At 38.7% G+C, this 72,089-nt stretch overlaps 2 protein-coding genes across 2 annotated transcripts; both read right to left on the bottom strand.

The window, feature by feature from the left end:
• Window positions 1-13,047: 13,047 nt before the first annotated feature.
• LOC122652079 (60S ribosomal protein L18-3-like) lies at window positions 13,048-13,599 on the bottom strand. The gene has a single exon (XM_043845749.1). The coding sequence runs from the start codon at window positions 13,544-13,546 to the stop codon at window positions 13,142-13,144; it is 405 nt and encodes a 134-aa protein (XP_043701684.1). The 5' UTR covers window positions 13,547-13,599; the 3' UTR covers window positions 13,048-13,141.
• Window positions 13,600-14,915: 1,316 nt separating this feature from the next.
• Window positions 14,916-52,873, bottom strand: LOC122650763 (tyrosine-protein kinase Fer-like). Its single transcript, XM_043844148.1, has 11 exons — window positions 52,769-52,873; window positions 52,576-52,669; window positions 52,359-52,416; window positions 51,854-52,169; window positions 51,708-51,769; window positions 17,450-17,573; window positions 17,083-17,279; window positions 16,816-16,933; window positions 16,626-16,722; window positions 15,311-15,429; window positions 14,916-15,053 (listed from the first exon to the last, which is right to left on the bottom strand). Exons 1-11 carry the CDS (start codon window positions 52,871-52,873, stop codon window positions 14,916-14,918), a joined length of 1,428 nt encoding a protein of 475 aa, XP_043700083.1.
• Between the last annotated feature and the right edge of the window lie 19,216 nt (window positions 52,874-72,089).

A 72,089-nucleotide genomic window follows, 5' to 3' on the forward strand; every position in this document is an offset into this window, starting at 1 on the left:
TGATATTTGCAATAGAAATCGATGAAATAGATGCAATTTCCTCTGAAACGGTTATTAATATTAGAAGAAGAAGAAGAAGAAGATATGGAGAAAAGTGAAACCAGTCCCATAAACAAAATCTTATCTTCACCTATGCTCTTCACTTGCATCCATCTTTCATTTTCCCACTTGAAAACCATAAACCCAATTGTTTTTCTTCTATCTTCTTTTATCCAAAATTTTTTATTTCCATACTCTATGAGTTCCTCACACTTTGATTTTATTTTCTGAGCAACCATCAACACATCATCATCTAACTCCACTAACCTAAACGAATATTTGCTAGAACTCTTGTACCACGGGATCTGATCATTGCTGAATTCAGGTTGTGGTTGCCGAATAGAAAAAATTTGCATGGTATCGCCGCTGCCATCGGCGGCCATGTGGAAGAGAGTATAAAATTGTAGAGCATAGATTTTGTTGTTCCCATGATGGAATAAGACATCCGTGAAACTACAAAATTGATCATCCTCCTCCTCCTCATCATCATTACATCGTGAATTCATCTTAGGTTTATTAAAACCAATCCATGCTTTATCTCTGGGTCTAGTGAAGACCAGTTCTCTCTTGGTGCCATAGATGGCGATAGCAACCGCAACAGGAGGAGTTGATGATAAGACAACCTTTTCAACACTGGATACCTCAATAGGTGGAAGGCCGAGTTTGGTGTTTGTGAAAGGGTTGTAACGGTATAACGAATGATTTTTTTTGAAATTGTTGGTCAGGAAGGTCACAGAGGCGATAAAGCTTATTATTATTGGGGGATAACCCGAATATGCCATTACGAGAGGAGCCATTTACATTTGCCCTATAACGTAAAATCAACACAGGGAATTGATGGGATGGATGGTAGGGTTTGTTTGGTAGGAAGGAGTACCATGACTTGCAGACCAACCTGAATCGTATGTAATCTATGTAAACATTATTGATGAGCTGCTCGCTTATCATGACCACCAAATCCTCTGGAAGCCCCGACCATGATGATGATTCCTCTCTCTGCATTTGATTTCTCTTCGGCTGTGGCTGCTGGTACTGCTTCTTCTTGTGTAGTACTACACCCTAAACTTTTAGCTTCATCCCTGTTTATAAGGGTTAAAAAAACAACAAAACAGAGAAGAGTCTGGGAGCTAGTGAGGTAGTCGCCATATCAAAGGAATACTGGAATAGTAACAATTTAAATCCTCTACGGCCGACAGTTAGAATTGGGATATGTGGCCGGATAGCATTTCTTAACGGTTACAATGTTTATACGTTACGTATGGGTAAAAGTGGCAAAAGATTCGCCCAACTATGTTTATTTTGAATTTTGAGTGCTACTAACCTTTTTTTTTGATAAGTTAGTGCTACTAACTTACTATTACTATTTTACCCTTTTGCCCTAACTTCACCACCCTTATGTCAGAATAACCAACACAATACTATAATATCATACTATACTATTATTATTATTATTATTATTATTATTATATAAAAGCACGTTGTGGCAAATCTTTCAGTTACCTATTCTACCCTTCATTCTTACCTATAATTCCATCTTCTTCTCATTCTTTCTTCCATCTTTTGTTATTATATTCTTTCTTAAAATTGGTACCCTTAGTTTTTTATATTTTATTTTCTCTTAATTCTTAAAACCATTTTTTATGGGAAAATTTACACATACCACCCCTGAGGTTTGACGAAAGGATATTTTCACCCCCCACTTTTGGAAAATTCTACGTACCCCCCTGAGGTTTGCAAATGGTAACAAATAAGCCCATTCCGTTAGTTCATGACTAACACTGTTAAAAATTAGACTTGAACTGACGGAATTGCCCTTCTAAGAAGAACCCAGAAAAAAAAAGAGGTGAATGGACAAAATTACCCTTACAAAGGGAAAAAAAAAACCTGCAACTAACTCATCTACCCCAATAATAGGAAAGGGGTTTAGGGTTTCAAGTTTTGGGGAAATTTGGAAAGATGAGGGTTGTCTGTTTCTGTGAACTTGAAGATCCCAAGAGCCGCTTAAGCCATTGTTTCCAAAAAGGAAAATGAAAAAGCTGCAATCTCAGCAGAGAAATGGTCACAATTAAGCCATCGTTTCCTCATTAGAGACTTATAAATGTTCAAAATAGATTGCAATCTCATAAACAAAACCAAACGAAAAAAGAGGGCAAAAAAACAAGAAATCTGCAATCTCAGTTGATAAAAGGTCATATACAGAATAGATTGCAACAAAACTTTAAAATTATAAGAAGAAACCGGAAAACATTAATTTTGTTTTTGTTTCTTCACCTGCTTTGATTTCTCCTCTGAATTAATTTTCTTTTTTCCATTTTTTTTCCCACCTGAACAAATCGACGCGGTTTGGGAGAAACCCTTATTAGAGCTTCTTCTGTCCAACTCATCTTTGATTTTACACATACCACCAAGGTAGCCTTGCGGATTGATTTCTCAGGAATACCATTACCAAAATCAGACATTGGAACTTCTGTTTCATTCATTTCCTTCTTCAGAAGATCAACATCACAACGATTCAACGTGGTGAGCCCCTGGAAAGCCCTGATTCATACTTCACACCTTCTTCTGTTAAAGCAATCAATGAGAGGATTCTTTTTGTATTGGATGTTTCAGACTCTGGTAGGGTGGATTTGGGCATGCTCCTACAAGACGCAAGAGGCCGATTTGTCTTTGATACTGGAACTCCATGGAGAAGCGGATGTTTCACCAGTCTCCTTTTCAGAGTTCCTCAAAATGTAAGAGAGTGGTTAGGTATTGGGGTTAGGATTTGTTGGGAAGAAAGAAGAGGCTAATGGGGAAGAAGAAGATGGAAGAGGAATTGGGGTTAGGGTTTTCATGACCGACTCTTTCTTTCTTTCTTTCCAACAAACCTGAAAATTCAAAAACATTACCTCATTTACAAAATTAAGCACAATACCTGAAATTTTACAAGGAAACAAAGCATTTGTAAGGAAATATTCTTGGACGGATCAAATCAAAAACTTGAAATTCAGAAACACTTTCTAAATTGAGCGGACAGAGAGAAAAAGAGAGGATGAGACCAGCTTTTACCTTCAACGTTTTATGATTTTGGTGCCATTAATTGATCGATTAGGGTTGTCCTGCTCGACAAGGTGCGAAGTATGAATCCAAGTTGATGGTTTTGAAACCTGCAACTCATCTTCCCCAATTCGATTGGGGAAGATGAGTTGCAGATTTTTTTTTTTCCTTTGTAAGGGTAATTTTATCCATTCACCTTTTTTTTTTTGGGTTCTTCTTAAAAGGGGCAATTTCGTCAATTCAAGTCTAATTTTTAACAGTGTTAATCATGAACTGACGGAATGGGCTTATTTGTTACCGATTGCAAATCTCAGGGGGATACGTAGAATTTTTCAAAACTGAAGGGTGAAAATATCCTTTCGTCAAACCTCAGGGGTGGTATGTGTAAATTTTCCTTTTTTATGATAGTAAATCTGTCGAATCCCATTCTTACAAAAAAAAAAAACAAAAAAAACCCCTCTCTAATCAAAATCAAAACTATCTAATCGTGTGACCTTCTATTTCCCTCTCCCTCTCCAATCTCCCAATTTCAGTCCTCTCACGGCTCAAACAAAACGAACCTCGCTCTTTTCTCTCATCATCCTCAATCCTCATCGAAACTTAGTTTGCAGCCTCTCCAAATCCAATCGTTGCAATTTCGAATTTGAACTCTTTGTCGACATTGCTAATCGTCCTTCAGGTTACGGCTTCAGAGGAGGTCGCTTTGCCTCTCAGAGTAGTGCAAATCAAGGGTTTGGTAATCTTCTCGGACCTTTTCTGTTGGTTTAGTGCAGTGGCACAAGAATTGAAACAAATGTTTTTTTAGGGAGGGGGGGATTTTTTGGATTGTAGAATGTCAGAAAAATGGCCGCAGGTCTGTAAGATGGTGGATCTGAGGTCGATTCTACCATTAGATGTCTTTAGTACTAATGATTTAGTGATTTCCCTACATCTTTTTTGGTTTTTGATTTGTAATTTTATCCCTGGCCTGTAATAAATCCCACCTATTTTGTTGCTGACTTCGATCCGATCATCGCATCGGTGCTCCCACAATCATCTCTTGAAGCTGCTCTATTCGCAAATACAACAGACCGGCTTCTCTTTCAGGTAAGAAACTCGAGACTTCTTGTTATTTCTCTATTCTCTTTGTTCTGTGGATGACAATCATGATCTCAATCCCTTTATTATCTTTTTGTTCTGTGAATGGCAAGCATGGTCCCAATCCCATTATTATTTCTCCATTATGTGAATGATAAGTATGATTTCAATCCCATTGCTATTTCTTTGACTTTTTTTTACATGAGAACATGATCCTATCACCAATTTGACAAGGGTTGTTGATGGATGTAGGGACTTCAAAGTTGACCTTAGCTACACTCTCTTTCATTCACTTATCCATGTCTCTCTTACTCCCTCTTTAATTTCACTCTTTCTCACCCCCCCCCCCCCCATCCTCTTGCTAGGGCTTTTCTCCTCCATTACTCAACGCCTTCTCGGAAGATATCAAAGAAAAGTAACATAGTTGGTCACATGATATGTTCGATTTATTTATTGATTTTCATTTCGACTAGATATCAAGTGCTACCGTTGAGTCACACTTTCTTTTCTGGCTGAAGTATCTTTACTGCCACATCCACATGTAGTGTTTGAGTTGATTGCTTTCCAGCCTTCCCCACATGCACTTCTAGCTTGCCCAATCTGATTTCTACTCCTTCACTCTTACCCCTCTCTGCAATTACAGTTGTCTCCCACCCGCCATGGTAATTTTAGTTGAGTTTCTTTTGGTCTTAGGAACATACATTTTAGTCGAGTCATGCAACCATCTTTAGCATGGTTCTCAACACCATCAGATAGGAATATTTCTTCTTCTTTTTTATCTTTTTGGCAGGATTGGGGGATAGGGTATTACTTCTCTTTGTCTCATGCAGCCAAACCATTTCTTTCCAACTCATAAACAATTCTAAAATCTCTTTTTGAGGAAAAGCAAGAATGTTTTAGAGGTAAAGGATGATAAGCATTTTGCTGTCAAATTCCACCTTTCCAATATTAAACATTTGCTGTCAAATTCCACCTTTAAAGCATTTTTGAATGAGATCCTTCACATTCAACTAGCTTCATTTTATGGCCCTGCATTCATATTGTTTCTCAAATGGGTCCAGCCCTGTTTTTGGGCTTTCCTGTCTTGGATTTCCATCAGTTTTGCTATTTATTTTGGTTATGTTGTTTTCCATAAGTAGCCAAATTTCAAAGTTCTTGACTACAGTAATGCTCAGCCCTTTTCAGCAAATATGGTACATTCCTATTGGGCTGTAAGCCTGGCAATGCCATTAAATGAAACGTCTGGCATTGGGTTTAACCCAGTGGGTGAAAAAACTGGAAAAATTCTTAATGAAATGACTCAGATGTGAGTGCAGCTACAGGCCAGACATCCTCACCTGAAATTAAGCAATCTCCTTTAAGATCCACACAGCTTTTGAGTTTTTGAGTTCTTTGTGTAAAGATTCAAGAATATTGTTATCAACTCCCCCTCCATAGTCCATAACCCTAACCCAAATCCTAAAGTTTAATGTGGTCACACAGATGATCATTACAACCTTGATTTTGGTGGAGGCATTGAGTAACAGACAATCATGATCTAGGAGAGAGGAGTATATGAGCAAATAGCAAAATGGATAGAGAACAAAGGAATTAGTAGAAATATGATGGCAGGGCACGTACTCTCCTTCTCCAACACGAGTTCCTCACCTCCCTTTCTCTCTCTCTCCAGGCTTTGCTCCTCCAGTACAGCTCCTAAGTAGTTTCATATTATTTTCGTCTCTGGTCATCTATGCAAAAATCTATCTTATCTTCTGATTGCCTTCGCTGTTCCCTCTTATATTCTATGATCACCTTACATCAGCATTATGTGCCTATGCATTGATTCAATCCGTGATTGCCAAGGATGCAATTGATTATTAATTTTTTGAATGCCCTCATTTTTTATTTATGTAATTTATTGGGATAACCCCTAGGGTAGTGATAGTGTTTCTTTGCATCAAATTGTTTTGATGATGATAATCTTGTATAACTGTTATATATTTGACCTATCATGCTGCAGGAACAGGTGTCTCCCCAGGTGAAGGTACAGGTGCAACAATGTCAGATGATGATGATGATGACCAGGCAGATAGTGATGGAAACTTGTTTGATGGAAGCTTGGAGGGGCCAGACAGCATGGGATTTGGTCCTCTTCTCCCTACTGAGAGTGAAAGTTCTTGATGGAGCGTGTGAGGCAAGAGCTGAAGCATGAGCTGAAACAGGTGAAGATCAAATACTTGGCCTTTTTTTTTTTGCATATCTAAGGTTTCCAACCAGTTTTTTACCTCCCCTCCCCCATTAAAAAAAGAAAAGGAAAAAGTGGTTTCTAACTAGTTCCCTGGATCTTTCAGGGTTACAAGGAGAAGATTGTGGACACAAGAGAGGAAATTCTGAGGAAGAGAAGAGCAGGAAAACTCCCAGGAGATGCCACCTCACTCTTAAAAGCCTGGTGGCAGTCACATTCAAAGTGGCCATACCCAACAGTAAGTCTGGTTAAATCCTACTTGCAAATCATTCAATTGCGTATGTGATGCTATCAACTTATTAAATGCCCGAGTTTCTTGTTCTCATTTCAGGAGGAAGACAAGGCGAGATTGGTACAGGAAACAGGCTTGCAATTAAAGCAAATTAATAACTGGTTCATTAACCAGAGGAAAACGAACTGGCATAGTAACCCTTCATCTTCTATAGTATTGAAGAGAAAACGCAAGAGGTATTCTAGCCAGAGCATCTCTACCTGTTGAAAGCTTTTGATTCTTTTATGGACTTCTGTCAACTTTGTTGGGCAATTGGAGCATTTTGAAGTTGTGTTGTCATTGTTGGCAATGTTTCTAGACATTTTGATGATGTGGCAATGGTTTTTGGTGAGTTGGAAGAGTTGAACTGGTCAAACAGGCTTCTACACAGCGTCAAGGGCAATTTGGTCATTTGGCAGGGTTATAGTGACATCCAAGCATGGAGGATGTATATTGACAGTATTTTGGGTCCCTAAAAGTGTTTGGCAAAGGCTCGAAGCAGCAGGTGAAGGTTTTGTACATCAAAAGCTGCGATTTCATAGGATCGCACAGTAGGGTCCACTTTGAAGCTATTTTTGGAAGCCTTAATGGCTGAACTGGGCAAAGAAGTCTTCATGAGAAATGAAGTTCGTCCAGTCATGGTTCCAACGCAACTGGTCTCGCATCATTTCAGCATAGGACGAGAAAGTTACAGTTGTTTCCGTGTTGATGCGTAAAAATGGAGCAAATCTGGAATAGGCAAAAAGTTTTATACTTAGCCAAATTTTTTGGTCGTTTTTTTTTAAGTGCTACTGGAGATAGAGGTTTCCCATTGTTTTGTTAAAGTTCCAGAATCACCGCGGGCGTTGGATCGGCATTTAGTGCAAGATTCCTCTTGGACGCCATGGATTGATGCAAGATTCTTTTTAAAAAAGAAGGGAGAGAGAAAGGAAATAAGGGATTTGGTAGTGGAGTGTGACATCAGCATGACATCACCTCCTATTTTTAACGTTGATAGCTTTGTGAATTTATTTGACATGTGTCCTCGTTACGCATGGTTTTGTCATGAAAAATCTAGTTGTTTACGATTCTGCCACTGGTTACCCGTTTTGGACCATCCAACTTTGGAAAGCCATATCTTGGTTATCCGAAGTCCAAATGGGACAATTTTTTTTGAAATTGGGTGATTTTTCGAGAGGAATCCATTGGAATGAGTTGCAGAACCGTTTGAGCATAGAAAATCGACGACATTACTGGTTTATGCTTGATGGCTCCATATTGAAGATGATTTGAGCAGTGGAGCGTACACAGACTTGATTTCTATGCGTCAGAGGCTTCATGATTGTCGGATTACTCTACAAGAGGTAATCTTCGATTGTAAATCCCCATTGTGAGTTTCTAGGTTGCATGTTTAGTTGAAAAAAAACCTAGTTTGATTGTAAGTCAATATTGGCCATTGTATTGGGGGATTTAGTTCTGTTATTTGCAATTAATTAGTGTAACTCTGTCAAGTGGGGGCTTGCACAGAGATTGGGGTAGTTGCCCTCGTTTGTATGATTGCACAAACTGAAGTAGGGATTGGGAGTTCCTGGGTGGTTGTAGCCATCAAAATTTGAGTAGTGTATTGAGGGAATACGAAACCCTATACGGGTATTCCTCCGTGGACGTAGGCACTCTGGCCGAACCACGTATATCTGGTGTTCTGTCTTGCACTTATTTTTCAACATATATTTGAAGTGTGTGTTGTGCAGAGTGGAGGGACACGGTCTGGTAGACCCAACCACGTTGTGGTGTGTGGTGGACGTGTCTGTGTGCGATTGGTAATTACGGGGCCCCGGCCAATCTTGAATTATACTTGAGAACATATCACCAGTGTGGTATCTGTTAGAGATCGGAAGAAAGTTTTTGGTGACCCTGATTCACCCCCCCTCTCAGTGTCAACCTGAATTTATCAAACTTAAATTTGAAGAAGAAGTAATGCAGGTGAAAACACTGGTGAACGGTTTATGTAGATGATATTCTACCCGCATTTGACCCCAAACGAACAAATGTTCCCTCCATGCTTCTTGATTATACAATGGGTGTTTGAGCATCGAAATACAGAGAAGCATGTAGATCTTAACAGGATATGACCGCATGAGGACACTATAGAGGGTCCATGTAGAGATATTTATGTTGCTTATACCGAAAAGCCTAATGTGGTAGATGAGGCACGTGGCTATCTACTATTTGCAGGTGGTTGGTTTGAACACTGGAAGTTTCGTGCACAATTGACAGGTATGGATGCAGTCAGCTCAATACCTATGATTCATGCTGTATTCTTGAGGTTCAAATTGAAATATATATATAATATTGTAACAGTGCCTTAGTACATATTTTTCTTTCTCCCTGTAGTGGTAGATTTGAGAAATTCTACTCTACATATGTCAATAATTATACTCGCAGGTTTTGGGTGTATAGTGTAATATTCTTGTGGATGTTTCTCCTAGCACTTCAACTAGCGACAATTGCATGTGGTTTGACATTTTTACCCCAGCCATCGCCTTCTCGTCCAGGCATCCTCCGTTTCCTGCAACCCCACCCCTGTCCCTGCCACCGCCATTCCCTGCTACCCCAAACCCACCGCTCCCTTCCCTTTCCTGTGATTACCCAAGATGCCTAGGCAAGAAGACAATGGCAGGGATAAAAATGTCTAAAAAAGTAAGTGAGGGAGGGAGAGACACTATTTTGTCCGATTTTGTAAACCTTAACTTGTTTTTGTGTATTTTTGTTAACTCAAACATAGAGTGGACAGTTTTGTACATGAAAACCCAAAAGTAACTAATCATGTAATTTTCCTTAAAATATTTCCACATTTTACTCTCAAGGGCTCACAGCTTGCACATTAAAAAAATAAAATAAAATACCTTAAACAACTGTGAGTTCCATTGTGGTCTTCAAGCTTGATAACTATCTGATTGGGCAGTCTTGTGTTTTTTTTTATTTTTTTTTATTTTATGAGTCCTTTTGATTGCCATTCTGTTTTGGTAACTGTAGGTACACATGATCTCTTCTCTCAGTTCTTTAGTAGAGAGCTAGTAGGCCAGTAATATTGTTAACACCATCTATGTTAGGCACCAAAAAACAACAACATTTTTTCAACCCATTGATTTTCGTGTGAGAACAAAGAGAAATGCTGTTTTGATTGTTTCCAAAAAATCATGTAGGCTGCACTTGATTTGTTTCGTGAGTACAGCCATCTTCAAACTTTGTGTAAAATCTTGGTATTTGTATTTTTGTTTGTCAGAGTTCAACACTCCTAAATATTTTTCAAGTGCATAGTACGAGGGCCAATGGGAAAAATTTTAAAACTCGGGAATGTGACTTGGATCAGCCACTGGCATTCCTGATCCAGATTAGCCAATCCATCCTGATCCAGGATGAAAGTTTATGAAATAATATTGTTATCGGTATTGGATTGCTACATTGTATTCCACTTATCCATCTTGATACTTAAAACCATGGCAATGGGTGTTAACTGGCTTACATGTAAATCCCCTTTTATTATAAATAGAATAAGAGGAAGGAGGGTTGTTTGGTTACATATAAGGGCTCTTTATGACTGAAAGTCTGAAACTTGTCTACTTGTTTGGAGGTGATCCGGCAATCATCAAGCCTTTTTGAATCACCTTTGATAAGTTGCCAACTGTTTGTTTCAATTAATCAATACCTTATAGACCTCAATTTCATTAATTTCTCAGACCTTTAGCATTCTTGAACACTGCAACCAAGAGCTCTGACCTTGTTTTATTAGATGTGATTACGAATTTCCATCTATTATGTAACATAGTCTGAGCATCAACTGGGTAATCCCTGGGCATTTTGCCTAGCTAGGACCCTGGACACCTGCATTTGGGTTCTGGGTGGTGGGTAAGAAGAATGGCAGCATGATTGAAATTAAAGTGTAGGAAAGGTGCTTTTTTTCCTTAATGCCTAAGTGCCATAATGTGTCTTCTTTTTGGTTCAGAGTTTATGTTATACTGACATTATCTCTTGATCATCAGGTTTATGTCAATAAAAGTGGACAGGAGTTGATGGGGCGAGTTGCTTATATGCAATATAGGAAGGTACTTCTAGATAAATTTTATGCCATTGTCTTAGACATGCCTCTGTTGCGTGATGTTTCTCTGATCTGTTGTTTGATACAAAGTACCCTCCTAGAATAATGGTGAGTGGATACCAATTAAATAATTTTACTGTTGATAAGAGAAAGATTTCTTGGTGTCCTTACTGAAGTCTTGTCCATTTTCTTGTCTGGTTGTGAATTGTAATAAGAATAGGCTACCAGTCCCAGTTCTGATGATGGTATCTTTGTAAGATGGTCACTAATTGCGGGTCGGGGAACGGGTCGAACAGACAACCAAGTGAAGAACCATTGGAACAATTATTTGAGCAAGAAGCTGGGCATCAAGAAGAGTTCTTGGTCAAACTTAGAAAGAGAAAAACTGAAAAATGCGGAACTACGGTGGATTGGACCAAGATTTCCCTTATGATTGGACTTTGGGGTCATTAATTGCCACCACCCTTATTGTTCATGGTCTGAAATACCCTTCTCCAATCCAATCAGAGAGAGAGAGTCAGATCGGGTTGATGAAGAGATACTTCTCTTCCCCATGGGTTGAGGGAGAGAAATTGAGTCCTAATGGATCAGTGTCAGCTATGGTTTTCAGAAATTAGAGTCACTAAAGAGTTGAAATATAACTGAACTCTTCTTGAATTGATAAGAGGCTACATGCATGGTGTAGAGATAGGGATCACTTGTGGACTTATATCTGCAAGTTCCAACAAAAAAATAGCAGCTAACCTTGTCATGGGACATTCTTATGCAGGTAAAAGAGAAAAATGATTCCTGAAACTGGACGAGCGATATGATTGGAATGTAGGGGCAACAGATTGTCTATAAACTAACATGCAGGAAGGTTGTTTTAAATGAACAATATGAGCAGTTGATGTATCTATGTCATTTCATGTATCAATCAAAACCTATGCTCGATTTCTTCTTTTCCAATGGGCTTGTATCTAATCACACATTGATTGAAGGGATGCCAATCAATACCATGTTGATGTTGGTTCACTTTAGATAGACACCATGCTTTATATAAAAGAGAGATTATGAACAGGTGATAACTAAAATGAGGAACTATCCAGTATTCTATGACAAAAATACTGTTTGTATTGTTATCAGCAAAAATCAGCAGCATTATAATCTGACTGAAATGTGGAAATGTATTGCTAGAACAGAGACTAAAGACTGCGAGAACAGAGAGAAATGGTACATATGTAAAAGGAGTTTTGACGTTTAGGGAAAAAGTTCTCTGTTCGGGAGTGTGGCCTACGCTAGCACTCCCATGAGTCTATATCTCTCCTCCCCATGTAAAAAGACATCGCTGCCCCTTTGTTTTAAGGAGGAGAGAGATAGACACATGGGAGTGCTGGCGTAGGCGACACTCCAGTACAGAAAACTGCTTCCCTCTATTAAAGAAAACGAAGGCCATTTATACATATAGGTATAAATTCTAGGATAAGGGTAGCAGATGTGATGAGCCACCGTCTCATGGGACTCCATCTCTTTTGAAAATTTTTATTTCAAGAATATAGATATAATAGAGCAAGCATCCAGTGAAAATCCTAGGGGATCTGATTGATGGACGTTGTTGATAATCCCACTAATTATGTTAACAATGATGGGTGCATGCCATCCATCTTCCTCAATCTTTTTCGTCCAAAATTTTCCCACTCGATCTTCTTTCCAATTGAACGATGAAAATGAAAATGAAAGAGGCCATCGATCTTTCCACTTTTTTTTATCCTAATGACATGCAGCAATATCAAACTTCAGCAAGAAGAAAATATTATAATAATCGATCCTCCCCTATCAAATATCTCTTCTGGATCTACATATGGTCACACGTGCATATTTACTAGTATATATGTATACATATATATATAACAAGTATATACATTAAGAATGTTTCAAATGATAACTGACAAATTTATTTATTTATTTTTAGTTAGAAAACAAACTTCTAAATTGATGTATTATTAAGCCCCATAAGAAAAGAGTAAAAAGAAACACCCTCGCATTGCACTTACTCCTACATATCTGACAAAAAATTGAACCATAACATTATGGCAAGCTTAATTTGCAAGTAGTCTTTCTTTCAGAAAAAAAAGCATGACAATGGAATGAAACCCTAAATCCCCTCTTGTTTCGTCTTCGTCTAGCACACTCAAATTTCCTTCCCTTTGATCACACATAGGGTTTGGTACCCCAAGCGGGTTGCTCAGTTGGCAAAGACCAACACCTCGTAAAGAAGAGGTCATGAGTTCAACTCTCCTTGGGGCCTAACTATCAAAAAAAAAAAAAAAAAAAAAAACACATAGGGTTTAGTGTGGCTGTGTGGCACACCAGAAGCCTTGCCGAAGTGTTTCACTGCTTCATGGACGTTCTTAGGATCCCTTAGGAAAACCATTTTCTACCCAAGAGGAGCCCTAAAAGCAAGCTGGTCGAAAGTCAACCAGTCTCTTCCAACCTTTACTATCCTCGTCCTCGTTCTTTCCATGAACCTCAGAGCAGCCACCTTCAGTGTCGGGATCTTATAAACCCTAGTATCGTCGGTAACCGTCCCAATAAGCATAGCTATCTTATCATCCTTTCCTTCCATGTAGCAAATCAACCTAGATAGAGACATCGGAGGCTGTTCCTTGTTCACCTTGCTTATGAATAGCCTCTTCAGTATCACCGCATTGAACTTGCTTCTAGTCCTCCGCACCAGAAACCGATACTGCTTAACGAGAAGCTTGAGGTAAATATCATTAGATTTTGGGGCAGTCCGCTTGGTCTTCTTGCTCTTGCCACTGGCAATTAGATCGATACCCATCGCTGTCGCAGTTGCCTCTCTGTCTTCTCCTCCTTCACCTTCCGCCGCGACTGCTTATTCATAACTGACAAAAATTTTAAATCTTAAGTATGAAGTTTAACCATTAAGTGGGAAAGATTTGATAACTTTCAAAAAGCTGGAAGCATGTACTGTTGCAAGAATCATTTGTATTGATTTTTTTTTTTTTTTGGTAAATAGAAATTCATTCACATAAACTGCATGTCATGCATAAGGTTTTGATACTATTAGGAGTGGGATATGATCATACTGCCTTACACGCTAATGACAAGGTCTTCCTAACTAGGGGATGGGTAAAAACAATGAATTCCGTCTACAACTTACTACAAAACAAAATGATAAATTCAATATATCCTTGGGTGGAGAAGAAACCACCAGTGAAGGTGTGATAGATGAAGCCCTATACATGGCCACTTTGATGTCTGGCATCTTGCATGGTCCCAGAGTTCCTAATTGTATACATATCACTTCTACTGAACTAGAAAGTAGGTTTGGCGATTGAGAGATTCTCCGGATTTCTGTTCCAACTTTGCTTTCAACATTGGGAATTTTCCATTCACCTTAATTTCAAAGAGATGCTACACTCTTCATCAAAAAAAAAAAAAGAGATGCTACACTCAAGTGTCATATATCCTATGAGCATGTGGAGAAAGGACGAGGAATGAATTAAGATCAACCTAAGGAAAACAGAGCAATTACAGAGACTTTGTTGTTTCCAATTTATTTATTTTCTTCATACATAAAACATGTTTTCAAAAGAGAATAAAAAGAGCAACAAGAGTTGGTGTATTAATGATATACCATGGTAGAGGTGTCATAGATATAGCATGCCTTGTGATCATTGGTTACTGTGGCTTGTCATCCCTGTGTAATGGATAAGAACCTGAATAGTTTTGAGGAAAACATGTAGTGAAAGAAGAAAAGATATGTAATTGTAAAATGCACATCCAATCAATGCAGCATTAACATGTTGAACCAAGCATAACAGAGATAGAACTTGCAGGTGACGCTGGAAAGAAGCAACATCACATATTATTTTCACACAACAATCTCACTCCACCAATAAGTAGGATATAACAGAATTGGAGTATGCCATCCATTAACTAATAGCATAGCAACACCATGATACCACCTATATCATCCAAACTATGCCATAATTCTCTAGATGAAAAAAAAAAACCAAGGATGCAGAGCCAAGTACGAGTATAGAAATAAAAAATATATATTGTACACTCCAGAAGGAGTTACAAAACAAACCATATCATCCACAAATTTTGTTCCATAAACTTAAAATATATCATAAATAAAGAGGCAATCAAGCTGGGAGGTCCACTTTAATCAAACTAGTCTCCTAGATGATTCCAAAGAACTCAATCAGTCTTTTGCTAATCTCATTGAACTCTGGACGGGTGTGAGGTGCAGTTTCCCAACATCTCTCCAAGAGGGGGATGATTGCTTCCGGAATGCCTTTCAGACTAGGCCTTTTGTCCTATAAAACCCAAAATTCAAATTCATGTCAATTGCTTTTGTTAAGGTAATTATGTTTTGATTAAGATTTAAGAAGTCATATATATCTTCTATATATGAGAAGATATGTAGATATAACAGATACATTGTGTAGATATCAGCCTTGAGATCATAGTTTAAATCCCTCCTTAAGAGCTGATCAAGAATCCCATAATCAGATATTGAAATTTCAATGAGAAAATGTGTTCAAATAGGTTTAGTGGAGGAGGAAGTGGTTACCTCAGGAGCCATATACATGGCTGTACCTGACTTAACATTCTTTTCAGTTGTTTCATCCTCCCCTAGCCCAAAATCCAGCAGCTTTACTGTCATTTTGTCCTTTGAGAGTGCAAGATTTCCTGAAAAAGAAAAAACAAAAGAAACAAAGTTAGTTTGACTCCAATCCATGGTAGCTATGAAAATGCAAGACTTAATTCACTTAAAGAACCAAAGACTTAATTCTTTAGCCTCAACAAATTATAAGAGAACAGTAAAAAAAATTTTATTACTCGGTTTCAAGTCCTTGTGGAGTATATTCTTTCCGTGTACATACTCCATAGATTTACTTATGTCAAGGGCGAAGCGTATACTTTTTTTTAAATCTACAGTTTGTCATCATCCGCTAAATAGTCCACGAGTGCTTCTCCTTCCATAAACTCCATTACTATAATAATACACGCTTCATGGGCAGCCATGCCAATGAACTATTCCAGCAAAACAAGTCAAAAAAACTGTCAACCGTGAGAGAATAACAAAAGTCATCTAAAACCAATAAATACAAAATAAATAAATTTGTTTCATAAAAGGTAAGCAAGTTCATCAAGGTTAAACGCAGTAGATAAGAGAAGGCTCAAAATCTGTTAAAAAAAACACAAACCTTCACTATATTGTCGTGAATCATTTGTGATAGAATGTGTATCTCTCTTTCAATCATCCTCTGATTCTCTCTGTTTTTTTTATTATTCTTTATCCATTTTATTGCGACAACATCATCATTATACCTAGAAAATGAAAATGGTGAGCAGGTTCATAATAGAATAATATATTAATAGAAAAGACAAGGAAGGATAGAATCCTTGAGGAATCAAAGCCCTACAGTTCAATGCTATCTACTTTAATAAATAACTCAAAAGAAGTGGGTCAATGCAGCTTGTTGGTCTTCCAAGCAAAGGATATATAAGAAACAAGACATAGTCAACCATAGGCTTTGATTATAGGCAGAGCATATGAATAATATGTCGAACACAACTGCTTTTAGATAGAAATTAAGATTAACAGTTTAAAAATAATTTCTATATCAGGAATTAAGAACTTAGACATGGCACATCATTAGCTCCATTTGAGAAGAAAAAAAATGCCAAAAAATAAACAAATACTTATAGACTAGGCCTTTCTTCCTATGAAGCCCAAAATTCAAACTCATGTCAATTGCTTTTGTTAAGGTAATTATGTTTTGATTAAGATTTAAGAAGTCATATGTATCTTCTATATATGAGAAGAAATGTAGATAAAACAGATACCTTGTGTAGAACATGATCCACCTTATACGGAAAACCTGTATAAACCCCAAATGGTGATTGATCTGTTAGCAACTCCCAAAGAATGATGGAGAAACTATAGATATCAGTCTTGAGATCATAGTTTAAATCGCTCTTTAAGAGTTGATCAAGAATCCCATAATCAGATATTGAAATTTCAATAAGAAAATGTGTTCAAATAGGTTTAGTGGAGGAAGAAATGGTTACCTCAACAGCCATATACATGGTTGTACCTGACTTAACATTCATTTCAGTTATTTCATCCTCCCCTAGCCCCAAATCCAGCAGCTTTACTGTCACTTTGTCCTTTGAGAGTGCAAGATTTCTTGGAAAAAAAAAACAACAAAAGAAACAAAGTTTGACTCCAATCCATGGATAGCTATGAAAATGCAAGACTTAATTCAGTTAAATAGCCAAACACTTAATTCCTTAGCCTCAACAAATTATAAGAGAACAGTAAAAAAATTTTATTACCCGGTTTTCAAGTCCTGGTGGAGTATATTCTTTCCGTGTACATACTCCGTAGATTTACTTATGTCGAGGGCGAAGCGTATACTTTTTTTTAAATCTACAGTTTTGTCATCATCCGCTAAATAGTCCACGAGTGCTCCTCCTTCCATAAACTCCATTACTATAATAATACACGCTTCATGGGCAGCCGCGCCAATGAACTATTCCAGCAAAACAAGTCAAAAAAATGTCAACCAAGAGAGAATAACAAAAGTCATCTAAAACCAATAAATAAAAAATAAATAAATTTGTTTCATAAAAGATAAGCAAGTCCATCAAGGTTAAACGCATTAGATAAGAGAAGACTCAAAATCTGTTAAAAAACACAAACCTTCACTATATTGTCGTGATTCATTTGTGATAGAATATGTATCTCTCTTTCAATCATCCGTTGATTCTCTCTGTTTTTTGGATTATTCTTTATCCATTTTATTGCAACAACATCATCATTATACCTAGAAAATGAAAATGGAGAGCAAGTATAATGGAATAATATATTAATACAAAAGACAAGAAAGGATAGAATCCTTGAGGAATCAAAGCCCTACAGTTCAATGCTATTAACTTTACTAAATAACTCAAAAGAAGTGGGTCAATGCAGCTTGTTGGTCTTTCAAGCAAAGAATATATATGAAACAAGACATAGTTAACCACAGGCGATGTATAATATATCGAATACAAACTGCTTTTAGATAGAAGTTAAGAGTAACAGTTTAAAAATAATTTCAATACCAGGAATTAAGAACTTAGACATGGCACATCATTACCTCCATTTGAGAAGAAAAAAAATGCTGAAAAATAAACAAATACTTACAGTCCTCTGTATACTTTTGCACATCCACCCTTCTCACACTTCTCTCCATACTTGTTAAACTTGGTATAAAAGGAGAGGTGATTAGCATTAATGAGCAATAACGGATTGACTTCAATATTAAATGGGGTAAAATCAGGATGACTGGAGGCTTTTGTATGGGCGGCTTGGTGCAAGGTTTCGAACGATTTCACTGCCATTGGTATAAGAGCTGTTGTAAGGGCAAGATATGGAACTTAATTCAAGAGAGCAAGTGTTAAAACTGCTAAGTGCTTTGGAAAGTTTGGCCAAGAATGAGAAGGAGGAGGTTGATCACGGACAGATATGAAGCTTAACTAAAAGAGCTAGAGTCACTTTGGAACGTATTCTGCTGAGAAATGAAAATGAAAATAAGGAGCTTCACTCCTTGAAGGAGGTTGATCCTCACGGATCCCTCGTGTGGGCAAAATGAATGGATGGTTAATGGACGATGGAGTTCTATTCTGAAATGTGTCAATGGACGATGAAAACTCATTGGTACAACTCCATTCATTTTGCTCACGAGGGATCCGTGATCAACCTCCTTGAATCTCAATTGGTGAGTAGTACAACTCCATTTCGAAATGAGTGGATGAGAGTGTGCAGCTTTCTGTCGCAGCCCTGCTGCTGAGCAGAACCTTAGTTAGTAAGTTCGGGAACGGCAATTGAACGGGAACGGATACGTACGGCAGTTAAACGGATTAGACGGTAATAATACTTTTCAAAAATCCGGCTTCATAAAATGCATACGGTAATAATACGGTACGCGTTTAATACGGATATAATACGGCATAGACGGCAATAATACTTTAAAAAAAACGGACATATATTCATTATATAACATGCATTCACTACCTAATAAACAAAATAATATCATGATTTTATTAACTAAAATAAACACAATAATATAATATGCTATATAACATCTCTAAGATTATCATTTAACATACCAAAATATCAATAATCTACAAGAAATGAATGTAGATTGTCTGAAAATGACATGAGCAAGTTGAAAGACCAGAGAAACAAGAGGAGAGTACAAGACTTAAGTGCCGCTTTGTTGAACGGAGATGGCGAGGATGATTGGAGATGGAGGGCGGCTACTTTTGCCTGCTACGGTTGGATGTTCAACGCAAATCGAAAGGGACGAAAGGGAAAGTGAAATCGTTTCCCTAAATTCTAATCTTTTGGATAATTTTTTTTTTATAAAAAAAACGTATAATACGTGTATTATTCGAGTATAATACGTGCTTGCTTAAAAAACGCGTTTTTTTATAAAAATACGGAAAAATACGGGGACGGGAGTATTATACGTTTAAAAATACAGGAACGCGTATAATACACGTATGATACGCGACTTTACTAACTAAGAGCAGAACATGCAACCCCCTTCTCCTGCAACAGCCTCTTAATACCCATTTGGGCAGAAGGCGCTGAACACCACCCCTCTATAGCCTGCTACAAGACTCATTTCGGTGTCTTCCTCTCTTTTAAAATTACATTTTAACCCATTGTTTTCTCTTCTTTTTACTTAGAACATCAACCCATAGTCAACCCAATTAAACCTATTGGATCCATTGAGTCAGCCAAGTACGTCTAATTGGACCCAAATTGATCAATTTAATTCAATTGCAACTCAAATTAATCCAAATCATTGATTTCTAATTAAATACACATTTTAATCAATCTAGATGGTTCAAGTCTTAACTACTTGCCTCAACCCAATTCAATTTACTTAAGTGTGGGTGGTAGCAACGCTACGGTTATTTTTCTTAAACGCAACACAAAACACAACGTCTTAATTTAAACCGTTTATTTTATTTACCTCTTAATCGTATCCATTGAATAAAAAAACCCATAAACCTGCTCACCGTAAGAGCAGGTTTTGTTTTTTTTCTATTTTTCTTCTTCTTCGTTCACAGGTTTCTGGAGTGCTTCAGGTTTCTCCGACTTCTTCTTCTTCTCCGTTCACAGGTTTCTCCGTCTCTGCCAATCTCTCAATTGCTGTTGAGGATTTGGTTTGGGTTTCAGCAGAGTTTTCATTTTGTCCATTTCGTAAAGGTATAAAAAAAAAAAACTCCAACAATTGAGATGATGAAGATGACCCAAATCCGATGAGATGGCTTAGAACCAAAACTTCTTTCCTTTCCTGTTAAGACTTCAGAGAGCATAAGACCCTGTAAAAATTAATTGAATTGAAGACCCTTGAATCTCTGGGATCTTGGAACTGAACAGAAATGCAAAAAACTCCATCTTCCCTTTCATTAAAAAAAAAAAAAACTTCATCTTCCCACCCACAATACACAGGGAGCGCGGAGGTGGGAGGAGACAATACACAGTGGCTTCTTCTTGTTCAGTTTTCTTAAAAAATAAAAAAATAAAAAAAAGAATTTCAAGGTAGATAATAGAGGAAAAAAGAGTGTTTTGGGAAAAAAAAATCAAAACAGAGAGACTTGGGGAGTGCTTCAAGGAGATGGGTTTTGGGTTGCAGGGGGTGGTTCCTTATTTTTGTATATTTTTTTTTTTTTGTAAATTGATTGTTTCTCTCGGTTTGCGCTCCGATGATTATTCGAAATCTTCCAAGAATTTCGTCATGGGACAGGTGACGATCTTGAAAGCCCCCCGATTCCAAGAGGAAAAATGATTCTTCAATTTGTTTCTTCTTCTTTTTCTTCAACTGGATCTGATCGTCTATGGCACAGAGCGGTTGGGACCGGATCCAGAAATGGTCCCTAAGCAGATCCGGCGGATCTCAAAGCTATTCTTTCTCCAGTGGCTGTTTACTCCAAAAAAAAAAAAGTATGATCTTCAGTTCGTTAATTTTTTTTATTTTTTTTTTTGGTAAATCGCTTTTCTCTGGGTTGGCGGAAGATAGGTTTAAAGGGGAAGAGAGATTTACAGGGGTGATGGGTTTGGGGTTGTGGGGGTAGTTTTTTTTTATTTTTAAATTATTTCATCCGAAAGAGAGAGCTGAGGAAGAAGACGCTAGATGGGTTTGGGGTTGCAGGGGTGGTTTTTTTTTGTTTTTTTTAAATGATTCTATCTGAGTTTGCAGGAATAGGTTTGCAGGGGAAGAGAGAGGGGAAGAGAGCGCTGAGGAAGAAGACGTGAGCAACCGGTAGCAGGTTAAAAATTCAATGATTCAGATCAACTGGTTAAATCTCAACGGTTGAGATGTTACCGTTGCGTTTAATGTTGCGCTTAAGGAATTACACAGGTCGCGCCGTGACTTTTTTCCCTTTGCTTAATTTCCAATCATACTCAACTCAACCAGTTGTCACTCCTGGTAAAATGGGTCAAGGTTCGAGATGCTGAGTAGGTTAGAAGACATTGAGGAAGAGACAAAAGGTGCAGTACCTACTGAGCACAGAACTGAAAAGTTACCTGGACATGCTGTAGATAAAGTCACAACTATTGCTGTAGCTAAGGGGTAGGCCTACCCTCTACAAAGACAATTAATTAGGGTTGGACATACTAACATCAGAATGGGTGTTTTTCAGAGATCTTCGGTTGTAGGGAAGAAGAACTTACCTCTTACGGGGATTTTTATCGCCCCCAGTACTGGGGGCGTTGTTGTGCGTATCATGCGGTGCAGCAGTGCCCATGTGTGCACGGTGGGGCCCACTGTGCACACATGGGTGCTGATGCGTCGCACGATGCGCAATTTTTCCTCTTACGGGCATACTCTACTTCAAGGGCATAATGCGACACATGTTAAGACCCACAATATAGACGTTGGGCTTGGTGTGGGGACCACCGACCTTGTGGGACTAAATTCGAGGAAGACGGGTTGAATTGAGTCCTCCTCACTTAAAATTTGGGATTTATTCAAATGACAATTCCTAATGGGGGTGCAAGTTTGGCCCTGCCTGAACCCGCCTTGGCCCACCCTGAGCCTGAACAAGGCTTGGGCTGAGATATCTGGCCTTGAGGGCAAGTCGGGTCGAGACATGATTGACTGATTGAGGCATCGGGCTGAGCCCGGCTCGGCCCAACCCGACCATGTTTTAAGTTATACTATATAGCATGCCTCATACGTAAATTCTATTGTCGAATCATTGCTATGCAACGAGACAAAAGAAAAAGACATCATAAGGTGATCAAGTTATTCTTGAATTAATTGATAGAATTCTTGAATTAATGGATAATGGATTGTTTAAGATGAATAAATAATGAACATCATTCTACCCATTAATTAAAGAATAAGTTGATCACCCTATGATGCCTTTTTCTTTTTGTCTCGTTGCATAGCAATGATTCGTCAAATAAAATTTACATATGGGACAATCATATGACCCTCAACTTGTGTTTGTTCCACTTGAAAAGATGTTGCAATTCTCACTCTTGGATATGGTCTTGGTTATTAGTCAAATTTATTCATTTATATACAATTCTTTCTTATGTCTAATTTTATTCATATATCCTCCCAAAGTATATATTGACATTTTCCAAACGACCATAATTTTGAACAGGTTTGATTTTTAATGATCTTTTTTTTCCATTTAATGCCAATTGAAAAGCGTAACTAGAAGGGTATCTACCGCTACTAGCAGACACCACCACGCCAAGAGGTGCTTTTCAACTACATTAACTATGTAAAAATCTAGGAATTTTTTTTTAGGGGGTAGAAGTAAAAATTTAAGAGTGGTGCTCTATTAGTTTGCTTTGTTGGTTCATGTAGGTCTACAGGAAGTAGTTTGGGCTTAGCATTGAAAAAGTTCATGAACGCATGGGCTTGTTAGCTCTCGCCCAAGTTGTTTCCAGTATTTCACCTGAGCTTCAATGGTAGCGATTCCCCACGTACCCAAGAGGCATTGGTATTGAATTAATGTTTGCTTGCTCTTAATTGACTAGTTGTAAATAGCCCCAAGGCTAGGGAATAAAGGATTATCTCGAATCTACACCTAGGTACTGACGGTGACTCTCAAATATCATAGAACAAAAATGTGATACAATAAGATAAAATTGCAATAGAAAGAAAGACAAGAACAGTTACACCTGCTGTTGGATTATTTATCTCAAATAGGGATAGAAACCAAATAAACAAGATCTTCATAGGCCGTTCAAGAACACAAGTAAATAAATAATAAAAGATAAAGATAGAACCACTAATCTTGTTTCAAATCCATAGTGATGATAATCGCAGTGAAAAATAAAAACCAAGGTGCTTCCCCTCTATTTCCAAATATCACTGACTACATGAGAATACCGTATGCAACAGAGATGATGAACTCTGTATATCTCCATGTCTTTCCAGAATGCACTCCTTCAACTCAGATTGAGAAAAATAATTGTGATGGGCTAGAGGGGGGACCTAGCTCTCTTTATATAGTGTTTCCTATAGGGTCTCACTCATCATAGTCCCAATAGGAATCTACTTGGTCCACACTAAGCCAGTCCACATCAAACTCCTAATATAACTAAAAGACCTTCTTTATTAGACCAATATTAATTATCCTGGTTTTAAGAATCTTAATATTAGTCCATAATATTAGAATATTAATCCTATTTATAATACTAAACACATCAATTAGCTAGTCGATATAGGCTTCCATGCTAGCCAATAAAACAATCTGATCAACCCCTACTAACCCAGCCAATAGTGTTGGATGGCTAAATTGATTATCAAAGAGAGGTTTTATGCACGATCGTGCATGGTGCACAATCAAGCCCAGTCGTCGGATGGAGGTGAGGGGTTGAACTGTAGACCTTCATCCCCCATCCAACAGGTTCGTGAGTATGCCGTGCACAAAACCTTTTGCCTTAATCATCCCTTTCTTATGAGACAATAGTCCAAGAGAGGACTAGGAAAGACAGAGGAGATAAATTTTTGAGGAAAGTGAAAGCAAAGTGACTCTTGGCTACGACAAGCTAAAGACTGCCAATTGAACTAGCTGGTGCCTTCCACGACTTGTTTGTAATGCATCGGTGAACTCGTGTATGAACAGGATTCAGCTGGCAAAACAAGCAAACTTTTGGAGGATTGAGAGAGGGTTTCTAACAAGTTGCCATATTCTCTCTAATAAGGACTTTGATAGAACTCATCCTTAAAAGTCAGTCTTTAAATAGAGGGTGTCCAAGTACCTATAAGTCTCCACATTAGGCTATTCACATCTAATATGAGATTATTACTTTCACCTTCTGCATGAAATCCTAATAATCTCCCCTTCCACACAGGAGCAGCCAAGATTTTTCCCATCCCCCTCTACACACAGGAGCACTTGATATCACTTGTTAGGGACTTGGGTAGAACTCATCCTTAAAAACTAGCTATTAAGGAGAGTGGGTGCCCAAGTACCAATGTGTTGGCTAGATTAATATGATTTTGGATGTATTCCACAAAAATCGTGGGCATGTTGAGAATCCAACAATGAGGTGCATCCATTTTGTAGAAATCAGAGTATAGTGCGAGGTCTTGGGACAAGTATCAGTCGTGTTCAACACCAATACCGATGCGGATCAGCCATAGAAGATTGGATCGGAACACTTTTGCCTCTCAAGATACAATAAAGGTTTTGTTTTTTATTATTTTACTCTCCCTTGTTTTGATACAACCAATACAATATCAGGACCGGCCACAGTGATACAGATACAACCAATCTAATCCCAATACCTAAACCACAACCCCCGCCCCCCTTAACCACTTTCCTTTGGTAGGTGGATCACACATGATGCTTGTATAGAATCCATTATATTGGAAAAATTAAAAGAACATGATGAACCATGGGATTATGTAGGACTGAGTTTCTCTTCACCTACGATAACATAACTTTCCTTCATGGTGGGGCTCAACAGTGTTCAGATGGGACCTGAGGGGCATTTTCAACCCCATATTGTGGGGGGGGGGGGGGCAATTTAACCCTAGGATAGTGGGTGAACTCTCCAACACGGTTGGTTAGAGGAAAACTTTCTCCGGATTGTGTATAATTAGAAAAATTAGATGAAGTAATAATTCTATTTTCCATATTGACAATAATTAACTTCATCACAAAATAGATATGCATATAATTAATCAATATCCATTCCATCTACATGAAATGCAATCTTCATTCTATACACATGAAATTTGTAGTTCAAATATCAAGATATTAAACTTGAGATATCATGTGGACAACTGATAGTGTATCTGGAATGGGCTAATGCGGTACTAAACCGGACTAGGATCCTCTACAATACTGGCGGGGCGGCAGTGCACATCCGACGGCCCAACAGAGGCTAGGTGGCACACATTGCACACATGGTCTTTGCTGTGCCGTTGGATGTGCACTGCCGCCCCGCCGGTATTGTAGAGGATTTTTATCCGTACTAAGCCCCCTAAGATCTCGGTTTTGAGCCTCATTTCTACTCAGTATCTCACCTCCCCTTGTATCCCCCTTATGCCCTTTGTCCCCATCCCTTTGTGACATCAAAAAACTTGAGATATCATAGAGTTGTATGGATATGGATTGACAATTTTGAGAGATTGAAAGAAACTAACAAACATGTAAGTGCATTTTTTGAATGAGCTTGAGGCTGATTGGCTCTATCTTGGGGAGAAGCTATCGAGTGGTTATACTCAATGTTTGTATGTACCTATTTACTAGGTGACAATGAAAGATTATCTAAGTTTGAAATCCTAACTTTTCTCCTGAAAAACGGGGAAAGAGAAGGGAAGGGAAAAATTGTTAGTCGATTAAAAATAGAGGGGAAAGGGTTGTTATATTTAAAGCACTTCTGTTTTTTTGTTTTAATAATTGTTTTGGAAACGGGAAAAGTTTGTTGTGATGATGACATTTTTTTTTTCTTTTTAATTTAATTTAATTATTCCCAATATCCACTATCCCACCATTACCCTAAGGCTCTAACAGGTCGGGTTGGGTCAGGTCTTTTAAAAGTCCAATCCAACTCTGAGTCCCTTTAGTTGGGCCTAGGCCCAACCCGGCCTTGACTTAGGATTAGAAAAATCCAACCTTGATCCGTCCTTAGGGTCAAATCGGGCTGATCTTAATTGGTCCTAATCTGAGAGGGGCTAGAGAGATGCATGGGCTGGCCAATCTGAGAAAGGGAGATGCATGGGCTAGCCAGACTAGGAAGAAGAGAAAGGAGAAAGGAGAAAGGAGAAAGGAGAAAGAAGAAGAAAAAAATAAGACAGGGTTGGGTTGGGACGGGCCAGGCTCAGCCCAAGGCCTCAACTCTAACCCGGCCCGGCCTAACTCAGGAACATAAATTCTTGATCCTTACCCGACCTCGGGGCCAAGGTATCTCAACACAGGCCATGTTCGGGCTCAGGGCGGGCTCGAGCCATCAGGGTCATACTTGTACCCCTAATTACCCATGTGGCCCTCAACAAGAATAGAAAAGAAAATGGAATAAGAATGCATATGCCAATTTAAGGGCTATTATTAAGAATATATATCTGAATTTTTACTTTCAGACAAACCATATTAAACATGTATCGTATTATTACCGTATGCGTTTTATATATATTGAAATTTTTTGCACATAACTTGAGAAATTTCTTCTGGTGATTCGATCCTAATCCTTAAAACCCTAATCGTAAATTTTATGCAATATTTAACACAAAAAAATTATTTTATTCTCATTTTAAATTTTTATATTGAATGGATTTTTTTAGAATTTTACAAATTTTTTAATATTTTCTTACGAATTTATTGTAATATTTGTGGCATTTTTTAATATTTCACCCAAAATTAATTAATTTTAAAAATTAAATTTTTTTTAAAAATTTTTTGTGACCAATACCGGGCCGACACTTGAGCCTATACCAAAAGGTATACTGATTCAGCGTATCGACTGATACTACCGATCCCAATCCGATATTGTGCACTTGAACATTGGACTCAATCCACCCAGTCTCCAGTTGGATCTATGCATTGCCCACCCTGAACGTGAATGATTTCTCCCATTTTCACTGCAAATCAGAAAATGAATTCTGTAGAAACTCGACAGAATGGAATTCACTCTAAATTCCAACAACCGAGAGAGGGTAGAATTACCTGCGAAGAGTGAAGAACTTTGAAATGTAGGGATTGATTCAGAGAGATTAAAGCAGTCAGGCGAAGAAATAGAGCTCGATCGGTAAGTAGAAATGAGTAAAACGAAAACGGTTGCAGGAATTGGGTGAATTGGCCGGGCCCATTCAGATCAACTCAATCCCATTTTATTTACTAAAACCATATCTCCAATTCCATTATTCCACTTTTCTTCTTCTTCTTCTTCTTCTATGAGTTGGATCACGAAGTTACTAGGACAAAAATACTTTTAACACATGCGATGTCATGATGATCCGAATAGCTATTGTAGAAAGAAATGTAACCCATCTTTTTCACTCAAATTTCTCCACGTTCTTCTTAAGATTTTGGTGGAAGCATCTTATCTTATTAGTTGAGGAAAAGAGTACTCAGCACATGAGATGTCAGGATCCCATTAGAGAGTGGAGAGATAATGGGTGAATCTAATGTGGCACATGTTTACCCAAAAAAGAAAAAAAAAAATCTGTTGAAATAGGCTGCTTACTGCTTACCCGATTGGGGTAAGCAGTCCTAGTTCCACTAGGATTGGTCCTACCTGTCCTAGCTTACTAGGATTAGTCCTAGTCGAGTTAGGGTGGTTAGTTCCACTTTATTTATGTTTCTTTTTCTTTATTTTTTATTTCCTTTTATTGTTTTTCCCCAGCCGAGTCCTAGTTTGGGATTCCTAGTTGTATTAGGAATTCCTAGTAGGACTAGGACTGAGTTAAGTTTCTATTTTCAGTTGTAATTCTGTTCTCTATATAAACAGGGCCTGAATGATCAAATTAATCATTCAAGCATTCTCTACATCTCTCTTTTAACATGGTATCAGAGCTAGTATCTCAGATCTAGCCTGGTTCCTAGCCCCCCACCCTCCATCCATTATCACTCGATCTCCATCTTCCCCCCCCCCCCACTCAACTCTCTTCACTTTTTCTGATTTTTTCTCCACTTAGGGTAGATCTAATGAGGTGATTTGTAGATGCTGCCCTAATTTTTCACCTCAACAATTGATGATTTAAGAAGTTCTTTGATCGATAGCTGCTGCCCACACTTCGCAAATTTTTTTGGAGTTCTCCCTTATTGAAGATCGATTCTCTTACAATTACAGGCTGGTTTTCTTGGGATCCAACACTGCAGGTTTTTCCGGACAGCGCTGTCTCTGTTTCTCTTCCTACCATTGAGGCATATATCCATATCACTCTCCAGGTTTTTTTGAACAAATATTCAAGACCTGCTGCTTCTCGATCTGGTTTATTTATCCTCTCTGCGTGGGCAGTTTGTTGCACAGATCTGCATCAACTTTGAAGACAGATTCTGTAATTTTTTTTTACCACTTGAAGACCCCTGAATCTCAATCGACTTCTCTTTTAGGGTTTCCTCAAAACCCTAACTATCGATTTTTATTTAGGGCTGGTTCTTGTTGCTACAGAAGGGACTCATCTTTCAGTTTTTATACTGTTTTGTCTACAATATGGGGGACTCAGATGTAACCACGGCCAACTCTGGAGTTGATTCTCAGTCGCGGACATAATTTCTCCCTTATGCTGCAGCTATTAAATTTGAGGGATCAAATTACCTCATCTGGGCCAGATCTATCTCCTTGACTGTGGCTGGTAGGGGACTCACTGGCCATCTTACTGGCACCACCACACAGCCTACTGAAGAAGGTGCTGCCCATACTAAATGGGTTGCCAATGATGCTATGGTGATGTCCTTTATTACGAATTCTATGACCACTGACGTCTCCAGTCATTATCTTCTCCTTGACACTGCTACTCAGATCTGGACTACTGTCAAGGGAACTTATGGCTGTTCAGGTAATGATGCTCAGGTGTATGACATCAGAAAGACACTCCAACATACCACTCAGTAGGAGCTGTCTGTCACTAAATACTATGCTGCCCTCAAGTGTTTATGGCAGCAATTGGATCACTATGCTAGGTTTTCACCTACTACTACTACTGACGTCACTGCCTATCATTCCTATGTTGATAAGTTTCGGGTCTATGATTTCCTGGCTGGCCTCAATGATGATTATGATCCTATCCGGGTACAAGTCCTTGGTCAGATTCCTTTCCCCACTTTAGAGGAAACTTTTTCTTATGTTCACAGTGAAGAGACAAGAAGGGCTGCCATGATGATTACTCCCAAAGTTGAGCGATCAGCATTACTGACTGCTGCCTCCACTCCCGTTACTTCTTTTGACAGTGTTGGTGCTACCACTACTGAAGAGCCTGTGAAATGTGAGCATTGTCACAAACCATATCATACGAAGGCTCAGTGTTGGAAATTACATGGCAAGCCTGCTGATTTTGAGGCCAGACGAGGACGTGCTAAGTCTAAAAGCAAAGCCAATCACACTGAAAGTGTAGCCCCAACTCCTACTGTTGACATCGGTTTCTCTCAGGAAGAACTCCAGGCTCTCCGTCGTATGTTGAACATATCCGCTGCCTCTACTACGTCTGCTGCCAATTCAGGTTCCTTCTTTGCCCGTACAAGTATTTCTTTTGCTGGTCATTGTGCATCGGTAGTATCCACTCCATGGATCATAGACTCTGGTGCTACTGATCACATGACAGGTTCTTCTAGCCTTTTTGATACATTTTCTCCTGCTTCTGGTAAGGATAAAGTCAAAATTGCTGATGGGTCCCTCTCCTCCATCTCAGGGAAAGGATCCATTGGTTATTCTCCTTCCCTTACCCTGCCATCTGTATTGCATATTCTCAAATTTACAACTAACCTTCTTTCCATTAGCAATATCACTATATCTCTAAATTGTAAAGTGACTTTTTTTCCAACTCACTGTGTTTTTCAGGAGCTGGACTCGGGGAAGACGATTGGATCGGGTAAAGTGCATGGCGGATTGTACCTACTTAATAGAGATCCTACACCTACTCAGTCTTTACCTTCGGCATCTTTCTCTTCTGAAATACATAAATGGCACTCTAGACTAGGCCATCCCCCCTTAGGAACTTTATCAAATTTATTTCCAGCATTGGTTAAGGATTGTAATAAGGAAGATTTTTTTTGTGAACCTTGTGTCTTGGCTAAACAGACACGTTCAACTTATCCTATTTCTAATAAGAGATCCTCTTCCTTATTTCATCTTGTTCATCTCGATGTATGGGGGCCTAGTAGGAAAGCTTCCCTGAGGCCATCGGTGGTATGTCACTTTCATTGTGCTATTCTAGGTTCACTTGGGTATACCTTATGCACACAAAAAATGATGTTTTTTCTTGTTTTCAGCACTTTCATCAATTAATTAAGACCCAATTTACTGCCACTCTTAAAATTTTGAGGATTGACAATGGGAAAGAGTATACGGAAGGTCAGTTCCAAAAATACCTTGTTGCCCATGGAATCCTCCAACAGACCAGCTGTGTTGACACTCTAGCCCAAAATGGTGTGGCTGAGAGGAAAAATCGCCACCTCATGGAGGTGGCTAGAACTCTTATGTTTGCTCGCAATATCCCTTCCCTTTATTGGGGAGATGCAGTTCTTACTGCAGCCTATTTAATTAATAGGTTGCCCAGTCGGGTTCTTCTTTCCAAGGCCCCTATTGAGCTATTACTTGGCTCTTCTTCCTTCATAGTCCCACCTAAGGTGTTTGGCTGCGTTTGTTATGCCAAGGATACAAGGTCCCCTGGTAAACTTGACCCATGTAGTCTCCGCTGCATTTTCTTGGGTTACTCTGCTACCCAGAAGGGGTACAGGTGTTATTACCCTCCTTCCCGTCGGACTTTTGTTAGCATGGATGTTGTTTTTCATGAACATGTTTCATATTATGTGTCCTTACCTCTTCAGGGGGAGAGTGTTAGTGAAGATGTGATGACTATTGACTCTCCACCTCCACTTCAGTCTGTTTACCACGAGTCTGAACCAGTTCGGCCTGTCCCCAGTACTTCCCCTGACTCAGGGGGAGAGGTTCCTATATAGGGGGAGACTATCTCTATTCAAGAGGAGCAGCCTACCCCGGTCCAGACTCCTATCCAGAGGACTATTAGTGAATTTCAGAGGAGGATTGATGACCGTACTATGAAGACCTATAGAAGGAAACATAAGCATGTTCAATCAACTGTTGCCCCAGTACCCATCCAATTGCCGAACCTGGATCTAGAACCTACCTCTCCACCTGGTAATATTCCTTCTCTTGAATTACTTATTGCTCTACGCAAAGGTGTCAGGACTTGCACGCAACATCCCATATCTCATGTTGTTTCTTATAACTCACTTTCCCCATCCTTTCATTCTTTTGTTTCCTCTCTTTCTTCTGTTCGTATTCCTAACCATTGGCAGGAAGCTCTATCAGACGGAAAGTGGAAGGCAACTATGATGGAAGAAATGGAGGCCTTGAAGGAAAATAACACATGGGAGCTTGTGGTTCTTCCACCTGGGAAGAAAACCGTTGGATGCAAATGGGTGTTTGTGGTGAAATAGAAGGTTGATGGCACTGTGGATTGGTATAAGGCACGGCTCGTGGCCAAGGGGTTTACTCAGACAAACGACATTGATTACCAAGAAACTTTTGCACTTGTTGCAAAGTTGAATACTGTTCGTGTGTTATTATCTTGTGCAGTCAACCTTGGATGGGATTTGCAGCAGCTAGATGTAAAAAATGCCTTCCTAAATGGAGCACTGGATGAGGAGGTGTATATGGACGTCCCACCAGGGTTCTCTTGTGATAGAAACCAAGGAAAAGTGTGTAAATTGAAGCGTGTACTTTATGGGCTGAAGCAGTCACCTCGAGCATGGTTTAACCAGTTCCACAAAGCTATGATTTCTGTGGGCTATAAGCAGAGTAATGCTGATCACACACTCTTTATAAAGAGGACTGGTGAAAAACTCGCTGTTCTTATAGTCTACGTCGATGATATAGTAGTTACTGGTAATGATGGTGATGAGATCAAACGACTGAAGACCTTCCTTGGACAAGAATTTGAGATTAAAGATCTAGGAAAATTACGATACTTTCTTGGGATTGAAGTGGCCAGATCTTCTAAAGGCATTTTTCTCTCCCAGAGGAAGTATGTCCTAGACTTATTAGCTGAAACCGGGTTGCTAGGCTGCCATCCTTCAGATACTCCTATGGACCCTACTGTTCGACTCAAGGAGAAAGAAGGGGAGCCTGTTGATAAAGGCCGGTACCAAAGACTTGTAGGGAAGTTGATTTATCTCTCACACACGTCCCGACATTCTTGCCATTGTGAGTACTTGTAAGCGCTTTATGCATGATCCCTATTCTTCTCATATGGAGGTTGTTCTTCGTATCTTACACTATTTGAAGTCAGCTCCTGGAAAAGGAATTCTTTTTGTCTCCGCATGGTCATCTACGGATAGAAGCATACACTGATTCTGATTGGGCTGGTTCTGCAGATCGCAAGTGTATTTCTGGGTATTGCTCCTTTGTAGGTGGAAATCTTGTCACGTGGCGTAGCAAGAAGCAAAATGTTGTTGCCCGTTCTAGTGCCGAAGCTGAGTTTCGAGCTATGGCACAGGGTATTTGCGAGTTACTCTGGCTTAAAGGGTTGTTACAAGATCTTGGTGTTCCTATTCGTCTTCCTATGATGTTGTACTATGACAACAAGGCTGCAATCAGCATAGCACACAATCCTGTACAGCATGATCGTACCAAGCATGTTGAGGTGGATAGGCATTTCATCAAAGAGAAGTTAGAAGATGGGCTGATTTGTATTCCTTTTGTGACATCTGCGGATCAACTTGCTGATATCTTCACCAAGGGATTGTCTGGAAAATTGTTTCATCCCAATTTAGTCAAGTTGGGCATGATCGACATCTTTGCTCCAACTTGAGGGGGAGTGTTGAAATTGGGGTAAGCAGTCCTAGTTCCACTAGGATTGGTCCTACCTGTCCTAGCTTACTAGGATTAGTCCTAGTCGAGTTAGGGTGGTTAGTTCCACTTTATTTATGTTTCTTTTTCTTTATTTTTTATTTTCTTTTATTGTTTTTCCCCAGCCGAGTCCTAGTTTGGGATTCCTAGTTGTATTAGGAATTCCCAGTAGGACTAGGACTGAGTTAAGTTTCTATTTTCAGTTGTAATTCTGTTCTCTACATAAACAGGGCCTGAATGATCGAATTAATCATTCAAGCATTCTCTACATCTCTCTTTTAACAAAATCTATTGTGGTACATGCAGAACTTTAATAGACCTCTAGAGGAATATAAAATATAAGGGAAGCAGTTTTCTATACGGGAGTGTGGCCTACGCCAACAGTCCCATGTGTCTATCTCTCTCCTCCTTAAAACAAGGGGGTAGAGATGTCTTTTCACATGGGAAGGAGAGAGATAGACTCATGGGAGTGCTGGCATAGGCCACACTCCCGGATAGAGAACTTTTTTCCAAAATATAATTAAAAAAAGGGAAAAAGATCTCTGCCCTGGAGTGTGGCCTACGCCAACACTCCCATGAGTCTATCTCTCTCTTTCCCATGTGAAAAGACACCTCTGCCACCTTGTTTTAAGGAGGAGAGAGATAGACTCATGGGACAGAAAACTACTTCCCTAAAAAAAAAAATGTTAGGATGAAGTCCCCGAGTTTCAACTTTGAATTGTTTGATCAATTGGTTGTTTTATTGGTGAAGCCTGATCTCAGCTCAATTCAAGAAGTATTGTTGATTCTTTTCCAATAACGATGGTTTGGTTCGTCAATGTCGGCTGTGGAAATTATAATGAGGCAATGATTCCCTTGACTTAATTTTGTGGGTACTTAGAGAATGAGGCTCCCACCACTATGAGGTTTGGGGAGGGTCATAATGTACGCAACCTTATCCTTGCTTTACAGAGAGGTTGTTTCCAAAGACTCGAACCCATGACCACTTGGTCACAATGGAGTAAATGGGTACACCCTTGTAATTTTGTGGGAGTAGTTTACACGGGGGTAATTTTGTGCTTTCAAAGATTAGGATGTTTTTATATTGTAATGCGGCAAAACGCTATATATAGGGTGTTATATTGTAAGGAGATGTGAGTTAAGGTTTTGGAATCTTCATCAGAATAGTGGAAGCTTTGGTTTATTGCTTGGTCGTGAACATAGCTCATCTTGTGTGAACCACGTAAATATTTGTGTATGATTCTTTTTCATTTTTCTCTTACCGATCAATGTTCTGCTGCATTGTTAATTCCTAATAGGTTGGTTCCTTGTCGGTAAAGTGTAGGCTCAATAGGTCACGAGTTTGACTCTTCTCTCTTCATCTTGTGCCATAAAGCACCCCCTTCCCCCCTCTTTTGTAACTGTAGTTAAAGTCCCATTGCACATTTAGATAGGTTAGACAAAAAAAAATGTTAAATAAAATAAAACAAAATAAAAATCATAAGTAAGACGATAAAAAACAAAAAAAAGTAAGACCACAAAAAAATAAAAATAAAAAACTCTATAAATGATAATGGACCAATAAGAACACGTTAGTCCAACCCAATAACAACTCAAAACTGGATTGAACCAAAACCAAACTATCATCTTTGGTTTGACCCACTATCGATTGAAATTAATTCAATTCGATCGAACCCAACCATGGAGTGGATATTTCTGCCATTTAGGGGGTAGTGCGATCATTTTGCCCACCCCCATGTATCTGAGCGCAGTCTATGCGACACAGAGAACATTTGGTCATTTTCTATTATCAAATATAACCAACAAGTAAAAGATTATGAAATCTTGAGCTTGTCATGAAGCCATAGCTGACAAAACCTTGAATCTGTTAAATTGCTTCCATGCTTATTTCATTTTACATTAATTGTTTTATCTAGAACTCGCCCATGAAGATCCTTCCTTGGTTACAGTCTCTGAACACATCTCAGTTCTCGCTATACTATAGAAGATAGCTTCGTAGTATAGAGATGGAAAAGACCAAAAAAAACACCCAACCATCAACCTCTAATAGACTAAGGCTGCGTTTGGTAACGGTCTGAACAAAGAATGCCCGTTCTTGACTAGAAACGTTCTTTTGCGTTCTAGGTCTAGAATGGCGTTCTGAGACCAAAAATGACTGTTTGGTAACGGTCTCAAGAACGCCATTCAGAACGAAAATGGTGTTTGGTAAAACCTGTTTTTTCCTATTTGATATTAATTACAATAATGACATTTCTTTGTCAATTATACCAAAAAAAAGACTTGTAAAATCCTTTTCTCTTACCAACCTTAGCATAAAATTAAAATATCTCATTAACATAACCAAAGTAAGTATAAAAATATGTCAAATTTCAAAGATGCCATTAAAATGGGGTTCTTGTGTGGATTAGTGGCATAACTGACTATGCTATGAACAGTTGAATAAAGAGGGCCTTGGTGGACTCGAACCACCATCCTCTTGGAACATACTCATGTTCCAAGTGCTCTACCAATTTGAGCTAAAGACCCATCAAAACTGAGTGCAACCCTTTCTTTTTCTTTTTTCTTCCATCATTATTATACTCCAACTCCACCAGCCCTGTTTTCTTTCCTTTGTATTTTGTTTGTCTTTCTACATACTGATATAAGGTAATCATAAATCATGTTTTTCTGCAACTCAATCTACTAACTATAACCACCTGAAATCAATTGACAGCAAAATAAGAAACCCTTCTCCCCCAAAAAAAAAAAAAATGTTTATCAATCCAGCTAAACCCAAGTATCAAAACTTATGGTCCTCTGAGACTGCAGATTCCAATTTACATCATTCAACCATGCACACAGACACACACACATACACACGGCAAGAGAGAGAGAGAGGGAGTTAGTAGAAACCAAAAAGAAGAAAATGACTTGACTAGGATGACCACCTTCCCTAACTTTTCCTTCCACTTCCCTGCAACCCTCCCCCCCCCTCTCCACCCCGCAAAGAGAGAGAGAGAGAGAGAGAGAGAGAGAGAGAGAGAGAGAGATGCTGGAATGGAAGGAAAAGTAGACCAGCAATGCACATTGGTAGTCTCACACAGTGCCTTTCCGATCATGGGCCCACCAGCTTCTTGGCTTGATGTGTTGAAAACCACTACTTATAAAAACACATCTGTTCAAGACTGCCTTGCCAACTTGAAAATAGTTCATGCCATAGACTATGGCAATATTTACTAAGAAAAAAACCTCTCTTTCACTCTCTCACTCTTTCACTCACTTTCACTCAAAATGCAAACCCACCCCAAGGCTGAAAAAGGCTAAACGGATCAAGGGTGAAACTATAAAGCATAGAACTGACACTGAATGCATTCCCTGGAACCTAGTGTTAACACCAATTGGTAAGATGAAGGAAGTTGACTGAGATGGTTTAGTGTTGTGTAAGGAAAGTCCAAGTGCTGCATGAGAAGCATGACTTGAATAAGATTGGAAGTTTAAAAAGGAAATGGGTGAAACCAAAAGGAAACTATTGATACATAATAAGCATTTTCAGATGTTAAATTGACTACATGAGCACTAAACCACTCTTTTTGGTGTTCATTTGCAAAAATTCAGGGGAGGCATATACATTCATTATGCAGCAACCATGTACATCATTTATCAAACAGATTAACAGCATATAGAATATATAAATTTATCAAAAGAAGTCCCTAATTTAGACTGCAAATCAGTTTTTGCACACGTGGACTTATAAAGTTATGTTATTCCACTTGGACAGCTCTAACTGGGCAATAGCATAATATTATTCAGACATGTCTTTCCATGTTGAACAATAGCATAATATTGTTCTGCTATTCCTGCTGCATCTGAATATCAGTTCCGGTCTATTCTTAGGCCTGCACATCCATCGAATTCCAAATTATCCTAATTCTAGTATAATTCTCAGGTTTTTGGGTTTGTTTACTAAAATATGACTTCTGCTATTTGTTCAAGCTTCAATTTATGATATTCCTAATAATTCAGTTTTGATTTCCTTATTTCCTGTTATCGATTTCTGGTTCTGGAATTCTGTTCTTGAATATCCAACAGACCTAATCTTAGTACGGTTCTTTCATATATCAGAATTTGAACAGCTTATCATCCAGATCAGACCCTTTGATTTTCTGATGCTTAATTTCTCCTGAAATCTGGTTGTTCCTATCTCTAAGATTCTAGAATTTTATTGGGAATTCTGATCCCTAATCCTCAGGTGACTTTGAACCCCATTGTAACCATTAGGAGAAGAGGAAGGTTGAAAGTGTTAAAAGGATAAGGGGGTAATAAAAAATTACTTGGGCTGCAGTCATCTCGAAAGGATAAATTGGAAGTATTATTAAAGTATTATTAGTAGATTTATGCTACAGTGCAAATTGGAATTTCTTATATTAATATGGGTACAGGGGAAAAAATGATTTGGGCTGCAGTAGTAAGAAAGGACATATGTGCTTATGATTTCAAGTGCTAAATAGAGGTCCAACACAACAGTACTCATGTAGGAAAAAGTAGTTGTAGTTGGGTCAAAGATTAGTTGAGTTGTGTTGAGTATTCGGTGGTTTATGGAGAATAAATAATTTCAAATGCTGAAACCCCATTACCTTAAGTATGGAAATGATTTACAGCTGCCTTGTATTTGAATTTTGATCAAAAGACGAATTCCTTTGTTTCTACACTATGTAGATGTGAGGCAATTAGAAATTACATCTGAAAGAAGTATATCTGAACTAGTATTGGATGTAACCATGATTTATGAATCAGTGAGACTTGAGAGGCTGTGTAAAACAAAAAAACTGTGTAGGATAAAGCTTCTGTTTCTCAATTTGAGGAAATACAAAGTTGGAAAGAGTCAAACATTATTAGGAAACTTTGGAAGAACAGACTAAGATTTAATTAGAAGAAGTAATCAACCAAAATCTGAACATTAGGGCTGAATAGAGAAAACGTTTGATAACCACAGGGGAATAACAGAAGTAATAGCAGCAGTGGGCAAAAGGAGCCAAGGCGAGTTCGAGCAGCCCTCTTAGAGGGTGGAATAAAACCCCAAAATCTGTACGACAGAAATTGGGAGAGACACCAATAGAGGATCGATTTCTGCAGAGACAAAATGGGAAACAAAGGGGTTGTTCTCCATACCTTTTCGGTTGTAGGCTGCTGATTAAAGGGGTGCTGATTCACTTCCTGAGACAAAATCGCAAACAAATTGGATCAATCTTCCATAATCTCTACACAGAGATGGTGAGAGGGAGAGTATGAGAGGGAGAGAGAGAGACAAAGAGAGGGAAAGAGCCAAAAAATGACACAGAGAGTATGAGAAGGACAGAGAGAGACAGAGAAAGGGAAAGAGCGAGAGAGAGGTGCAGAGAGTGCGAGAGATAGAGAGGGAGAGAGAGAAACAGAGAGAGGGAAACAACGAGCGAATGTTACCAGAGCATGCGAGAGATAGAGAGTGAGAGAGAGCGAGAGAGAGTGAGAGATCTCACCTAGGGTTGTAGAGCGAGTCCTTCCTTCGTTGTCTCCCAAATTGGTGCTAGCAAAGCGAGAGATGAGTTTCGTGATTTCTCTAAAAAAATCACGGGTTTTGTGACTTTTGTCCATCGCTCGTCGTTCTTTGTTCTTTTGGTGCTCAAGATCTCCGATTCGTTCTAAAAGAACGAAAAAACGAACCGCAAAGCCAAACACTTTTTCATGTTTTTTTGTTCTTTTTGAACAAAAGAACTATTTAGAACGCTGTTCTGAACGTTACCAAACGCACTTGGCCGCGTTTGGTAACGGTCTGAACAAAGAACGCCCATTCTTGACTAGAAACGTTCTTTTGCGTTCTTGGTCTAGAACGGCGTTCTGAGACCGAAAATGACCGTTTGGTAACGGTCTTAAGAACGTGTCCAGAACGAAAATGGTGTTTTGGAAAACCTATTCTTTCAAATTTGATATTAATTACAATAATACCATTTCCTTCTAAATTATACCAAAAAATACTTGTAAAATCATTTTCTCTTACCAACCTTAGCATAAAATTAAAATATCTCATTAACATAACCAAAATAATTATAAAAATATGTCAAATTTAAAAAATACCATTAATATTGGGTTCTTGTGTGGATTAGTGCCATAATTGACTATACTATGAACAGTTGAATAAAAAGGGTCTTGGTGGATTCGAACCACCATCCCCTTGGAACATGAGCATGTTCCAAGTGCTCTACCAATTTGAGCTAAAGACCCATTAAGTAGAGATTCAAAATAGAAATACAACAAAAAAAGTCACAATAGCATGAATCTTCACACGAGGAATGAAATGAGCAAAGGTCTAAAATAGAAATACAGCAAGAGAGTCGCAGTGAAATGAACCTTTGCATGAGAAAGTTAACAAGCAAGATTTCCAAATACGAATTCAGCAGGTGAGTTATGATCTCATCTAAATGGGAAATAAATAGAGTCAACATGAATGCATCTAACTTGGAAAAAAAAAAAGGAAAATGAAAATTCAGGAGGGAAGTTATGAATACATCCATTCACAAGAAGGAAAAGAGATCTCATCTTCCATATCTTCCCCAAAGCTATGCAGGTTTAAAGGCAACAATTGTTCAAAGGGAAAGACCCTTGATTGATCGGTTATCATATAGATCTAACAAGGTCTATGCAGGTATGGAAGAATGAATAATCCATTATGATCATGAGCACTAAACCACTCTTTTTGGTGTTCATTTGCAAAAATTCAGGAGAGGCATATACATTCATTATACAGCAACCATGTACATCATTTACCAAACAGATTAATAGCATATAGAATATATAAATTTATCAAAAGAAGTCCCTAATTTAGACTGTAAATCAGTTTTTGCCCATTTTGGCATAATAAAATCTACTCAATGAGTTACACAACAGGGGAAAAGGGTTCCTGTCCAATCTAAGAAGTAAACTAGCTAAAGTTATCATCAATCAAAGATATTTCTTACAACTAGGGAGTCCAATCATTTCAGATTCCTAACTATCAAAGATTTATATCTAAAGAAAGGAATAGACAAAATTCAGGTCATTTTCCCAAGAATTAAGCAAGAAATGAGTTTCATAAAATGCAACACTTGTCACTTACGTGGGTTCTCTCCCTCTATAGTGTCTATCTATCCCCAAAGACATCTCTCCCATTTCTTCAAGCCAGACCACCCATTTTCAGTCCCAAATATTCAACAAATATAAGAAAAAAACTCTTTCACTCACTTTCACTCAAAATGCAAACCCACCCCAAGGCTGAAAAAGGCTAAACAGATCAATCCATTTAGAGAAGGTAAGCATCACCTCATAAAAGCAACTAGAAAGAATGCAACCACCACTCCTTCAACACAAACACATGAACCCTCCCTTTTAAACCCATTTAAACATTATTAGGAAACTTAGGAAGAACAGACTAAGATTTAATTAGAAGAAGTAATCAACCAAAATCTGAAAATTAGGGCTGAATAGAGAAAACGTTTGATACCCACAGGGGAATAACAGAAGTAGCAGCAGCAGTGGGCAAAAGGAGCTAAGACTGAGTTCGAGTAGCCCTCTTAGAGGGTGGAATAAAACCCTAAAATCCTGTAGAGAACAGAAGTTAGGAGAGACACCAATAGAGGATCGATTTCTGCAGAGAAACCCCAGGTTACAGCAAGGCTCGAGTGGACTGAAAGCTGGAGTTTGGAGCTTGAACTTCAGCAGCACAGATGGAGGTCTTCTTGCATAATAGCAAGGGTTTGGCAGCAGTTAACTTGATGGGGAAACAGCCTTCAATTAACAGCAACAGAGAACACAGCACAAGAAAGAAAGAGAGCTTGAGATAGAGGTGATACAGGGTGCCCGGCACAAGAAAGGAAGAGAGCTTCAATTAATAGCAGGGTGTTTTTTACTATTTTTGTTTCATAGTCACAATTTTATGTATTGGTTTCTCTTAAAAGGGAGGAGATACAACGCATCAAAGTGGCTAACCGATACCACACCGTGAAGCTTTCAGCACTACAGCAAAAAATGTAAGTCCCATTTTTAACCAACCAAAAATTTTCCTCCAAAATCTACTGAAACAGTCTCCACTCTCTACCATGAGTTCATTGAAAAAAAAACTAGGAAACACATTCAAGCAATTTATGGAAGCAAACTACATACGGAAGATCTGGTGCCGTTTTGAGTTTTAGATCTGAGACAAAATGGGAAACAAAGGGGTGCTGATCCATACCTTTTCGGTTGAAGGGTGCTAATTAAAGGGGTGCTGATTCACTTCCTGAGACAAAATGGGAAACAAGTTGGATCAATCGTCACAGAAATATCCACACAGAGACAGTGAGAGGGAGAGAGAGAGACAGAGAGAGGAAAAGAGCCAAAAAATGATACAGAGACAGTGAGGGAGAGTATGAGAGGGAGAGAGAGAGATAGAGAGAGGTGCAGAGAGTGCGAGAGATAGAGAGGGAGAGAGAGAGATAGAGAGGGAGAGAGAAAAATAGAGAGAGGAAACAACGCACGAGGGAGGCAGAGCATGCAAGAGATAGAGAGGGAGAGAGAGCGAGAGAGAGTGAGAGATCTCACCTAGGGTTGCAGAGCGAGGAGTCCTTCCTTCGTCGTCTCCAAACTTCCACGGGCAGAGCGAAAGATGAGTTTCGTGATTTGTCTCGAAAAATCACGGGTTTTGTCCTTCGCGAGTCGTTCTTGTTCTTTGCAAACCATCTCTTAGACGGTCTACAAAGAACGTTCTTTTGGTGCTCAAAACCTCTAGTTCGTTCTAAAAGAACGAAAAAACGAACCGCACAGCCAAACGCTTTTTGATGTTTTTTTGTTCTTTTAGAACAAAAGAATTGTTCTGAACGCCGTTCTGAACATTACCAAACGCGCCCTAAATAATTCCTTAGTGAACAACTTTTTGGCCCAAAAAATTCCTCTTCAAACCCAGCTCGAAAGGACCAATTTCAGGCCCCGAGGGCGGAATTGAAGGTAGGGTGTTCGATCAAGCTCTCAAGTGGCAACCTAATCGGCTTTTTCACTTTATTTAATGGAGCTAAGGCTGGGTCGAGAAAAGGATATGGAATTAATAGTAAGAATTTAAAAAAAAGAAAAAAAATTAATACGCATCCTTGTTGCACAAGATCGAATAGAAGTAACTGACGAACCCTAGGGTATAGATGGACCTGGTCAGAGAATAGAAAATACAACATACAATAGAGATGCTAATGCTATGCCATAGGACGCAATCCAAAGCAGATGGCTCTCTCAATTTCCCAATATTTGGCGATTTGGTTGGCCAAGAATTGCTGGATCCATCTCTCCACTAGAAGGAGATGTCCTTGGACATGTGAAGATGATCTTTATAACTTGGTAACTGTTATATGCCCAGGGGCCACTTGCAGGGGTTTTGACCAGCCAGATAACTGATGAATTAAGGATCCGCTTCCACCTTTAGGTGGAGTTTGTTATAGTATACCTGAAAACAAAACCAAATTAAAGTTGAAAAAATTGACGTACCCCATCATTAATGAATCTAATGTGCCCAATAATACGATGGCAGTGTATCTTCATGATCGAGCTGTAAATTAAAGGTTTACCAATTACTACTGGACCACCAGGATTACCTATATATAGTGCTCCCGTCAAAGTTTAATTTGAGAACTTGAGAGGGTGAGGCGATCAGGTATTGGGTTGTACCATGGGTGATGGTAGTTCTTAATTACAATCTCCCTTCAAATCTTGAATGATGTTAGCAAATGTAATAAATACCCTGGAAGGAGTTGGGGACTATATAGTCACCCATCGTGCTGCCCTGGTGATAATACTATTGATACGCCTTTTTAGCCTTTTGCAGCATAACCCTGAAAAACCTGCTTTTGCACCTATTAAATGTTCAAGATAATCATTGAGTGAACATCTACTGAATCCTTTCTTCTGTGAATAGTAGTGTTGGGCCAGGGCCATATAAAATTTAGATCTCAATAAAAACATAGGTATTGCTGAAAAATGCTGACAAAGGGGGTTCCTAGTGCCCTTATCAAGAATTAGTGGATGGATAAGCCTGGGGCCTTGCTGATATAGCTTAGTACGTTCAGGCTCAGATCATGGAGTGGTGAGCTAGCTTTGGTTACTGACACCCTTAGCTATGTCCATACAATTAATTAAAGAGCATGTAGTTTTGTTTCTCTTCACCAATGTACCAATACATGGAATGTTCTTCCGGGTCTTGGGTCTTATACTCTTATAGTCTTATAGTCCGAAGTTACACTCTTTTGTTCCTTTAGGTAAAAACTGCACTGGATTGGCTTCATGGGGACAGAATAGAGTATCGTTGTTTTGCAGCAGTCCTGATCTTGAAAGTAAGTGCAATATTTTTCTTTCACATATGTAACTCATTTGAGTGACATTTTATTCTTTCCCCTCCTATAAGTTTGTTAAAGTGATGTAGATCCAAGCCTCCTCGAGTTGAAGAAGCCACCTATAAGCATAGGGTCATAGTAGGAGCCATAGTATAGTCCTATACTTAGTTTTATTTTAGCTTTAGGTAATTCTATACTTGGTTTTATTTTAATGTGTTTTAATTGAACTGGTTCAAATTGGTTGCATCCAGTTGGTTCAATTTTAAGTTGGTCTAATTTAAGTGAAGTTTTTCTATTGGCTATTAGGACCTTATATCCTATTGGTTGATGATGAATATTCTTAATTTAAGAGTTTTAAGTGTTTTAAGTTGATAGGGATAAGCACGTCTTTTACTTTGAGTTGTTTTAATTAATTCACACTCCTTCCACGATTTTGGAAGAGAGAAGAGTTTAGATTGTATTAGGAATTGGGGTTATGGCTTTATTTAAAAAAACATAATCATGGGAGGCTCCCCCACAGTTTAGTTATTGAAAAAAAAAAATTTTGATTTATGTTGCTGCCTTTGCTGCTGCTACTCTGCTCCAGGTGTGAGTGCTACCTTGTGGATCTCAAGGTGAAGGGCTGGTGGATTCCAGTGACTCCTTGCATTTGTTCATGATCGGGAAGACTCTCCAATCAATCTCCAAGCTGTTTCAAGCTATTGCTTCGGGATCTCTGCAAATCCAGTAAGTTCTTTTTGTTTTCTTGCAATTACCTTCTTCTTCTTCAATCTCCACTTAACCCTAATTGATCCCCTAAGCCCTAACTCCATCTACCATCCATAAACCCTAATTTCCCCTCATCTCTGTGAAACCTAAAAACTCCTAAAATCTGTTGAGCCTTATTCGTCCATCCAATCTCAACCAAATTCCTACCACAGCCCCCTCTCATCTCCTCCCTCCACTCGACCTAACTTGCAGCCCCATCCAACCACTCAAACCCTATTTTACATTGTCTTTGTAAAACCCCAAAAACCCCAAATTCCTGTGTAGACCTAACCAGCCATCAGAATTGCATCATACTACAATCGAACATCCCTCTCATTGCCCCTAGCACTCGATCTTAGCCCCTTGCCCTATTCTTGAAAGACAATTGACGCTATCTGATACACCATACTATATCCAATCAGTTACCTGGCGACGCGTGGAAGAGTGGGGCCCAAGAAGCATATTCCTTCGAAGACTCCTATAACATAAGAGGTACGGTAAAACGTGGATAAACACGTCAACAAAATTAGTTGCAAAGAATCCCGATGGCGTTAAGAATGGTAACCGCACTCCATGTATGGAAAGACTCCTAATGACTGAAATTTAGGAGAGGATCACTCCTCCAGAGGGAATCCAAAGCCTAGAAGGACTCAATTATCCGAAGAAGAAGGAAAGCAATATCGCACGTCTTTGGAAAGGGAATCGCAGGGGAAACATGTATAAATAGAGGCCATAGTGCCATAAGAAAGGCATCAATCACTTAATCAACCAATAAAGATTTCCGCAGAGTTCTTCGTGTCCAATACAATTTCTTGTGTTGCAGAGAGGGAAACCTCACATCTTTCTTTGTGCAACATTTTTTGGTGCCGTCTGTGGTGAAGAAGAGCGAAAAACCTACGAAGATACCAAGATGAGTCGATGACCAGCACCCGCAACCAATCGAAGGTCTCAAAAGCTGTTGTCACTGCCACAGCGGCCGTCGCTCGTGCTGCTGCTTAAGATGGGGCACAGGATGGACTCTCAGGCCCTCATGCCGAACGGGAGATGTAATCATATAAGAGAACGATTCCCAGAGAGAAGATTCTCAGCCTAGACTCCCTGGAGATCCACCGCGGTATGTAATGGTGGAACAGTTCGAAGCAATACAAACTCGGTGGCAGGACCAAATGAACCAGATGATGGAGATGCAACTTCTAATCATAACATGTGATAAAAGACCATTATTACATATAAGTCAAGAGAATTCTTTCTCCATCCGATGTGGGACTAAAGTCCCACACCATTATTTTAGAAAATTCCAACAATTTCCCCCTATTTTTAAAATAATTGAGTCTCAGTATATAACCTCACTGTTCTTTTAAATCATACTTACATAAAGGTGTCTTTCGACTTGAACCTTCATGTCATCATAATATATCAGTATTCGTCAAAATCTAAGTGGCCATAGCCTTGAACTTAGAATTTTATAGCGACAAATCTAATGTACTGGACATATAATTTATTTGAACATAGTTTCAATAATACCCACACATTTTATGGCCTTATACTTTCATCTTAGGTTTTCATAAGTGCCTTAGAGACAAGCTTTGAATCTCACAAAAGTGGCCCCACTTCCTGCACTTATATTGATGAATCTAATATAATGCAAATCTATGACTTGCATTTTTTGTAGGACATAGATTCATTAAAGAATTGATCCTACACTCTGTTATTTCTCCATACCAACATGCACTACCTTGAGATGACAAGAGATTCTATCTCTACTAGTTTAGTGCATAACCGGTTATCACTACAAGTGTTTTTCCATTGAACTAGATGACTAGATGTTGGTCTAGAGTCTAGTTGGTTCCCACTTGCAGGTTACCTCTCATTTAAAAGCTTTAAACCCATCTTCCTGGAAGTCTTCTATACCACATCCCTACCTAGGCATTTTGTAAATGGATCAGCCAAATTTTCCTTTGACTTTACAAAACTAATAGTCACTACTCTTTTTATGAGTTGTTCTCTAACATAACTATGTTTTAAACTGATATACCTTGACTTTCCATTGTAAATTTTATTATAAGTCCGTGATAATGTTGCTTCATTATCACAAGATATTGAAATAGCAGACATTGGCTTAGGCCATAGAGGAATATCAGTTAATAGGTCCCTAAGCCATTATGCTTCCTTTACTGCCATTGCTAAAGCAATAAATTTAGACTCTATAGTGGAGTGTGAAACCACAGTCTGTTTCTTGGATCCCCAAGATATCGATCCTCCATCTAAGGTAAATATCCAACCACTTATGGACTTTGATTAATCAGTTCCTGTAATCCAATTTGCATCTTTGTATCCTTCTAGTACTGCGGGAAAATCCTTATAATTTAATGTATAATTCATTGTGCCCTTTAAGTACTTAAGTACTTTAAAAATTGCATTCCAATGAATTTGTCCAGGGTTATAAGTAAACCTCAAAACATCAACTACAAAAGCTATATCAGGATGAGTGCATTGCATGACATACATTAAGCTGCCAATAATACTAGAGTATTCTAATTACGATACACAATTTCCTTAATTAGAAGTCAATCTGACAGAATGTCACACCCCAAACCACCCCCTAGGAGGATTGGGTAGGTGACCCGAATTGCATAATGGCAATCCGCCAAATCCCACGGATCTAGAAGCTGTGCTTACAATCAAGGAACCACAACCATCACTTTACCATAGGCAAGATCAGAGTGCAGCAGAATAAACTACAATTCAATAATAAAAGGAAGCATAGCGATACGGGGAAATGGTGATAATATATACATAAGATAGTTTGTATATTTCCCACCACCCACAAATAAAGAAACCAAACTGACAAGTACAGAACTACATATATAGACATGTACAGGGTGAGCATACTCAACCCCAAAAAGAAGTAAAAAGAAACTACAACTGATCCACAGTCAGAATGGGAAAACTCCTAGCAAAATAAAAAGGAGTTCCCACAACAAAACATTAGAAGCACTCCTTAATGGTCTTCATCCACGACCACCGAGAAAGTATGCAGGATCGGTATGACCTCCGTCGGGGTCCACACCAACATCATCATAACAACTAGGATTCTCCTCCTCGAGATAAGCCTCCATGCCACACTGGCATCGATCTGCAAAATCATCTAAGAAAGACATTGTACAACAGAGTGTGAGCCCCACCGAGCTTGTGAGCAAACAACATCAATCATGCATGCGCATGCAATCACAATTCACAGTTCATATGATCCTACATGATGTGCAAGTCCAGATTATTTATTAGCCACCTAACAATGCAACTAAGTCAGGTTAGTGCTACTACAATCCCCAATACATGTATCCCTGGTGCGGGCTTCTAACCCCTTCCCGCAATACGCCCATTGAGTTTTCGGAGAGGACCAGTCAGCTCCCGCATCAGTCACCAAGGTCAGCCTGACCAGCCCTCTGTGATTAACCCGTGGGACAATCCATTTCTTTTCTGGCTTATAGCCCGGTATATAGCTCAATATCACCATTCCGGTGTTCTTTCATTCATACACCATTCCGATGTTCTTTCATTCATTTTTCTCTTTTCTCATTTTCTGATGGTCGCCCCCATAGGCATCCAACACCTAAACCCCTGTTGGCAAGGGTGCATAGCACGGGTGATGAAACTCTAACCCCATATCTATATGGCATCGTATGAGTCGGGTGGTGTCAACCGTATCCCATTCTACGGGGTACCACATGCCTCATTTCCAAGCCGACTACGGCATCTAATCTAACAATCACATTCATCATATATTTTCACAGTGTTGATCAACAGACAATCAATGTGTAACATGTTTGCACAATTTTACAGAATTTAAATAACACAGCAATTACATGTTAAATTAAATAGCCGGCATAGCATCATAATTACACATGCACATATGATAATGTTATTCACTCACCTGTGTTGGGTTCTGGATACTTGTTAGCAAACTCAGTTCCAACAGCAGTCTGATTGTTGTCCTCGAGCACGGGATCAATTCCTAGATATAAATCAAAAGTTGTTATATTAGGGTTTCAGTCTAGCACTGGTACTCCTAGGGTTAACCTAAACTTACTGGGTTGACCCGGTACTTGGTTGGTACTCATTAGGGATCACTGGGCCTTGCACTAGGCCTTAGGCTCATGTCTCATGTCTCGGTGCCTCAACCAGTGTCAGTGGCACAAAGGGTAAAATAGTCATTTCAATGGTTGTACCTGACCCTAGGTCAGATCAAGTCCACAATGCTGTCCACAGCTTGCCTGTACTGTAGGACCAAGCACAGTAGGGTTTCTTCACCTGCGGGACCCACTTGGGTTCCAAAGCATTCTTCAATTAAGGACAGATGTGGGGAAGGGCTTTTTGGTCATTTCCCAACCTCCCACAATGTCCAAAAGCCAAAGGGTGAGATTCCCCAAAGTTAGATCAGCAATACAACAACTTTCCATTCACTGAGCATCGCCCAGTGCATCGCCCAAAGGCTACAAATCGACAATGGACTGAGATTCCAAGGCTGGGCTTTTCAGGTTATGCCCAAACCTGATCCTCTGCATGTTTGGGGGATCAGATAGCCCTTGAGGTGGCCTATCTCTTGATCCAAATGGATCATCCATCAGGTCCACCATCAGGCTGCCAGAGGCTACCCAAACAGCCCAGTAAATAGTATCACAGGGTATTCTCTAAACTTGGAATTCGATTCCAGCCACATGCAGGGCTGGAAATGGATGCAAAACAGGGTTTTATGGCTGTGATTACCTAGGGTTAGGTCTGTGCAACCCTAGCTTGCACCTAGGGTTCCAAATCATAGGGCAATAGAGCAAACTGGCAGTGCAGCTGTGTACAGCCAAATTTCGGCCCAAGGAATAGCACAACAGCCCTTTAAATTTATACAAAAATCATAGATCTTCCATGTATAAGGTCTGCATGGGAGATCTGGAGCAGATTTGGGCAAACCCTAGCTGTTCAGGGCTGCCCAGGGAGCAGAATCATATCAAATACAGAGGAGAGATGGGGACAGTAGAGGTGCATAGGTATTTTTTTATACCTGAGCAGGTCTGATGGAGGCTCAAACTAGCCTTGGTTGGGGGTGGCAGCAGCTCCTCCTCCTTCTTTCCCCTTCCTTCTTCTTCTTCCTCTCTTCTTACTCTCCTTCTTTTCTCCTTGCTTTCCTCTCTTCTCTCCCATGGATTTCAAATATGCCAAGGGCTCTAAATGAGCTCAGACCCCTCCTATTTATAGACCCCCCTTTCACTGAGGCATGTTTGTTTGTGAAGGCCCCTTTTAAAAATCAATTTTTAAACTGATTCTGACTTATTCTGGGCACACTGGTGGGGTCCACAGTGAACCAAGGGTATGAGGTGGTCCCTCAGACTTCCCTTTATCAGTGGAGGTACCCATGTCCATATGGGGTGGTCCCCACAAATAAAAACCAATAAAATATACAGAAACAACCACTAGGCGATGTCACTAGGCCTTGCTGCATCGCCCAGTGCCATCACCTAGAGAATTCCAGCAAGCTGAAATTCAATGGGGCTTGCATAGGGGTTTGACCCTTGGTCAGGGCTTTGTCCCCACATGCCACATAGGGGATTTTACACACTTTTTTAAAGGTGGGTCCCACCATTATAAAGAGGAGAGAGATTACCTGGGATCCAAACCATATATCAAGCTGTGAGCTGCATAGTTGTAGGGGTCTGCTATCCATCTTCTGACAGGTATATAGGGAAACCTGTTCAAAGTATTCTCATTGATCTCATTGAGTAGAGTGATGCTCCACAGTGATCCTGATTGCCTGGACAGGGGTTCCTGCCCTTCAATCAAAAATCCAACCAGTCAGGAGCAAGGCTTGATACAGAATGATCATATGGGGTAGCAACTAATTTACAATCCTCATGATTGAATTTCTTTAATATTTTCTTTATGTAATGAGACTGTGTTAAAGAAATAGAATTGGAAAATCTAATAATTTTGATTCTCAAAATTACGTTTGCTTCACCCATATCTTTCATATCAAAACATGAAGATAAGAAAGCCTTTAACTCCAATGCAATGCTTGAATTAGTACAAAAGATTAACATATCATCAACATATATATAGACAAATTATAACACCATATTCATTTTTGAATTTAGAATAAACACACTTATCAGATTAATTTATTCTAAATCCATTTGCTACAACCTTTTGGTCAAATTTATCATGTCATTGCTTAGGAGCTTGTTTTAGACCATATAAAGATTTAACTAGTTTATAAACCTTATTTTTGTAGCCTTTCAAACAAACCCTTCAGGTTGTTGTATGTAAACTTCTTCCTTTAAATCTCCATTTAGAAAGCCAGTTTTACCATTTATTTAGTGTATAACAAGTTTATTAATTGATGCTAAAACAATTAATAATCTGATTGTACTAATTCTACAACTGGAGCATATGTATCAAAATAATCAATACCTTCCTTTTACTTAAAGCCCTTGGCTACAAGCCTAGTTTTAAACTTATCAATGGTGTCATCAGCTTTAAATTTTTGCTTAAAGATCCATTTACAACCAATAGGTTTAAATCCGGGAGGTAAATCTGTTAAAACCCAAGTTTTATTTTCCATTATAGAATCTATTTCATCATTTATAGCTTCTTGTCAAAATGTAGAATCTTGAGAATTCATGGCTTCTCGAAAAGTCAATCATGTTCAATATTATACATAAAAGAATATGTAACTTCATTTCTATTTCCTTCTACTAAGAATTGATAAAAATCTGGACCAAAGGATTTATCTACTCTAACTCTTTTACTTCTTCTTGGTTCAACACTCTTATTATATCCAGAGTTTGATTGAACAGTATCTTCATCCCTCTTGTTTGTGTATTCATACTTCCGTTTCCTAAAGAATGAATCCTCAAAGAATTCAGCATCTCTAGATTCTAAAATTGTATTTTGACTAACGGTCTCTATAGATTCCATCGTTAGAAATCTATAGGTTTTGTTATATTGGGCATAGCCAATGAAAATAAATTCAATTGTCTTTTCACCTAATTTAGGTCTTTTAGGATCAGTTAATCTTACTAATACTCTACATCCCCATATTTTGAAATATCCAAGAGAAGGTTTTCTCTTCATCCAATGTTCGTAAGGAGTGACATTAGTCCTTTTATGGGGTATACGATTAAGTATATGACAAGCAGTCATTAATGCTTCTCCCCATAAATTCTTAGGTAAGTCAGAAGTAAGTAAAATGGTATTCACCATTTCTGTTAGAGTTCTATTTTTCCTTTCTGCTACACCATTTTGTTGAGGATTATAAGGTGCTGTTGTTTGATGGATAATACCATAAACTTCACAAAAATCATCAGTAGAGAAGTATTCCCTTTCTCTATCAGTTTGTAAAATTTTAATCTTACGATCTAATTGATTTTCCACTTCGGCTTTATAGATTTTGAATTTCTTCAAAGCCTCATCTTTAGTCCTTAACAGGTATACATATGTATATTTTGAACAGTCATCTATAAAAGTGATGTAATATCTTTTACCACCTCTAGTTAGAATACCTTCAAATTTACACAAGTCGTATCAATTCTAAGAGTTGTGTATTCCTTTCTACTTTTTTAAAGGATTTCCTAGCAATTTTAGATTTAATGCATACAGAACATTTGTGTTAACTAGAAGAAGTGTATTCCGGTATTAAGTCTAATTTAACCATATTTTTCACACATTTATAATTAAAATGCCCAAGTGTAGAATGCCAAAAATCAAAAATAGAAACAAAGTAAGCAGAAGATGACTTTCCATTAATCATATTAAACTCATACATCCCATTCGATGCATATCCTTTCCCAACATAAATTCCTCCTTTGGACACTATGATGTTTTCCTACTCAAACAGGATTTTAAATCCATGTTTGTCAAGCAAGCTTATAGAAATTAAATTTTTTCTAATATCAGGAACATGAAGTACGTTAGTCAAAGTAAGCTTCTTTCCAGATGTGAGATTCAGAACCACTGTGCCTTTTCCTATGACCTTAGCAGTTGAATAATTTCTCATAAAGAGATCTTGTTCATCTACTATAGGTACATAAATCTTGAACAAGTTTTTGTTCTTGGCAATATGTTTGGTTACACCAGAATCTATCCACCATTCCTCATCATCACCAATTGTGTATGCTTCAGATATCATAGCAGCCAAATCATCATTGTCAACCATGTTGGCTTGGTTCTTTTGTTGCTTCTCCTTGAGATAAACTCTACACTGTTTCTTGAAATGATCGGCTTTTCTGCATTTTCAGCAAGCCATTTTAGGGTTAGTAAAAGTACCCTTCTTCTTATCTGAAACAGTTCCTTTCTCATCATACTTTCTCTTTTTTCCCTTAGAAGATGCATTTTCTATAACATGAGCCTTTGGAGATTTTTCCTCCAATTCAAATTTGTCCAGTTTGCGAGAATTCTCTTCAACTTGGATATACTTTATCAATTCTTGCATAGTCATTGTATCTTTCTTTTGTTTCAACTCTTTCCGACAATCTTTCCAAGCAAAAGGTAACTTAGAAATAATAGAAGATACTTGAAAAGATTCGTCAAGAGAATGGCCCTCAGAGATGATTTGATTCATGAGACCTTGCAACTCATAAGTTTGTGATATAATAGACTTATCTCCTACCATTCTGAAATAAAATAACTTACTCACAAGAAACTTCTTGTTGCTAGCATCTTCAATTTTGTACTTCTTGTCGAGATCCTCCCATAGTTCCTTTGGTGTGCTTTCGGCAAATTTAGGCTCATATACATCATACAGTCAGTTTGATAGTCCATTGAGAATGGAACCTTTACACATGAAATCGTCTTATTCCCACTTCTAGCGTTCCTTGATTTGTACCAGTGTTTCTTTACTTGTAGGTTCTCCATCGGTATTTGTCAATGCTACTGCCTTCTCTTCATTCAGAACATGAGCAATCTTCAAAGCAGTGAGGAAGAAATACATCTTCCCTTTCCAATGCTTGTAGAACGAACCACCAAACTTGTCAGTTTAGTGATCTTGTTCCCAGGTATCTTCGTTACTGTTATCTCCTCCATTGAACAAAATATTGTCTTAAGATTGTTAGGAAGTTGAGATAAAAAAGAAGACGACAGAGAAATAGTCTGAGTCGAACGAGATCGTTCTGTCCTTAAGACAATATTTGCACCCTATTACTGCAAAGGGTTGTAGCAAACCTACCTCCCAAGATAAATCAGGTTGGACTGATTACTAATTTACAGCGATAGTAATCACTTGAAACTATATAAAATTGTTATGTTTTAACGACTGAACTCGTGGGCTATAAATGGGCTTGAACATGCTTGTTCATATGGGCTAAACCATAGGGATCAGTGGCTGTTCGAATGGGTCACAATCACTGGGCTCAACGTTGTACCAAAGGTTGCATTCCCCGTTTGACCAGTCACCGATCCAATGGTTGAATCCTGATCACCCCTTTGATCAGACACGATCCAGTGGTTGGAACCTAACCATCGCACTGGCTCATGGACCGTCGATCCCAAAAAGATTAAGGCGCCTAATTGCAACAATACGCATGTGTAAAGTGCAAAGTGCGCCATCAAAGCACCACATTGCGCCTCACGTACGCGCTCGAACGGTCACCGTCCTCACTCGCAAGTGAACCGTACAATCCTTTCTAATCATAACATGTGATAAAAGACCATTATCACATATAAGCCAAGAGAATTCTTTCTCCATAACCGATGTGGGACTAAAGTCCCACACCATTATTTTAGAAAATTCCAACACATTTTATTGGCTTAGAGATTAGAATTAGGTTTTATTGGTTTTTTATAAATGTAAGAGCTATGCTCATTAAGATGGAGAAGAATTCAGTAATCCATTTAGTTTATTGGAACCTTGTAGTGTTCTACCCCGTAACCCTAGAAAGTTAGGTTGCTTCCTTGAAGAGTTGCAATCTTCCCGTGTCCTTCAAGAGTCACGTTAAACCCCTTGAAGTGTCTTCTTGACTCTCCTGATCTGTAGCTTCCAACGAGGCTACATTAGATATCAGATGAGTTCTTGAGCTAGTTGGACTAGCAGAAGTTCACTTGGATTGATCGAAGGTATTAAAGTGTTTTTTTTTTTTTGCCATTTTTGAGCGTTTTGAAGGTGAAAATGCCCGCCAAAGTTAGAAATTTGAATTTTGAATTTCTTCTTCTGTAAGCAAGCCTCTTTATTAAAGGCCTTGGAATTTTCATTTGTAAGCAGTTTTGATCTTGAATCGAAGAAGTTTCCGTTTTTCCCCTCTACGACTCTACTTGTAGATTCAAGGTTTGCCGACGTTTGAACAAGATCTAACCTCCCAGTTTCCTACTATGTCAATTGATATAAGAAACCAAAATGTGATCTTACAATGACTAAGAAAGAAGTCATAGTTCAATTAAATGTTAGATCAATTCTATTTATCATTATATAGTAATGTAGTAAGTTGTTGCTGCCAAAACCCATTAAGTATCCAAAAAATTAATCAATGTTAAACAATTTACATATGAAGTTAATGGATGCACTTCCAATAGGTCCAGGAGTAAACCAAAATGTAGGAGTACACAAAATAGGCGGAGGGGACGACGACTGATCAAGAACTGATTCTACACAGCGAGTCTCAAAGTTGAATACCCCCATGTCATGATAACCGTTTTGCGGTGCTTCAAATGGTCCATAGTTGTGGCCGTCATTAAAATAGATGGAGTTCCCCTTGCATTCTGGAAATTCTTGAGCAGAGAGTGAAATTGAGTAGTTATTTTCCAAAAACAAAATACGATCGCCAATGCTTTTCATTGGGATTCACTTTCACTTGCTCTCATCCAATTTGCGAACCCAAAACTTAATAGTTTTGAAATCGTAAGGTGGATGAACGATGTTATCTTTGTAATCATCAGCATCTTCGCTTTTGTCAATTTCAATTTCTTCATCTTCGTCGTAACGCCACTTGTAATGCCTTAAAACTACCAATAGCTCCCCTGAAGAAGTAGAGTTACGACGAAGATAAAGAAATCTCCATTCCTGACCAGTGATTTCCTTTCCAATTGGGGTTTCAGAAGTATTGAAATTATAAGTTACAATAGATCCGTGGTTGCTAACAACATGGAGTAGTCCTTTGTAGAATATAACATCTTCAAAACATACCCATTTTTCATCATCTATAGTAATCCACCTATCAGCTCCTAGTTTCCTGTAAGCCAACAATCTCTGATTAGTGACAATGACCACAACGAGTCTGGTGTTGTACAAGGATCAGAAGATGGAATTGCCTTGTGGATGTAATGCACATTGCTCGGTTGTTGAGGCGACGGGTATTTTTGTGGAAGAAAGGAGAATTTGGAAACAGAAGGAAGTTAGATACTATCTCTAGTTACTTGATTGAATAGCTGAATCGTGGGGGGGGGGGCATTCGAATGCATCCACTGTAAATAGCCAGCTTTGAGAAGATCCACAACACCACTTTTGGTCAATCTCTGGGATGTGAAGCTTAGTAATCTTCTTATGATTAAAAAGATTAAAGAAGGGTCGAGTTTGTTGGGTATATTCTATAACCCTTTTTTATGTTCTAACATAATTCTACTTGAATAAGGAATAAGGCTGTGGTGGGCCCCATTGGATAAAGCTCATTTAACCTAAAATCCTAGTCTTTCCTATAAATACTAGCTGGAGGTAGCAACCTGTTTATTCCAAACTTGATATGTAGGGTGTATTGCTTTAAGCAACCTTGTGCTTAAACCCTAAACCCTAACAATCTTAAAGCAATAGATTTTTTATTCTTTTCATCTCTTCGATCGTGTGTTACCCTTCTTCACAGTTCTAACTTTTTTTTGTGCGACTGGCTTTGGTATTCAGCATCACGGTAAAGGAAGTCTGTAGAATCTCTTTTGATCGTGCATCACGATATCAGCTTATTGTGTGATCGAGTTTGGTTTCTCATTTTCTAAGTTTTTGCTTGGAAATAAGGATCTGCAGGTTTTGTTAGAAACTTTTTTTTTTGTCTTCAAGCTTTGATTGCTCTGTTTAAAAGAAAACAAGACGCAGTTTGAAGGAATCCCTTTTTGTCAGAATCTTTTTTTGTCAAAGCATTGATATGATTGATAGTCTTTGATAAAAAAAAAAAACAAAAGAGAATTGTCATAAAGCTTTAATCACAACTTTGATTAAAGAGAAGTTTGGAGGTATCTTGTGTTTTTTTCCATAAAGCTTGTCAAAGCTTTGATTTGATCGTTTGTTAAAAAAAAAACAAAAGAAAGGGGAGACAAAAAGGGGTCTACAGGAACCTTTTTGTCAGAATTGTTTCTTGGTTTCGGTTTTCATAACCGATCGGCACGACCTGCGACAGCGACCAGCAGCCAGCCGCTCGCGCCAGCACCAGCGCCAGTGCATAACACCACCGAGTCCCTGTCGACTGCGTTTGATATGCCGTATCAACCGCCTCTCCTCTCACTAGGTGCGATTGATCTCATTAACAAAGTCACTTGCCAATAGTGGTATGTCAATATAACTATTGTCATATCTTCCTCCCACAAGATCAGTACTATAGCCCTAGTTGACTCAGGAGCACAGATAAACTATATACAAGAAGGGTTGGTCCCAACCCAATATTTTGAAAAAACAACCCAAAAGTTAACGGGAGCAAACGGATCAAGATTAAATGTCAACTACAAGCTTTTAGATGTTCACATCTGCAACCAAGGAATCTGCCTCAAACAAATGTTCATATTAGTAAAAGACTTAAACACTGAAGTCATTCTAGGACAACCTTTCTTGGAACTTATAAAACCTTTCACTGTGTCAAACCAAGGGATCACAACCACTATCCTAGGCAAACAAGTTCATTTTGAATTCTTTGAACCAGCTAAGACAAAAGAAATGGATCCGTCGGTGTACTCAAAGGGGGTAACCCTTATTGATCTGCCAATTCGTAGGCAGTCTTCTGCTGTGCAAAAGTAGGCAACTGAGCCGGCCAAATATGTATTTGAAAGTAAAGCTTGAAAAAAATAAAACTTTAAATTATATATTACTTGGAGAACTTGAATTACAATCTTGATACAAGACTTTGAAGTAAGCTTGAAGGTACTTGGTAACTTACGGAGTTACAACTTGGACGAATACTTGAAAGATCACTTGGAGAACACTTGATAAATTACACTTTGAACTTGGAGAAAAATAAAATTAAAAAGTTTAAAAGGGATCTATTTAGAGCCTTTGGTGCAAGAGAACTTGAAGAGCTTGGTCGCAGAGGTGCTGTGTATTTCTTTTTCTCTCCAAAATTCTCCTCCTCTTGTTTTGAGAAGACGAGGGATCTTAAAGAACTTGGGAAGCTTTGGATGCTTTATTTTTCCACCAAAAGTAACCTTATCTTGAAGGAATCTTTGGCAGAGCATAGTAAGCATGTGGGCATGGGCCCAGACTGTTGAAATTTGAGGCAGACTTTTAACTTTGGAGGCAAAGGCGCCGAAAGTGATGAACAAGCTTCTCCTTGTAATTGTAGTCAAGGGGTATTTTGTAAAAATTGTGATGATTCCGGATCATCAAAGTCTATCAATATGATACAAGCAAATCCAGGAATAAAAAATTTTAACAAACCAGAAGAATTCCTCAATTTTGTTGATCAAATCAAGGATAAGCATACCAAGACTGTATACCTCCAACATGCCTAAGAACTCTTACAACAAGTTTTCTCCGTAAAACCCCAGACTAAGGCAACCCCTTATAACATAAAACACATTTATAAAAAGTTTGATAAAACTCCTGCTCTTTCACAAAATCCAGACCAAGTAAGGATTGCCAATTTAGAAGCCACTACCAACGATTTATGAGCTGATTATTTGGAGGATGGTCACTGAAGTATGGGTAACTAGGTTTGGTTCATTCTTGTCGAAATTCTGCTTGAGATGGATAGAATCTGTATCAATAAGAATGAATTCATAGAACTCTTGGATTTTTGAACTATTGGGGGAATAAAAATTCCAATCTTTGTAGAAGACCCTTTGAGCAATTTCTACGGGAGTTTTGCAACCTTTGGTGAACTGGTCATCTAAGGCAAAAAGGTCTTGGTAAGCTTGTTGAAGAACATATTGGCTTTTGGGAAGGTTCTGGGCAGGAACTGTTTGGAAACTGTTGTGGAAGAACTGGGCTTGGTAAGTAATTTGGAGGACCTTGTATTTGGGACCATTTGGGTAGACTAGCTAGCCACAACTTGGCTGAAAGGAACACTTGCAACTGTTGTTTTGGAAGGAGAAGTTTTGACTAATTGGTTTGAAGGAGCAGACTTGGAATAAGAATCTTTTGATTTAATGCTGGTCTTTGGTTTGGGAGGCTCCTTGGGAGCCATGATTATTTGAATATCTATTTTTCGATTTCCTATTATGCCTATGGCTCTTTTGTCTTTTTTAGGAAATGGTCTTAGGATCAAATCCAAACTATTCGCAGAATCCTCCTAACTCTTTTTTGTAGGATTTTGACTCTTTTCTAATTTGTTTTCTGAGTTTGATGTCTATACACAAAGCTAATCCTTCTTTGTGTACAAGACTTATAAGGTCACCATAGGTGAGAGTTTGGTAGGAAATTTCTCTATTATTTTCTTCTCTTAATTTTTGTTATAATTTTTCAGAGAATAAACTGGGTAACCCAGTGAGGAACTTTTCTTTCCAGTAGGGAAGATTTACATCTTCCCTAGTTAGAACTTTGGTCATGAAGGTGTCTCTATACCATTTGAAGTCATGTAATTTTTTACACTTAAGGTTTGAAAATTGTTCAGAAGATCTATCTATAAGTCTTGTAGGATCTCCTAGGAAGTACTTGGTTATGCTGAAAATTAGGTATTCACAGCATCTTCAACTAGTTGGTTGTCAACTATGATTGGTAACCCTTGTTCATTTATTTGAACAGCATTTAAGATTGATTCTTTCTCAGCTGGACTGAGGACATTATCTCACCATCCTTTAAGTTGCCCAGTAAACCCAGAAACAATCATTTATGCGATGGCTTGATCGGGTATGTTTTTAATACGGTGGGCATTACTCACCATGATCATTTCTTGAAATTTGTTTATCAAATTATAGTCAGACACACCATCTATGTTCCATTCATAAATGGTGCCACTTTGATAGTTTGCTTAAGAAAAGTCCCTCCTTTGTTCAATCTGGAGATCTGGGTAAATTGGTCTAGAGTAGTAGTTGTTGTTCATATATGAACTAGTAATTGCATTTATATGGTCTTGATCTTCATCTTCGCTGGATGATTCAGAGAGAGCTAGTTGTTATATGTTTGCCACATTTGAAGCAGAGCTTCCTTGTGTCTCTTTTTGAGGTGTGTCAGGGACTATTATGTGTTGTAATCTTGTAGAGATTTGGCTTATTAGGTCCTTACTTTCCTGGGCATTCAGATTTTTTAGGCTTTTGTTTGATATTGTGAAAGGTTTGAAAAGAGTTGTTGTTGAGGAAATACTAGCTTGATTTCTAGGAGGTTCAGTAAGGATATCTTTTTGAACTAAGTTCTCTATTCGGATTAGTTGGCTTCCTAAGGTTTGTAAGTATTGGTTTGTATAATTGGCTTGTTCTATAACTTTTTTGGAACCATCGGTGACACCTTTAGTAGATCTAAAAGGGGTTGCTAAAATTTCTGTGTTGTTAATTTTAAACTTGATATTAGAAGCAGGGGGTGTATGGTTTCAATAGTTTTGTCATCAGCTATTTTCCAGGTGTGGTAGACCTTTTTACTAGTATTGATGTTTGAGAAAGGATAGGGAATGTTTCTATTGTTTGTATAAATATCTAAGTATGTAAAGAACATAATGTTTATCTTGATGGCTCTCATTTTATCATACCAAAGGTTCTTGATTTCCTGTTGTTGTTCTTTTGAGAAGTAGCTAAAAAACCATTCTCTTTTTTCATCATTTCTAGGTAGCATAAAATCTATCATAAGTTTGGGTTTGTCTATCTCATAGTCTTCTATTGTGATGACATCAACTTTTGCTTCGTGTTGCATCTCAGTTTGGGTTGGTGAAGTTGGGTTATTCATTGGAGAAGACTGGCTAGACTGTTCTTCATAAATTCCTTGTTAACATTACTATTATTTGGAGTATGTAAACCTAGGATTTGGAAGGTTCTTAATTGTTCATGTAACCTTTGGTTTTCTAAGTGTAGACTTGTTAAAGTACTAGATGTAGAGGCTCTACTTGGGACTTGGCTGAGCTTTTCAAATTCCTCAGTATTTGGTTTTATTTGCTTATCTTTTCTTCGGAACGTTATAGTGACCATTCCATCGTGATCTTAGCTTATGAACTCTACATCACTATTTGGTTCAATAAGTGGCTCTGGGCAAGGAGACTGTAGACACCATTTTGATGGAAATTTAATGTCTTTCCAGCTGACAGTTTTTGGATGAACAGTTCTTGAATGGACAAAGTCTGTTTCTATAAACGTAGTTTGTCCTTTGATAGTTCTTCGAAGAGCTTTAGGTCTTAAAGTTTTCATGGCCTTGTACTGGATCCTATGAATTATTGCAATGGGTATAGATCCTTGTTTCATTTTATAACCACTGGTAAGCATGTTTACCTTAAGGGTGTCTAAAAGATTTGCATCATTCAGGGAGAGATTTATATCTGGGTAACAATTGAAGTAGACTGGGCTTTTGCAAAGACTGGTTTCTATCATCACTAAAAGGGAATCATCAAATTGTAAGAATCTTTGGTCCCTAAGTGCAAGCAGGAGGGCTACGTTGAGTCCTTCTCTGTATAGGGGTTTTATGGCAACTTGAATGAGTCCTATATGGAGGTAATTGAAATCTTTCTTGAGTTTGTTAAGATTTGAGGGATCTAGGAGTTGGATCTCTTCCATATCTGGAGAGTAACTTATGGTTTGTTCAACTGTTTTAATAGTTTCGGCAAAACTATACCATTCTTGTTTATAGACTTCTTTGGTTGGGACATTGGGTAAGGTCCAGTTTTGAAGGGACTGGTCAAGGTCATTTGTGAAAACTTCATTACTAATAATTTGATTGGGCGAACTGAAGTCGCCAACTAGCCTCGAAGACATGGATCTACAAAGCCTACTCATGATTATTGGATCCTATCCCCCCAAACAAATATATATATATATATATATATATATAGCAATCTTGAGATGAAGAAATATGTCGTTCCATTTTAGATGATCAAATTGGAAACTTTTAGTGGATCTGAGTTCAATGCATGGAAACAGAAGACTCAGTTTGGTCTAAAATATTTGAATGTGTTCTATACCATAACGAGTACTTTCAAAGACTGCATTGATATTGAGGATTCTCAATGGGTTAGTAGCGAAGACTTTTGCAAAGATTATTTGCTGAATTGCTTGTTAGATAGACTTGTCAAAACTTACAATAAATTTGAAACTACAAAAGAGATCTGGGATACTTTAGACGCCCAACTTAAGGAGGAGGAACTATCCAAAACTCACTTAGTGGATAAGTTCATGGACTTCAAATTTCAGGAAGACAAAGCAATCCTCTCTCAAGTAACTGATCTTGAGAATTTACAGTCTAAATTAAATCTAGAAAAAAAATACCTGTTTGTGATGCATTCCTAGTTGGTGCTATTAATTTTAAGTTATCTTTGACTTTGCATTCTTTTAAAACTAAGATGTATAGAAAGAAAGTACAAGTGGGGCTAGATGATCTCAAGCGATTCTTTAGAATCAAAGATGAGAATCAAGCTAGGAATAACTTGGAGACGGTTAAACAGCAATAGTCAGCATCTAACATGGTTACACATCCCAAGAAAGTTCCTAAGAAATCCAAGCCACCTAAAAGTGAATAAAAGTAGTTGGAGGCCAAAAAGACTACTTTCAAAAAGAAGGGCAAGTGCCACAACTGTGTAAGTGGGGTCACTATGCAAATGAATGTAGACTCCCTAAAAAGGGGGATACTGACACACCAAAGAAGGAAGTCCATATGATAATGAATAAGACTGAGCTTACCAATTTTGTTGCCAGGGTTGAAAAGAGTGAGGCCAGATCTTCGTCAGATTGGTGGTTGGATTTTGGAGCAACCTATCATGTGTGCAACAACAAGAATTTGCTGAATGAGAAAGCGAAAGTAGCAGAGACGGTTCTAGTTGCCAATGGAGCATCAGTGGAGATGATTCAGAAAGGAACTGCAAATCTGGTCTTGTCTTCAGGTAAGACTTTAATTTTGAAAGATGTTAAAGTAGTTTCTGATTTTGGAGAGAATTTAATTTCACTTAGCCTATATGATATTGGCATGTGTATTTCTTTTCATGGTGGTAGAGTACCTTTGTCTGTTAACTCTCATTATTTTGGTTATGCTTATTTAGTCAATGGCATGTATAGATTAAGTTTAGCAAATGAGACAATTAATCAAGTTAGTTGAAATTTGCTTGATCCTAAAACATTACATTGTAGATTAGGACATGTGAATTATAGAAAATTGCTTAAACTAGCTAAAACTCATAATTTGCCATTAGGCACTTCGATTAAATTTGACAGAGGTGAAGTGTGTGCTCAAACCAAAATTACTAGAAAACCTTTTCGTTCGGTTTCTAGGAGTACATAACTTCTTGAATTAATCCATTCTGACTTTTGTGATTTTAAAAGTTTCACTACCAAAGGTGGTCGGAAGTATTTAATTATTTTTATAGACGATTATTCTAGGTATTATCATATTTATCTATTAAAATTGAAAGACAAAGCTTTTGAAAATTTTAAAATTTGAAGAACCGAGTAGAAAATCAGTTGAACTTAAAGATTAAAAGACTTAGAAGTGATTGAAGAGGGGAATATAAATTATTAGAATTCAAGGAATTTTATACCTCTCAGGGTATAATACTTAAAACTACTACTCCTTACTCGTCTCAATCAAACGGCATAGCTGAACGTAAGAACAGGACATTAACAGAAATATTAAACTCCATGTTATGGCATGTCTGCTTGTTATTAGGGAGAAGCAATGTTAACTGCCAATCACATTCTGAATAGGTTACCACACTCTAAGTTGACTTCTACTCATAAAATTTGGTATAACCATCCCTGTAGATTTGACACTCTTAAAACTTAGGGTTGTATAGCCTATGTAAGGATACAAGACCCTAGGAGACCTAAGGTGGGAACTAGAACCAACACTTATGTGTATCTAGGATGTGCAGAAAACATTGTTGTAGACTAATTTTTGGATCTTTCAACCAATATGGTGATAAAATCTAGGGATGCTGTGTTTTTTTAGGGTAAATTTCTGAAAGACAAATGCATGACTTTACTAGGTTTGATAGGAACAGTTATAGAATCACTTTTAGAATCTAAACCTATTATTTCTGACACTACTCCCACAATGCTCCCTGAATCAGAGTTTAGACAAGTTTCTACTAGAAATCGAGTACCCAAGAGTTTTGGTGAGGATTTTATGACTTACCATTTAGAGGCTGATCCATCTAATTTTAAGGAAGCAATAAGATCTAGGGACTTACTATTATGGAAAGAAGTCATGAAGAAATGAGCTCTTTAATGCAGAATAAGACCTGGTAGCTTGTTGATTTGTCTACAGGGGCTAAAACGATAGGTTGTACATGGGTTTTGAAGAAGAAATTTAATCTTGACGGATCTATAGCTAGGTATAAAGCACGCTTAGTAGCTAAAGGCTATACTCAAGTTAGTGGAATAGATTATTTTGATATCTACTCACCGGTCTGTCACTTGGCTACGATAAAGATTCTTCTTGCTTCAGCATCTATTGAGCACTATGTTATGCATCTAATGGATGTGAAAACAGCCTTCCTTAATGGAAACCTTATGGAAGAAATCTACATAAATCAAACTGAAGGGTTTATCATAGAAGGTTTTGAAAAGAGAGTTTGTAAGTTGAATAAATCTCTATATGGTCTTAAACAAGCACCTAAATTGTAGCATGAAAAGTTTGACAGAATAGTAAAGAGCTTTGATTTTCATACCAGTAACTCGAATAAATGTCTTTACTTTTGGTTTGTATCAAATAAGATTATGATGATTTTCTTGTATGTAGATGACATGTTGATTCTTGGTTCAGATCATTCTGTAGTGAGTGACATTAAAGCAACTTTGTCCAAATAATTCGACATGAAAGATCTTGGTGTAGTAGACACCATTCTTAGGACGAAGTAAGTTTTGATAGGTAAGGGATCACTCTTAGCCAAACTGATTGGTACTCTCATGTATGCAATAAGTTGTACTAAACCAGACAGCCTTTATGGTAGGCATGCTGAGCTAGTTACTAATAACCCTGGTGATTGTGTCGTTAACCGATCAAAAATAAAACCCTAAATTAATCTAGCAAGTAGCAAGTAAGGGGTCGATCTGCGGGGAACTGGAAGGCTAAATTACTAAGATGATAAGATGAAAGTGATGAAAATTAAATTGTAATAAATCTGATTTTTAAACTAAGAATAAAATAAACAAATCTAAGCTAACAACGATATGCAAATACGGGAGAAGACTATCTTTAGGGTTCGCATCCCTAATGGGTTGCCATTTAATTTGGTTGCATGCTTCGGTTTATTATAACCATAGGCCTAATAATACCACAGAATGTAAAGTTCCTCCTAGGTATAGACTATCTTAACGAGTACTATCGTCCTTCGCTTATAGGGCTTGGCACGCTTAGTTCGTTCAGCTATAATCCATCATCGGTATAACCACATAAGAACAAAATACCATTTCTTGAATGAAAAGTAATGAATCACAAAAACAGAATTTTCCAACTAAATACATCAATTAAAATCATCCAAACAGGGATGGGGTCTCAACATCAAGAAATCAAGAATACAAACCAAAATGTTCAATAGCAAACACCATTAGTTCATCTACACCTAAAGATAGAGGGAACTTAGCCAATCATGGTGTTAAGAGACAAAGGGCAGTAATGGCGACAACGATCCATGGAGATGAAACTGCTGGAATGGTGATCCTCCTCCCCTTGCGGAACCTAAAATCCAAAACACCAACAAGAAGAAAGAGGAAAATAGAAATAAAAAGAAGAGAAAGAGCACGGCTTGATTGCTTCAATGGGATGGAATCAGTCTCTCCGTGGGTGTTTATAGCTATTGTTTTTAAAAAAAGAATTTAATAATAAAAAAAAAAAAAGAGAACGTGAGAGATGGAAGAGAGATAGAGATAGAGAATCCATGAGGGATTTGGAAAGAAGAGATATAAGAGGAGAGAGAGAGGACTGGAATAGAATTAGGAAAGGTGGGACCCGTGAGGGATTTGAGAGGGAGAGGGAGAGAGAGAGAGAGAGAGAGAGAGAGAATTGAAGTTGGAGAGATAGAGAGATAGAAGTATAGAACCGTAGTAGATGAGAGAGAGATATTAGGGAGGAGAGAGAATTTAATCTAAATTATTAATTTGATCAAAATTCTCTTTTTGAGAATCTCTCTCCATCTTAACCCCAGATGGACCCAATCCGAGAATTAAAGTTGCTCCAATTAATATTCCGGACGATATGAGCTCAATATCGGATATCTTCTAAAAATTTTCCAATTTTATAAAATTATGATTATGCCCTTGGATTTTCAGTGAAACTTCTTCCCATCTCACCCTTGATCACATGTGAGTCGATCCATGGGCAGACTGGTGCCTAGATTGCATCAAATCCTTCCTTGGTTCTGGGCTCGAGCTACATTTTAACTCACTTTCTGGCCCATTATTCTTTTTTGGCCCAAAAAGAACAATCACATGTATGGGCTTCAAAACTGATGTGTACTTTTAATGCAACACGTCCATCTTGCTCAAAATTCAGCCCTCTTCGCAATCATGAAAAAAAACTGGATTACTTTACGTGTAAATTAGAAGATACGATGCTCAATAGTCTAGAATAGCATGAAATTGCATAAAATACCCATGTACCCTGAAAAAGACAAAAAATACCCAAGGTAGCTCCATTCTAAGCAGATAAAAATGCAGAATTAAATGGAATAATTTTACACATAAATGTGCTCATCAAATACCCCCACACTTAGATTTTGCTAGTCTTCGAGCAAAAAGAAACTAAAGAAAACAAAAAAAAAAAACTAACTCACTTTCGTAGGAATCACGGTTACACTTAGCATGTACAACAAGCCTTTAAACCCCTAGGTTACCCTTAGTGGACGAGTTTTGTCTCGTGAGTGTTTGCAGAGAATATACACACAAAATTCATGATGCAAGTTTAAATTTTGACAATGGGTAAGAAGCACACACCAAACCCGAAACTAAGATGCCCTACTTAAGATCAAGAAGACAAAGGTACCCCCATACTTGAGCTCTTATTACCCAGTATTGATTCTAGCAACAGGCACACATCCTAATTAGGGAATCTCCCCATATCTTCCAAACACCACCTTACTTAAGGTGAGACCACTCATGACGTCGAGGGCACCAAGGACTTTAGGCTTCGAAGCATTTTCGACCATATAATTGTACTGAGGTAATGACATTTCTTCTTTTTTTTTTTCAAAACAATGAACTCCATTTGTTACTCCACTATTGTTCCTCAAATGCTATGCAGGGTCACTACACAAGAGACCCGAGCTACTTGGTAGCTTTGTTTCTTACATATATCTACAAGGATAGTGATGCTAGAGTTCTTTTTCAGAGGTTTTGCCCCAAGGAGTGTCGATCAAGTCACCTCACTTCCTGAGGCGGAGTGCCCTGTCTAGCTCAAAGGAATTCAACTCTTATTTTTATGTTCTTTTTCAGAGGTTTCACCCCAAGGAGTGTCGATCAAGTCACCTCGCTTCCTAAGGCGGAGTGCCCTGTCTAGCTCCAAGGAATTCAACTCTTACTTTTATTTATTTATTTATTTATTTTTTATGTCACGCCAAAATTAAACTTGGTCTCAGCTCCTAACCAAAAGCTCAAAGAAACACAAGACAGCCAAGTGGTCTGTCCCTTCGACAAGATGGGGCCCTTATTGTCAGAGTCAAAACGCACCTTAGGATACATACTAGCTACTGTCCTCTCAATAGGATTTTCATTACTTCAAATTAGGGTTCTTAAGTCTCTTTCTCCCGCGTTTCGCATCAAAGTAACAAAGAGACATGTAAAACTTACCAAAAGCCAAAAAATTAAAAATCTGTCAATCGGTCTCACACCCCCCCCCACACTTAAAGTATGTAGTGTCCTCAATGCATGTAGAAGAAAAAAACAAGGATAAGGGAAGGAGTGTACCAAAAATCAGCAATATATGGCAGAACAGTGCATCCAACAATCAGTAGCAGCTACCTAAAAAAAAAACAAACAAACACAAAAACAAAAGTACTAAAGAAACAAATAGTGGGTTGCCTCCTCCCAAGAGCGCTAAGTTTAACGTCTTCAGCCAGACGATAGTAAAGCTCAGGATAGTCCATCAGAAACATGAGCATTATCCACATCCACTAGGTCTAAAGACTCAATCAATTGGCCATCCGCAAAGCCATCAACATAGGGTTTCAGTCTTTGACCGTTAACCTTAAAAGTGTTCCCGTTCTGCGGATTCCTTATCTCAATAGCAGCATGAGGTCCAATAGATACAACCACAAAAGGCCCATCCCACCGAGATCTCAATTTTCTTGGGAATAAACGTAATTTAGAATTAAAGAGCCAAACACGCTGATTAGGCTCAAAGGACTTTCGAACTATGTGTTTATCATGAAACGCCTTAGTTCAGTCCTCATAGATGCGTGAGCTCTCATAGGCATCATTGCGCAACTCCTCCAATTTGGATAACTAGAGACGGCGAGTGAAACCAGCCTGAGTCATATCAAAATTAAATGTCTTTATGGCCCAATATGCTCGGTGTTCCAACTCAACCAGAAGATGACAGGCTGTACCAAAAACTAATCGGTATGGAGACATACCTTACGGTCCGGTCTAACTGTCTTCTCCAATATCCATTTTATCTCTCGGTTAGATACCTCCACCTGACCAGATGTTTGGGGATGATAAGGGGTGGCCACTTTGTGGGTAATAGAGCACTTCTTCAGTAAAGCCTTTAACCTCCAATGTCTAAAATGATAGCCACCATCACTAATGATGGCCCTGGGAAATCCAAAACAGCTAAAGATGTACTCCTGAATGAAAGACATAACCACCTTATGGTCATTGGTCTTCACAGCCTTGGCTTCTACCCATTTCGAAACATAATCAACTGCCATAAGAATATACTCATTACCGAATGAGGTAGGAAATGGGCCCATAAAATCTATACCCCAAACATTGAAAATCTTAACTACTATGATAGGGCTCAGGGGCATCTCATCACTTCGGGACAGATTATCAACTTGTTGACATCTCACACACGCCTTGCAGAAGGTATGTGCATCCCAAAATAACGTGGGCCAATAGAAACCAGACTATAGTACCTTGGCAGCAGTTTTCTTGCCACTATAGTGTTCCCCATAGGCGAGAGTATGACAAAACGATAATATGCTCTGAAACTCACTCTCAGAGACACAACAACGAATGACCTGGTCTGAACAGTATTGTAACAATTCTGGATCCTCCCAGTAGTAGTATCGCACAGTAGAGAGGAACTTATCTCGAGCTACTTTATCCCAATCAGGAGGTAATTGTCCAACAGTGAGATAGTTCACTATAATTGCATACAATGGAGTCAGTTTCGACGAAATGGAAAACAACTGCTCGTCGGGGAAAGTTTCCCAAACCAACTCCGGTGTGGGAGGGGAATCCAGAAGCATCTGGGATAAATGGTCTGCTACAACATTTTTTGACCCCTTTTTATCCCTGATCTCCAGGTCAAACTCTTGAAGGAGGAGAATCCATCGGATGAGCCGCAACTTAGCATCACACTTGGATAGGAGATGCCAAAGAGCTGAGTGATCCGAATAGGCAATCACCTTCGAGTCCAAAAGATATGATCTAAACTTATCAAGGGCAAAAACTATTGCTAGTAACTCCTTCTCAGTAGTGGTGTAATTCATCTGAGCTTCAGAGGGGGTTTTACTAGCATAATAAAATCACAACAGGCTTCCCATCAACCCTTTAGCCTAAACCAGCACCAACAGCATAGTCGGACGCATCACACATGATCTCAAAGGGGAGAGACCAATCAGGTGACCTTATAATGGGTGCTTTAGCCAATGAATCACGAAGGGTGTGAAAAGCATGAAGGCATTTATCATCAAAGACAAAAGGGGCATCATTTGCAAGTAGATTGCACAAGGGCCTAGAAATCAAGCTAAAGTCTTTGATGAAACGCCTATAAAAGCTGGCATGGCCCAAGAAAGAACAGACCTGCCAAACGGAAGTGGGAGGGGGTAACTTAGTAATTAAATCAACCTTGGCCGGGTCAACCTCAATTCCTCGTGCAGAAATAATGTGGTCGAGGACAATACCCTTTTGAACCATGAAATGGCTCTTCTCCCAACTAAGAATGAGGTTTGTCTCTACACAACGTTTAAGAACCTGAGATAACCGATGGAGACACTCATCGAAGGATGACCCAAAGACAAAGAAGTCATCCATGAAAACCTCTAAAGATTGACCAATCGTGTCAGAAAAGATGGCCATCATGCACCTTTAAAAGGTAGCTAGAGCATTGCACAAACCAAAGGGCATGCGTCTGAATGCAAATGTACCAAAGGGGCAAGTGAAGGTTGTTTTATCTTGATCACTAGGACATATAGGAACTTGATTGTATCCCGAATAACCGTCAAGAAAATAGAAGTAGCTCTGCCTAGCCAATTTCCCTAAAATCTGATCAATGAAGAGCAGAGGAAAATGGCCTTTGCGGGTGACCTTGTTCAGCTTTCGATAATCAATACAGACATGCCAACCCGTAGTGGTACGAGTTGGGACAAGGTTACCTTGGTCGTTGGAAACAACCGTGATGCCGGACTTCTTAGGGACAACCTGAGTGGGGCTGACCCATTGACTATCCAAGATGGGGTATATGATGCCAGCGTCAAGCCACTTTACTACTTCGTTCTTCACTACTTTCCTCATATTGGGTTCAAACGACGCTGTGGGTCCCTAAAGGGTTTTGCTCCCTCCTCACAATAGATCAAGTGCATACAGACTGAAGGGTCAATACCCTTAAGATTAGCCAAGGACCAACCAATGAAGGCCTTGTACTTAGAAAGAATTTCTAAAAGTTGAGCCTCTTGCCTGGATGAAAGATCGGATGAGATAATAACAGTCAAGGTCTCTCCTTTCCCTAAAAATGCATACTTAAGGGTGGAGGGGAGAGGTTTAAGCTCCAACTTTGGAGCGGATATTAGAGAAGAAGGTTGGGGAGATGTAGCTAAAGGGGGAAGAGGCTCAAACCTAACTGTCCAAGGTGGCCGCTCTGAAGAGAGTGAGGAATCTAGCAAAGTGTTCACCTCTTCAGTATATGCCTCAGATTCCTCTCCAAACATTACATAGTGCTACAAAGGGTCATCAATAAGCATGTGTGAAGTGTGATCAGCCACAACTTCATCTAATAAATCTAATGCAAAACACTCTTCCTCTCGAATGAAACCTAACAATGCATTGAAGATGTTGAGCCTAAACTTCTTATTCCCAAAAGAGATGTCCATGGTACCCGATCTACAATTTATGCAAGCATTTGCAATAGCTAAGAAGGGATGCCCTAAAATGATAGGGGGAAGCTTGGCTGTGGTGGCCATATCCATATCTAGGATAAGGAAGTCCACAGAAAAGTACAATTCTTCCACCTTCACTAAAACATCCTCTAACAAACCATGAGGTGTCTTAACTGAATGATCAGCCAACTGAAGGATGACCTCAGTAGATTTCAAATCTTCTAAACCAAATCTGTCATAGATTGAACTAGGCAAGATATTCACACTAGCCCCTAAATCAATTAGTGCCCTACTTATGGAGAGATCTCTAATGATGCAGGAAATAAGAGGTGCACCTAGGTCCTTAAGCTTAGGGGGTAGGTGGCTAGAAATTATCGAACTATCCTGTTCAGTCAAATGGATGGTCTTAGGGATTTAAGTTCTCAACTTATGCTTTTGGGTGCAGAGGTCTTTTAAAAATTTAGCGTAAGCAGGAACTTGCTTGATAGCATCCAAAAGGGGGAGATTGATGCAAACTTATTGGAATAAGTCTATCATCTCTTGCATCTTTGCACCCTTTTTATCCAAATAGTCTGGGACTGATGTCTGAAGGGCTTGGGGAAAAGGAACCTTTGGAATGTAAGAGTCAAGTGATGCTGTTACACCCGCACCCCAGATATCCCCTTATACCCGGGGTAGTTTGGACCTTTACCCAATAGGTAATGCCTTATGGCCATAGTCAACCCTGATGACCTTGAACTAGAAATACCATAGAAGGATTCCCTTTGAAGTTTTGGAGGTGTGGGCCAAAGCCCCGTAACTTTTCTTGGAGTTTGGGCCATGATAGCAGCACCGGAGTCACGATCGGATCCACTGCTGGTGAATCCGATCGATAATCCGCCCGTGCTGTCATCAGCCTTTTTAGTTTATTTTCCTGTGGGACCCACATCCTTGTATCCTAGACACCTTAATTGAGCCCTTGAGCCATGTGAATCCCTACCCTTACCATGGATTAGTTATTTGGACCATGAAGGGGGGCCCACAAAGCCTATCTTTGGTGAAGAATGGGTTTTATACACCCTAGCCTAAACCAAACAAGACCTAAAGGCTAATAGGTCTAAGTGAGATTTGGACCCAACCCAAACAGACCCTAACTTCCGAAATGGACCTAAGGGCCATGACTTGGACCAAACATGGCCTAATGCCTCCCTCCAAAACACATTTAAAACCTAAGGACCTAAACCACATTCTAACACCCCTAACCAAACACACCCTAAGGACCCTTCTACCCCCTTAAAGCTGAAAGAATCCCCTTATTCTCTTATCTCTCCCCCTCCCAACGGAACTGAGGAGGAGAAGAGACAAGAGAAGAAGGAGAAGGAGGAAGAAAGAGGGAAGAAGTAGAAGTGGAAGAGGAATGAGAGGGGAAGGGAAGAAGATGGGAGCTACGCCAAATGACTGGCCGCCCCACATCTCCTTCTCTTGCTGACCGGACCAAGAAGGAGGAAGAAGGTGAAGGAGAAGAGATGAAAAGGAAGGAAAGAGACCAAGGGGGCTCACCTAGCCTTGGACTCCACCCCTCCATGGGAGGATCTCACCAAGGTAAGCTCCCTGAACCTGGTTCTCCCCATTTTCCCTTTTTATTTTGGTAGAATCCTTGAGCTT

Source organism: Telopea speciosissima, chromosome 2 (assembly GCF_018873765.1).
Source record: "Telopea speciosissima isolate NSW1024214 ecotype Mountain lineage chromosome 2, Tspe_v1, whole genome shotgun sequence".
Taxonomy (NCBI): domain Eukaryota; kingdom Viridiplantae; phylum Streptophyta; class Magnoliopsida; order Proteales; family Proteaceae; genus Telopea; species Telopea speciosissima.

Coding starts and splice junctions, on each gene's coding strand:
- LOC122652079 (XM_043845749.1), bottom strand. CDS start 13,546: ATGGGTATCGATCTAATTGCCAGTGGCAAGAGCAAGAAGACCAAGCGG.
- LOC122650763 (XM_043844148.1), bottom strand. CDS start 52,873: ATGTATTTCTTCCTCACTGCTTTGAAGATTGCTCATGTTCTGAATGAA. Junction 51,770..51,853: donor AGAAGCTTACTTTGACTAAC/GTACTTCATGTT, acceptor CTGTTTGAGTAG/GAAAACATCATAGTGTCCAA. Junction 17,574..51,707: donor GGATATGCATCGAATGGGAT/GTATGAGTTTAA, acceptor TTCATTTTCTAG/GTATAATGATGATGTTGTTG.